Source organism: Podarcis pityusensis, assembly GCF_964106645.2.
Source record: "Podarcis pityusensis genome assembly, chromosome: 1".
In the NCBI taxonomy this organism is placed as follows: domain Eukaryota; kingdom Metazoa; phylum Chordata; class Lepidosauria; order Squamata; family Lacertidae; genus Podarcis; species Podarcis pityusensis.
This window is the reverse complement of record NC_138028.1, coordinates 29292398-29363682: the sequence shown is the minus strand read 5'-3', so window position 1 is coordinate 29363682 and position 71285 is coordinate 29292398. Positions and strand designations below refer to the sequence as shown.

Here is a 71285-nt window from a genome sequence, read left to right as displayed (position 1 = left end):
ATGAGACCCTGGAGGGCAGCTGCCAGTCAGAGCAGACAATGCTGGGTGGATGGACAAATAGTCTGGGTGGACAATGCTAGGTGGATGGACAAATAGTCTGACCTGGTATGAAGTCATTTCCCATGTAATCCAAGCTATTCATAACAGGAGAGCAGAACAATCAAAACTGTAGGAAAACAGCATAATTTATGTCAGGGTAAGTTATTCTGAAGTCACATACACCTATGACACACTCCATTTGGCTGTGAGGCTACGGTCAGCTGAACTGAGCATGGCAGAGGGAAAGCAAGCCTTTAAAATAGGGGTTGATTTACACCACCCCTTTTGCCAGTGTAGCTTCTACTAGGTTGCTAGATTATGTGACCAAGCTCAACAGAATATGGAAGAGGGGAAACGGGGGGGGGGGGGCAGGGCCCCTACAATATTTTCATGGAGGGGGATGGGCCCCCACAAAATTCCATGGTGATCCTCAAAAGGATGCGTCAGGACAAAGATGCTTGGCCCTGCGGCGTCATTTGGAGTCTTGCCAGAGTGCCCTCCCGGAAGGCGCTCTGGTGATCTCTACCTGGGATGCATGCGAAGAAGCACCTTCACTCTGTGCATCCCTTTGACTTCCACACAAAGGTAAGGCAGCTGGCAGTGGGTGAGGGATGGTGGGCTGAGTTGGCCTGGCATGGTTGGGGGGAGCATGATGTCATGCTGCACCACCATGATGTTGTGGGGTGGGGTGCATTGGTGCCACAGAGGGGTAAGTCTCCTCCTGCGCTGTCGCTCCCCCCATTTTTGAGACTTCCCACAGCCTAGGCTTAGCGAGTTTTAACTGGCCTATGCTGACATATCTCTGGCTGAGTTTGGACAGCATAGCCCTTGTTGGTCCAGACCCAGTCAGAGATCTATCTATTCCAAACTCCACTCCTCCTGCTGGATCTTGGGTCTGGATTGCTCCCTGATCTCCACCATGTCTTCTCTTTCCCTCTGTGTTGCAGTGACCAAACAATGCTTCTTTGTCAAATTCCAGATATGGCTCTCCCCTTGAATCTTTAGGGGCAACTTTATGCTGAGTTTTCCATTACAAAAGGAGGAATATTATGTCAAATATTTACTAAAATACGAGCTTCAGCAAAGGGCATATTTTGTTGCTATACCCCGCGCTCATTCTTCCTTTGTAAAGTCTCCTGCCCATTCTTTTCATTTCCTGCTTCCTTAAAGGAAACAATGGTATTCCCTACAGTGCAAAAAAATCTGGTAAGTTTACCCAAGAGAGATTCTATAGCAGGGCGGGATAATGTCATCAACACTGAAAACTAAAGCTTCCTCTTCTTGTTCATGCCTGTCTTTTTAGCTCACTTTGGCTTACCCATTTGCTCCCATTTTTGCAGTCCTCCCCTCCTTGCAAAAAGAAAAAAAAGAAGAAGAAGAGAGGATCTTTATGAAGGAGAGTATTTATTTGAAATGATGAGAGGAAGCAAACAAGATAAAAATGGAGAGATAAGTGATGAGACGGGATTTCAGTCCTGGCCTAGGTTTCAAGTGAACGATTGTCAATACTAATAACATAAACCTAACTGTGAAGGGGACCCAATACACAGTGGCTTGGGAATGCTTACAGACATCTGAAAATTTAATCAGAGGGTGCCATCAGAAATGTAGCCAGTGTGTCTGGAATTTGGGTTTAATGCATTTGTTTGAAATATTTTACATTGGCGAGGGGGGAAAGAGCAGGAGATATTTGCATGAGATGCAGTTGCTTTGCTGTGTGGGGAGAAAAAATGTGTCTTCTGTACAACCATAGAAACAAAGGAGAGATAACTCACCTTGCATTCCACGATAGTTGTGCATGGTCCATGTGATGAAACTTGGCCACATCTGTAAAATGGGTAAAGGTAAAGGTAAAGGTTGTGCGCTCATCTCACTCTAAAGGCCGGGAGCCAGCGCTGTCCGAAGACACTTCCGGGTCACGTGGCCAGCGTGACAAGCTGCATCTGGCGAGCCAGCGCAGCACACGGAACGCCGTTTACCTTCCCGCTGGTAAGCGGTCCCTATTTATCTACTTGCACCCGAGGGTGCTTTCGAACTGCTAGGTTGGCAGGCGCTGGGACCGAACGACAGGAGCGCACCCCGCCGCGGGGATTCGAACTGCCGACCTTTCGATCGGCAAGTCCTAGGTGCTGAGGCTTTAACCCACAGCGCCACCCGCATCCCGTTGTAAAATGGGTACCCCCCCAATAAGATGAGCACTTCAGTTCAAGCGTAGCCAAGAACCACTCACTTTGACCTTGAAGCCCTACAAGCTGCGTATTACCTCCAAGTTTAGAAGCTGCATACCGCTGAACACTAGATAGAGGGAGCCACAACAGGGCAAGGCTCTTGTTTTCATGTCTTGCATGTGGGATTTCCTGGGGCATGTGGCTAGTCACAGTGTGGTAGGATCCAGATCAGGGTGAAAGGTCTTTAACCCTTTCCTGCCCTGCTGCAGTTTTGATTCAGATCCATCTTCCATACTTTCTATTTGTTTTGGTCAGAATACTCATTGAAGCATATGGGAGATTCCCTCCTTGCCTTAGCGCAAACAGAAGGTGCAGGGGCCCTGATCTTGATCAGGACTTCAGTGGGCGGGCAAAGGGTTCAACCTTCTAGCCCTGGGCCACCTGGGCCAGCAATCCAATTTTAAAAATCATTCATGTGCTTGCTAACCCTTGGCTCTGAGGTCACACCATGGAAATGCATAGCTCTTGGCTGATGAAGTGTGTCTGGTGGGGCTGCTACTGACATCTGCATAGTGCTGACCCAGATGCTCCTCAGACTCAAGTACTGTCATGGAATGTCAGGGCTCTGAGGAACAGGTGGAAGAGATGTTTGTATCTGATATGAGATACAAAGGCAGTGGAATTTGCTCCCAGCACCAGTCCCCACATGGAAGCAGCTTAAGGTCCAAATAGTTTCCTGTTGCAGAAGATAAGGCTTAGTAAAATAGTTCCAGACATAGATATATAAAGCTTGTAGGCTTTTGCATGCAGATACATGCAAGTACAAAGAATCTCCATTGTTCTAAATACACTCCAGCAATTCAGGACATGACACTGGACATGTAACACCAACAGACTGATAACTCAAAGAGTAACTGCAGACTAACAGACACTACTGAACTGACAGGGATTAATCACAGATATAGTTAGGGCACTGGGCCGTTACCATAGCAACTTGCTTAGCTGACCTTTCACCTATGATTAGCTCATCCATGGGATGATTTATGTTCATGAAGGAAATTAACCCCTTCTTATGTCAAGTTCATCCAGCAAAAGGTAGTGGGGGCAGAGACTGATCTGGGGAAGAGGGAGCAATTTATGGGGTTTTGTACCTCCCGTGAGGCAGGAGCCAGAGCTTGAGGATGGGGAGCAGTCTGAGCAGTCAGAGATGAGGGAAGAGGGCAGGATGTGCCAGGAGCAGAGGGAGAGACAGTGTCTGAAGGGAGGGGGGTCAGCCGAACCCACTTGGCCCCCTCCCCTACTGTCTCCCAGGACCAGGAGGGACTAGAAGAGGCAGGCACAGCAACAACTTTAGTATAGGAGAAGTCACAGGGTGCTTTCACTCACTGTCCCAATAAATAACTAAACTACCTGCTGTTTGTCCTGCTTGGACTGTGGCTCAGGACAGGAACATCTTCATAGTGCCAGTTTGCATTTCTTAGTGCAGAAAGTATTGATCTCATGTGTAAAGATTCTTTTCTATTTGGATTAATACAGGAGGATTCTTGAAACTACTAGAGGCTTCTCTGTGTGAGAGAAACAGAGGCAGAAGGGTTAATGATTGTTTGGGTTATACCTTCTGGGAAGCTGCTTTGAAGTAGTTCTCTTATCTCTATTCTGCAGAGTCATGCTGACTATAAATATAGGCCAGAAGGAGCCTGGACCTTTTCTCTTTCTCTCTCTTCCTTCTGGTGTGGTGTTTCTGTTTCTGTATAGTGTTAAGGTTTAGTCTTCTAAGTTTTGTAAGTGCTGCAACTCTGTATGGACTGAGTCAATCCTGATTGTATTGGATTTGATAAGCATTACGCTACATTTGCCTTCAGCACACGTAAAAGCTCTGCTGGATGAAATATTGCCTCTGGTCTATTTTTTTGGAAACCCTGCCAAACTCTGCAACGTGTTTAAGTTTTTTCCTCCACACGTATGACACAGAGTGCTGAACTGGGTGTTCATTTACTATCTGGTGCACCTTGTACTGCTCAATGATAAGTGTGGGATTTCCCACTCAGACATTGGTGTGGTCCTTCCTTGACCCTCCATGAGAAGGTACTATCCATCCGTTTAACCCCTCAGCTCTGGATGGTGAAGAAAGAAAACTACTCTGAAATCTAAATGTTAACTTTGCAGCTCTAAGAATAAATAGATAGATAAAATCCTCAGAAACCTAGTAGATTTCTAGGCCTGCACCCATGAAAAAGTGTTGTTGACATTAAAGGCTCATTACCTCAAAGAGGAATAAACAGAAGTCATTTATCATCATCATTATGATGATCATCGCCATCATCATTAGCGCTGCCATCTTAAAGTCAATCTCACACTTGTCGTTGGACGGAAGCAGATTTTAATGTGTGCTTATCACAATTGTACATAGTGAGGTTTTGCATGCAACAGATTACTTTGTGACATTGAAAATAAGTACATTTCATAAACAGTAATGGAGCTGAAACACAGCTTGATCCCAGCAAGGTACACAAAAATGATTAGAGCCTGAAATGAGAAATTAAGTTTCTTTTAAAACAAAGGACACAAAAGTTATTCACTGTGGTAAAGCTAAATGAGAATGTGCTTATAAAAAAAGTATCTCCTTCAGTGACTTTCCCCCATAATGTCTCATTGTGGCTCAGTGGATAAAGTATATGGATTGGGGGGGGAGGTTGTCCGTGAAGCTCAATCAGTGGCAAGGGCCAAGACACAATCACTCAGAACTAGCCTACCTCACGCAAGCTGGCTGTGAGGTTAGGTGAAAACTTTAAAATGTACTATACAAAGAAGGGATAGTAACATGAGGAAGGCATTAGCTGCAGGTGTGATGACTTTTTTTGCCTTATGAGTATTTAGAGGGCTTGTCCTATCATTAGACAATGTGAGGCAAATGCCTCAGGCAGCAGATGCTGGGGTGCACAGTGGAAGGCAGAACTGCATTTGCTACATAGCATCTCCTGACCCACCCTCCAAACTAGCCCGCTGCTTCAAGTGTGGCGGAAGACACAACACCTTCATCAGTGTCAAATAAAGATTCAGCTGCCAGTCCAGTCAGCTTCTCTGTGTGGAAAAACAAGAGTTAAAACCAACAATGCACAGACAAGAATTTCACTGCAATGTTGTGAATGAAAGCTTTGATGCATGAAGGAAGTATCAACAATAAGTGCACCTTCCTGAGTTTGCAGGCAGCCTGAAGTGGAGACAATTTGTGAGTTTGGAAAGGATATGAGGTGAAAGGGTATTGTTCCTGAATGTGCAGCCATTAGATCCATTTTAAATATTTGTTTATTTTTATTTAACAGGATTTATACATTGCTTAATCATCAAAAGCTCTAGGTGGTTCATTGCTGCTTTTTTAGGCAGTGAGGGGGGCGGGACAGGGATAAGGAGGCAATTATGTACTCCTATTCGTGTGGCATTGTGGTCAGAAGAGGTTCATAAGTCCTTGTTTGCTAATGTGTCCAACTGCATGCCAGGGTATAATTCTCGACAGGGGCAACATGTCCTGTTCTACTGCTTAAGGTGATGCGCCCCCCCCGCCACTGCCCCAGCACTGCTCTACCCCGCTGCTGCCTCCCTTACCTGAGAAGTGTTGCAGTGCCTGTGAAGCAGTGATGCTACTGCCAACGGTTTCTAGTGATATCTCATGAGATCTCGCCGAAATCTCATGAGATCTCATGCACTCAAGTTCTCGTGATATTTTGTCAAGATCTCACGAGATCTTACCAGAAGCCAGCATCACTGCCAGTGCCACTTTTCTGCCCATGATGGAAAAGGCTGGAAGGGTGGGGGCACTGCTTCATGGGCAGGCCAGCCCTGTTTCTTGGACATATGTCAACTAGAGAGATGAGACGTGAGCACTGAAGATGGGTGGAAATATTTGCACCAGTATTTCAACCCACTTATGACTATTTCTTAGGAGTACTTTGACTTTCTGGTTATCACAAGATATAAAAATGAAAATAATAGATGCTCTTAAAATACACTGCCTTGTTGAAAAAAATGTTAGTTTGGTACATTCGTAAGTTAACCTTTGAATCTTCTTAAGTGAATCTCCCCTTGCAGATCCAAAACTCTCTTTATGCTTTCCTTCTAAAACCTGAATCAACATGTTTGGAAGCAGAGCCATGGGAGGATGCAAAGCTCTGTTTTGTGCAAGTCTGGTAGCAGGTAAATTTGGATTTCCCTCTAACTTCCTTTCACTTTTTGTTACGGCTGCTATGCTGCTAGATCCTTAGTTTGAGGTATGCTGGTTCACTTCCTTATCTTACTATCTTGACAGCACTACTTCCTGGTTGTTGGGTCTCTTCTCATTTCCTGCAGATTTGCAGAAGAATTAGAAGAAAAAGATGAAGTGAAGCAAGTCAGAAAGCAAGTGACAGGATAGAAGTAGCTGTTTCAAGAGACACAAACGTGCTGCCACTTTTCTCTCTCTTCACACTGTTATCTATAGAGTGCAATGAAGCCCCATCAGAGACAGGAGAGACACAACTGTTAGAAAAACTGCAGAGCAGGTAAAACATTTGCCATGTCTTAGAAACATTGAGTCATAAAGTTAGGAGGGACCCAAGGGTCATCTAGTCCAAGCCCCTGCAATGCAGGAATCTCAACTAAAGCATCCATGACAGGTGGCCATCCAATCTCTGCTTAAAAACCTCCAAGGAAGGAAAGTTGACAATGTTCCACTGTCAAGCACTTTTTAATGTCGGAAAGTTCTCCCTGATGTTCCATCAGAATCCCCTTTCTTGGACCTTGAATCCACTGGTCTGAGTCCTACCCTCCAGGGCAGGAGAAAACAAGCTTGTTCCATCTTCATGTGACAACCCTTAAGATATTTGAAGATGGCTATCATATCTCCTCTCAGTCTCCTCTTTTCCAGGCTAAACATACCCAGCTCCTTCAACCGTTACTCATAAGGCTTGGTTTCCAGACCCTTGATCATCTTGGTTGCCTTCCTTGGCACACGTTCCAGCTTGTCAACATCCTTCTTAAATTGTGGTGCCCAGAACTGGACACAGTATTCCAAGTGTGGTCTGACTAAGGCAGAATAGAGTGGTACTATTACTTCCCTTGATCTGGACACTATACTTCTGTTGATGCAGCCTAGAATAGGGTTAGCTTTTTTTTTGCTGCTGTATCACACTGTTGACTCATGTTAAGCTTGTGGTCCACCAAGTCTTCACATGTACTACTAGTAAGCCAGGTGTCTCTCATCTTATATTTGTGCTTCTGGGTCTTCCTGCTTAAGTGCAGAACCTTACATTTGTCTCTATTGAAATTTATTTTGATGGTTCACTTTTCCAATATGTTTAGGTCATATTGAATCCCGATTTTTCTATTCTGCAGCTTTAGTTACCCCCTCCCAATCTGGCATCATCTGCAAACTTTATGAGCATCCCCTTAATTCCTTCATCCAGGCCCTTCATGAAGACGTTGAACAACAACGGGCCCAGGACAGAACCCTGCGGCACCTCACTTGTCACTTTTTCTCAGGAGGGCGAGAAACCATTAATGAGCACTTTTTGGGTTCAGTCAGTCAACCAACTACAAATCCACCTAACAGTTACCTCATCCAACCCAGAGGCAACATGCCTCTTATATCAGTTGCTGGGGATTTCAAGTGGAGAGGGTGCTGTTGTGCTCATGTCTTGCTTGTGAGCTTCTCAATGACATCTGGTTGGCCATGGTGGAAATGAAATGCTGGACTAAATGGGCCATTGGTTAAATCCAGCAGGGTTCTTTTTATGTTCTCATGAGCAAGCAGGCTACTGCAGCCAATACTTTTTTTTAAAAAAAGAAAGAAAGATAGTTTAAGGTTTGAGCAGCAGAGAAAATAAAGGAAAGGTCAGGATGGTGCTGGATGGTAGTGCCAGAGTTGCAGAAGTGGAAGAGCAGCTGAACGCCTAGTATCCCTCAGGGAAACAGCAGTGATTGAAAAAGGCAACAGCAGGCAGCTCAATACGGGTGGGTTTGTTTTCATTAGCAACAATCATGATAATATTTCTCTCCATGCTCCACTGCCTTTGTCCTTTTTTCTTCTTTTTTTTCCTAGAGTGAGCATTTGGAGTCAGTGTTTCTGCTATAACTAGGTCAGGGAGCCTAAGTAGGTCATGTTGTCTTTCTAAACGTGGTAAATCTGGAAGTGAAGCGAGGAGGAATGGCCTGTAAACAAAAGACAAAGGGCTGGGCTCATGCGTATATGTGCAGGCAGGAGGGCAAACCCAGAGAGATGTGTCATTGGAGCCTGCCATCATCTACAGCTTGGGATGTTATGGAGAGAATATGGAAGATGGGAAAGGAGACAGAACATGGAAGGTGCTAAGGTGCCACGTGAGCGAATCAAGGGTAGTCAGGGCAGGAACAGCATTTGCAAAGTCTGGGCCGCCTACATTGAGCCATCAAACAGAGATTAAATCTCCATGCCCAAACTAGTCAGTAAGTCAAAGCCAATGGGAAATTGGGATCCAGACGCTGGTCATTGTCCATGGGGCAGTTGTGGAGATTGGGAAGGTACAGGGGGAAGACTGGTACTACTGACACCCAGGTGAATAATTCACATTCGGGTCAGTATATTGGAGAGATAAAGCAGATGTCCAGAAAGGAAGGATCATGGCTCAGTGGTAGAGAGCCTCTGCTTTGCATGCAGAAGGTCCCAGGTTCAGTTACCTGCATTTCCAGGTGGGCTGTGAGAAACCCCAGCCTGAAAACGGGCTGCTAATTAGTGTGGACAATACTGCGCTGTATAGGCCAGTGGTCTGAATTGGTATAAGAAAGCTTCCTATGCATATAGAAGAGCCATTGTAATGCTGGAATAAGAACAAAAGGACAGCAGTAGGAGCTTCAGGAGGAACAATGAGAGGAAACCTCAAAATTATTATTCTGCAGTATTTATACTGGGAGCAGCCAATCAGTGCCCAGACTGCAGCCAATTCTGTAGTGCTTTCTGTTCTCGCATCATATGCCTGTAAAGTATGAGTAACATACCCCTTCATGCAACCCTGCATCTGACATGGACAAAGAGCTGGTAACCAACCAAACTTTCTTTAAGGTTTTCGTCAGGCAATCTCTAATGCTCCCAAAACATTGGAAAACATTTAAAAACAGAAACGAGAAGCATTTCAGAATGCAATGTTGTAAATGAATCTGAAAATATCCAGTCCAAGGGCTTCTGCTTGTCCCATGCTTTCTAGACATGGCTCCGAGTGCTTTTCTGTTCCTCCTGCCACATTCCCCGGGAAAACCTGCTCTTTAGTGCTGATTTGGAGCAAACATCAGTCTGTGAAAAACCCGACTGACATTTGCTACAATTCAGCAGTAGTGAGTGGGTTTTCCCTTGGGAAAGTGGTGGGACAAGTGGAAGTCTGGATAAGTCCGAAGTTACTGAAGTCCTGGCAACAATTGGCCTCACTGGGAAACAGGTGTGGGTAGGTGGGAGTATCTAAGGAGAGACCCAGCACTGGAGTGTTCATTATACAGCATACAGTGTATTGCCATTCTTAGCTAGGGAATGGGGGAAAAGTCAATTCATATTTAAAGCTGGATCTATCTCAACTGCACTCATAGCTGCCAACGTTTTCCTTTTTTTAAGGGAAATTCCATTATTCCGAATAGGATTCCTCATAAGAAAAGGGAAAAGTTGACAGCTGTGTCTGCACTTTCAGAAACAATAAGCAATTTATTTATTTTTTTGCAATGCAGTTTTCCAGCCACGTAATGTGTACAAAATATGTATATTAAAGTAAAGCGGGGGAGGGGGGGACTTTGGCTCCATGAGATAGATTATTATCAGGATTGGCCTTGCAGGACAAATTTGACAGGTGAGTGGGACCACTCAGTCTCTCAATGATATGATTTCATGTGATTGACAGAGGAATGGGGCTGCCCACCTGGCAAATGCACAGTATTCCAAATTTTCCTCTCCCCCTTTAAGCTCCCAGTTGCAACATTTTAAAAGGGAATGTGGGGAAACTTGTAAAGGCTTTATGACAGCCCCCATGCTCACATTTCAGCCTGAAATATGAGTGCAGGGGCTGTCTTAAAATTTTGCAAACATAATTGTGAAGGAAGTGGTTGAGTCAAATAGTGTTTTTGAGAAGTACATTAAGGTAGCAACCCCACTGCCCTTTCAGCTGAAATGGAGTGCTGGGGATGCCTTAAAGAACTTCTCAAAAGCGATTCTCAAAAGAGGATGAGGCCAATCTTCCTTTGAGTGAGTAGGTGGCAGTGGGTGGGGTGGTCAAGATTCCCCAACCCCACTGCTGCTGCCTACTCACTTAAAGGGTGGGTGCTGTCTGAAGCAGCTACTCACTTCTCCTTGGGAAGTAGAGTGGGATGGATGCTTCAAAAAGCACACCTGAGAACTGCTTTTAGGCAGCCCCAGTTCTTCTGTTTCAGCTGAAGCAGGATCATGGGCACTGCCTGACATCACTTCTCAAAAGCACTGTTTGAAACAGCTTGTGTGCTTCTTCCACCCACTTGGTGAAGTGCACGGGCTGCTTTAAACAGCGATTCTGAGAAGCACTTTAATCCGCTCTCATCAAATGATGAGTGAGGATTGAATCCTGCTGCCTTGACTGTGTGATCCTGCTTGCTGCTGGGAACAGGTCATATAGCCAAGGCAGGATGAAACTGTGTTCTCCTGTTCATGGGCTCGTGGGTGGGTGGATGTAGTTTGGGGAACATGGCCCAAGCAGGTCAAGATAGGATAACATTGCATATAATACTGAAAATAACATTCAAAAATGTATTATATTAGAGAAAACATAAATATTAGGCAAAATAAGCTTTGCAAAAATGTGTAAGACAAAAATTGCATGCGACATTTGTATATTAGGACAAATTCACACTAAAAGGCTGATAAATTTTCATGTGGAATTTTTAAAAAATCACAAACTGATGTGGAAATGTGGAGAACTGAACTTAAAATTGGAAAAATGACAAACTGAGAGAAAGTGAAATTGATACGTTTGCCCATTCCTATTCTCAGCTATAAAAAATTCTTTATTTAGAGCACACACATATCCCAGTTTGCATGGCATGTGTACAATGTAGGCATGAACGGTAGTTTGTATTAACACCAACTGCTGCAATATTTTTTTATTACTTGTGTTAAGGTTGTGGGGGTTTTTTTTGGCTTAGAGACAATACTTTAGAGGTGGATTCTGCTGACCATATGTGTCTAGGCTATCATTGTAAACTGTCAGAAGACGAAGAGCTAGAAGATGAACTAACAATCCAAAAGGAAGAAGGCGACAGGCTTTAACAAAAAAAATAATTTTTTTTTTTTTTGCATGTCCCACATTATAAGACAAACCATTCATTGTATCTGGAAAATTCATCCCCCACAATGTTTAATGCCTGCTGTTCGTTAGAGCTGACAGTGATTCCTGCCAGAAAGAAAGAGTTGTACGAGTCTGATGTGAAAAAATAGCTGCTTTGACACAAAGGGAGGGGTTTCTCCCACATTTATAGCATTTTTTTGTCTTGTGTCCCCATCTTCTATGTTTATGGCACATTAAGGCAAGTTGAAAATTATGCATAGGCCACCTCCTTTGACTGCCCTGAAGGAGCTCCTAAAACTAATGTTCCATGTAAATGATTCCCGTTGCTCCATCTGTGGCTCCTTGATGCGCCTATCACAATGACAGTTAATGACTCTCCTTTTCTGAGTGGCAAGGGGGCAAAAACGTTGCTTACTGTGCCAACAAATGTTATATTTATGCCCATGCTCTTCTTTTTGTACGACAACTCTAGAATTCTAGATGTCTTGGGGAAATGATTCTAACTTCTCCTTGGCAATGCATGAACCTCAGGTAATGGATTCATCAGCTAGAGTCTAAGGCTTTGGGATGCATGCATTGGCCTGCACTGGTGCTAGTAAAAACCAGTGGTCTGCAGTGTTGTACACAAGCAGAATCTAAGAACTTGCACATTTGTGGAGCAAGGAATGTGTGATCCAAGATCCCAGTCTGTGGGACCGCTTTAACAATGTTCACCCGAACATGCCCCTTCACACTTTCCTGCTCAGCATAAGAAACCTTTGTCTGAAAAGGTCAGTGCTGGATTAGGGCACCAGCAAAGTAAGGACACAAGAAAGAAAGAAAGAAAGAAAGAAAGAAAGAAAGAAAGAAAGAAAGAAAGAAAGAGGAAGGTAGGTAGGAAGGAAGGAAGGAAGGAAGGAAGGGGAAAGGATTAAAAAAAAATTGAAGCAGTCACCATGGGAAAAATCAGGACTTTCTTATACACCAGTACATATTTCCCCCACATTTTGTGTTCTTCTTTTGTTGCTTATCCCCATCTAAACCAGCGGCATCCTACTAATGTAGATTGAAATAATGTGAGAAAATCAGATCCTGCCATGAGTCACACATGACATATGTGTAGATGCATTTCATCATACATATAAGTTTTATGTCATTTTGAGAAGTACATTCTTATTTTCTGGTTTTTGTTTTGAATTACACAAGAGGGGGCACACCATAATCTTTTCCTTACTTAGGGACTCTAAAGGTCTTAATCCAGCCCTGAAGAAGATATCATAAAATGCCCATCTGATCAGAAGTTGCATCAGATCACCCAGGCTGTTTTTTTACAAGGTGCATCTAAACGCCTGACGTGCCAAAAACACATATGATTTGGGAGATCTTTGATCAGATCATTTAAAATAACAATTTAAAAACAGCTAGGGGTGTTTAGGAATCAAATTGCCTCCTTGGGCAGTGTAGTTTCTGGGGCCTATGCAGTGCCTAGGGGCAGTTCAAATAAGCCCTCCAGATATCCAAATAGGTATCCACATGTACTTGACAAATATGTTTGAATATAGCCAGGGCACTGAGGTCATCAGACCCTTGCATAAGATATGGGAGGTATTTATCCTTCCAGGTTGAAGTATAAGTCTCTTGGTCAGTATAAGGGCTCATAATGGCAACTTTAAAATTTTGCACCCACCACAAACTCCACTGGGATTGGTTCCACTCAGCAATTCCCAAGTGGAGCCAATCTCTGCTGAAAGTGGACCTACTTTTGGCAGGAATCTTTGTAGCCTTGGCTTAGATTCAAACCATTTCTGGGGATGGGGAGAAAGAATTGGGGGTGCCTATGATACTTCCTTTGATGATGAACCACCTGCCATCATATAACGTCAGGTGATCAACAGGTGGATAGCCAAGCCCGGCTGAAAAACTGGTCCACAGAAGATGGGTCAGTTCTGAATTGAGCCCACTGGTTGGATCCAGTCCGTCACCCTGTCTTATCCTAGGACTGCTAATTTTAGTCAGGGGTCTTTGGTGAGCGACCACCTGCTAACTACATACTTATTAACATTTGAACTCTAAAGGTGAGTGAAACAAGACAGGGCTGACTGTAGGCAGATGGGTGACAGCTGCCATCCAAAATAATGTGCCTTTTGCTTTGGCACTGCCCCTTCAGTTTCTTCCTTGTCCTTTCGTGGGTACAAGCACAGCCAGGTCCTGGTGAGTGACAACACAAGGTTTCCCCCCCCCTCCAATGGTCAGACGCCTGAATTGCTTTAAAGGTCACATGAATGTGCTAAGTGCCCTTGAGGCATCCCTGACTTTTTCAAACTTGAAAATTCCTGAGCCAATTGATTGCTCAGGAGCCAATGTATTGTTTTGTAAACTATATCCCCTTTCATTAAAAACCAAAAAAACCCACACCAATTTTAGTCAATTGCAGCAACTGTCAAAATTAAGGGGAATAAGGGGTTAAATAATTGTCTTCTGAGCATACACCAACAACCACTGCCTTTGAGCGCCCAGCTTAATGAATGCAGAGTGCGCAGGTGCAAAATTTGATGCATACATTTGTAATATCCTTGTCCTGAAGCTCTCCCTGGAATACATCTGGGCATTATGATCTGGGGAAATTGGTATTCTGAATTTGTCATTTTTGAACTTCATCAGGATCACCATGGGGAAGAACATCAGTAAAGAGGAAATTTGTGCTGCCCTTTTCTATACTTCATAATTGTGGCATTAAGGCTTCAGGCCATTCATTCCATCAGCACTCAATCCACTTCATAAGGGAAGTTGCACTCACCACTGCCAGCGAACAGAAAGGAGAGTTGAAGGCAGAGTTGATAGAGAAATCATTTGATTTCATTCCTGATCACAGTAAGAAATGCTGAAGTTCAGATGCTTCCATCTCCATTGGCGCCAAGCACTCTCAGCCTTAATTAAAGTTAACGAAAGCTGAAACTGCTTGCCCTTTTTTGAAAACTGAGCAACAGCAAAGGTGTCCTGGCTGCTATTAAATATACTACGGCTGGTGCCCTTCGGATGCTTTGGGTTACAGCTCCCATCAACCCCAGCTTGTATTTCCAATGGTCAAGGATGATGGGAGTTGTAGTCCAACAATATTTAGAGAGTGCTAAGTTTGGGGTGGCTATTCTTTGTATGAAAACCATAGGCATATCTACCTCACAAGGCTGATTAAGTTTATTTGAAAGTAATAGTTTAACTTCTGCAGTTTTAGAAGGAACCAACAGCTTTATGAGTCAGTTAATTCAACGACAGTAGAAATACAAAAAACAAAACAAAATATCAATAGCATAAATTGAGACAACTGAAAAATTAAAACAACATAAGAGAAAGGAGGCTGCTTTGGTAAGAATCTGCTCTGATCAAGGATACATGTTCCAAGAAGCTACAAACATGGTCATACTGAGGCTTGAATGAGATGTCCTTTGAAATGTTGCACCAGCACATCAGTCTTTTAAAGGAATCTGGAAAGACCCATGCAATCAGCTCCACTTATATAATTGTGGGCCTTTATATCGGGGGGGGGGGGGGACAAGCTTTGGCTTTCCAGGTGCTGCTGGACCACAACTCCCATCATGCCTGACCACCAGCCACAACTAGCTGGGAATGGTGGATATTGAGAGTCCAACAACTTCGGGAAGGTGGGGGACACTGCTTAACCATGCCTGCTTTATATGTTCAGAAGTGCCTGGCACTGCCCAAGAGTTTGAAGAAACCAATAAATATTGAGATTTATAAATGGACAGCGTAGTCTGTTAGGTTTAGTCATCTACACAGCTCTCTCCCAAGCCAGAGCTCTGGCTGCCCTGTGGGAAACCTGACCTGATCTAGTCTCAAATAAATTTGGGATGGGGCTGATGTTTAACTGGGTTTTGAAAAACCCTATATGGTCAGGAGTAGGGTGTGGGAAGGCGGCACTTCATCTCCCCCCCCTCACCACACTGCAGAGAGTAGGAGGGTTCAGTCTTGTTTGGTGTTGCCTGCAGGAAACATGCTGACAAAGCAGACCACAGCAGGTTCATCTCTCTTTCTCTCTCCCCAAAAGTCCTGGGATTAAGTCTCCTCTTCCAGCCTTTGCAGATTTGGCCAACTCCTTTTCAATCTTGCTGGGATCTGCCTCCCCAACACATTTCCTGAAGGCATCACATGGTGAAGAAGACCCCTGCAGCTAGCCTTCTCAGTGACTGATCCCAGACTTTGGAACTCCCATCCCAGGCATAGGCAAACTCGGCCCTCCAGATGTTTTGGGACTACAACTCCCATCATCCCTAGCGAACAGGACCAGTGGTCAGGGATGATGGAAGCTGTAGTCCCAAAACATCTGGAGGGCCGAGTTTGCCTATGCCTGCCCCATCCTAATGAGACTCACTCCTTCTTGTCCTTCTGCCAGCAGGTGAAGACCCTTTTAATGTCATTTTAATTTTTTTGTAAGCTGCTTTGAGTCCTGGTCTGGGGAAAAGGTGGCATATAAATAAATATAATGATGATAATAACTATTATTCTTATTTTTATTAAACCCTCTGCTCAACAGTTGATGATTGGAGGGTTCAATTTTGCTCATTTTGACTATGCCCATGTGCTGGGCACTGGCATATACAAAGTGCAAAACAAGGAAGTTTGAAAGCCCTCTGTTTTTAAACAATGGCAGACATTTGAGTAAAGCAGGGGTGTAGAGACACTGTGAGGAAATGGGTGGTTTTAAACAATGGCAGAGAGCCATTGTGGTGTAATGGTTAGACTGTTGGATGGACTATGACCTGGGAGACTAGGGTTCAAATCTCTGCTCAAGTTCATTGGGTGTTCATGGGCCATTTACCATATCTTAGCTTAGCCTACCTCACAGAGTTGCTGTGATGATGGAATGGGGAGAAGAACCATGAATAACGCCTTGAGCTCCTTGGAAGATAAAGGTTGTATATAAATACAACGAATAAATAAAATAAATACAATTTGAGTGGAGCAAGCAAGCGAGCCATAGAGGGGGAAATGGTGGCTTTAAACAGCAGTAGAGGTTTGAGTAAAGCAGAGTTGGAGAGAGACACTGAAAGGAAAATAGTAGCAGTTTTAAACAATGGCAAAGGTTTGAGCAGAGTGAGCAGGAGGAACTCTTGAGGCAGACAAAGTGCTGGTTTAAAATAAGGTTTGAGGGTGAGAAGGGAGTTGGGAAAGGCTCTGTTGTGTTAGCTTTTTGGTGTTAGCTTTTGTGTTGTACCCATCTCTGGTATTTCTCCTTGTTACCCTCAGTGTTTCTCTCTTCTGAATCCATTCAGATCTCTCCTGTTGTTTTAATCACCACCTTCTGACTCCATGAATCTCCTTTCTCACCACCATGCCACAGCTGCTGCTGCTGTGAAACGTGCTTTCTCTTTTGCTCCCCTAGCCCACCCTGCAAACCCAGGATTGTGATGAGGCATTACAAATCCTCCAGCAGGGGGCTATGTGATGACACCCTTACATTTTCATTATATGTAAGACTAGCGCTATGGAATCTGCCCATGGAAAAACCCCTCCACCAACATGGTATCATGTCTAATGGATATTATTATTAATAATAATTTATTATTTATACCTCGCCTGTCTAGCTGGGTTTCCCCAGCCACTCTGGGCGGCTTCCAATAGAATATTAATAAAAAAAGTGATAAAACATCAAAAATTAAAAACTTCCCTAAACAGGGCTGTCTTCAGATGTCTTCTAAATGTCAGATAGTTTATTTCTTTGACATCTGATGGGAGAGCGTTCCACAGGGCGGGCGCCACTACTGAGAAGGCCCTCTGCCTGGTTCCCTGTAACCTCACTTCTTGCAGTGAGGGAACTGCCAGAAGGCCCTCGGAGCTGGACCTCAGTGTCCGGGCTGAGACAAACTGGAACGTGTCCAGAGGAGGGCAACCAAAATGGTCAAAGGCCTGGAAACAATGCCTTATGAGGAACGGCTAAGAGAGCTGGGCATGTTTAGCCTGGAGAAGAGGAGGTTAAGGGGTGATATGATAGCCATGTTCAAATATATAAAAGGATGTCACATAGAGGAGGGAGAAAGGTTGTTTTCTGCTGCTCCAGAGAAGCGGACACGGAGCAATGGATCCAAACTACAAGAAAGAAGATTCCACCTAAACATTAGGAAGAACTTCCTGACAGTAAGAGCTGTTCGACAGTGGAATTTGCTGCCAAGGAGTGTGGTGGAGTCTCCTTCTTTGGAGGTCTTTAAGCAGAGGCTTGGAGGCTTGACAACCATATGTCAGGAGTGCTCTGATGGTGTTCCTGCTTGGCAGGGGGTTGGACTCAATGGCCCTTGTGGTCTCTTCCAACTCTATGATTCTATGATTCTATGATTCTATGATGGGGGTGGAGATGCTCCTTCATATATACTGGGCCAAGGCTGTTTAGGGCTTTAAATGTCAGCACCAACACTTTGAATTGTGCTCGGAAACGTACTGGGAGCCAATGTAGGTCTTTCAGAACTGGTGTTATATTGTCTTGGTGGCTATTCTCAGTCACTAGTTTAGCTGCCGCATTCTGGATTAGTTGTTAAAGAAGTGCCTAGCTATACAGAAAACAATATAGGACAAAAGTTGTTACTGGATACTGCCTGACTTAATTTTATTTATTTATTCAACTTACCTGTTACCCAATAACAATAATACTCTGGGAAATGCACGAAAAACAATTGAAGCAATTTTAAAACTCCAAAACCCACACAAGTAAAATTCTATATGGCAGCAGTAATGTTAAAAACAATCATTTTAAATCAGAGAAGAAATCTAAAAATCATGGCGAACAGCAATTAACCTAAGGCGTAGGAAGTTCCACAGAACTAAATAACCATGTGAAAACACAGTGTGGAGAATTGCTGTGTATATGGCTGTCTGTTGATGTTTTGTGCTTTGAAACATTTCTATGGCAATGTCAGAGCACAACTGTCAAAGTCCAAGGCCTTGTGCTGTTCATATGTTGCAAGACTGCTTAGTGGTGGCTTCTTGGTGACAGGTTCTGAAAGGGGAGAAAGAGGCAATCACTTTTAATATTGATAGACAGGGTCGGGATCAGTAAATTTTGATTGGTCGGGGGGGGGGGGAGAGACTCTGATTAGCTGTATATTCAAGCCAGTGAAGAACAGGCAGTTAACTGTCAGTTGGGAGATAACTGTCAATTGGAAAACAAAGTTGGGGAAGTAAGTTGACGAGGGAGGTGTGAGGCAGAGGCCAGAGAAAGATGAGGTGAAAGTGGAAAGATGAGGCCCGAATATTAAGCTGTTCATTCCCAGTGTGTAAACAATACTTTGCTGGTAAAGATCAGAAAAAGGAAGCAGGTGGCTGAGTTAGGCTAGGAGGTTGCCCGGTGCAAATGTCTTACCACAACCAGATTTTTAAAATCAGCCAAACTACAAGCAGCCGGAAGTCCAACTGGTGAAGCTATGGGATCACAAGCAGACTGTCCTTAGTAGCTGCAATGGGTTGTGAGTTAATTCAGCTGTGGTTTAGAGAATTTGGCTTGAGGTAAAAGCTGTTTAACTGCGGGAGGCAGTGGAAGACAGGAGTGCCTGGTGTTATGTAGTGTAGTTTCACCCTGGGCCAACAGGGGGATACTGTATATAGTTTTCACTCAGGTCTGTAGATAGTTTTCACTCAGGTCCGCGTCTGTTATTTTAGGCGGGAACTCTGGGCTGTTGTGGTTACAATGTTGACAGCCGGCTGCCTATAAATACAGGCCGGCTGAGCTGTTCGCAGTCAGTTCTATTCCAGCTTACCATAATAAAGAGCTACTTGAAGAAATCGCTGTGCCGGCTGCTATGTCAACCCACGACTTAACACTGGCGACGAGGATGGGATGGATGGACATCAGAGCACAGCCAGATGCGGCCAGCCTCTGAACTGAGCTGAATCACTGAGCTGAATCACAGAGCGAAATCACTGAGCGAAATCACTGGGCAGAACCAATTCAGAGCTGACTGTTCTGGCTAGAGCACTGTGTTCCATCCATCGCCCTTCACGCCGGCATCGGGATCATGGCTTCACTTGTGCCTCTACCGCTTTTTGCGCCAGCCTCTGAATCATGGGACTCCTACCTCGCTCGGTTCGACTGCTACCTCCAAGCCAACGAGCTGACAGAAGTATCACAGGAGCGGAAGCGGGGCCTATTCCTCAGCCTCTGTGGGCCTGAGGTGTTTGAGACGGCCCGAGCGTTGGTTGCGCCTGAAGCAGTCCAGGCAACACCATGGGACACGATCCAAGAGAAGCTCCGCAACCACTACGCACCAAAGCCGTCCAAGATTGCTGCCCGCCATGTGTTCTACCACCGGAACCAGGCAGAGGGGGAGTCAATCAACAACTACACCACCGCCCTGCGACAGGCTGCAATGCACTGTGAGTTCCGAGACTTAGACGATGCCCTGATGGATCGAATCGTCTGCGGGGTCCGGGACATCCATCTGCAACGGCGCCTCCTAGCCAAGCCAGACCTCACGCTACAGAAAGCCATTGAGGAGGCTGTGGCCTCAGAAGCTGCTGAACGCTCCGCCCAGGAGATCCGCAAGTCCAGCAGCCCGCGTCTTGCTAGGGAGCCAGTTCCGGTGCATCATGAAGAGGCCAGCAGTGAGGAGGCATCCTCCAGTGAAGACGATGACGTGCACCAGACAAAGCGGGAGCGCAGGAAGTTCCAACAGAAGTCCAAGGGCCAACCGGAATGTGCTGGCTGCGGAGGCAACCATTCCCGTGCCAAGTGTCGATTCAGAGACGCCATCTGTAGGAAGTGTTCCAGAAGGGGCCACATCGCTAAGGTCTGCCGATCGGCTCCGTCTGACACCCCCCCTTCATCGACTCGCAAGTCCAAGTCTTCACTCCAGTCTGCCAAGGAAAGTTGTTTCGCTCTCACCAACTGCCGCTGCCCGTCTGGAACCACGATTGGCCAAACCGACTCGCCTACGCGACGCAAGCTGAACGTCACGGTGCTCATTGAAGGAGCTCCATGTGACATGGAGATCGACACCGGGTCTGCCCTGTCCATCGTGTCATGGAGCACCATCAAAAGACTGGTACCCAGAGTGTCCAAAAGGCAACTCGACTCTCACCGCGTACACCTGAGAGACTACCAGGGAAACGACATTCCCGTGGTAGGCGTTGGCCGGTTCCGGATCGCCTTCAAGGATTTTTCGGGCATGCTCCGGTTGGTGGTGGTCGAAGGTCAGCGGCCAAGCCTCCTAGGGCTAGACTGGTTTGATGCCCTCGGCCTGGAAGTCACCGGCATCAACTGCATCTCTAACGCAGAGACTGAGGGTCTGGTCAAAGACTTTGCCGAGGTTTTTGACGGCACCTTGGGCCAATATACAGGTACGCCCATCTCCTTTAGCCTTGATCCACAAGTCGCCCCCATCAAGCTAAAGCCACGCCGGGTTCCCTTTGCTCTCAAGGCTAAGGTGGACGAACAACTGGACAAACTGATCGCCCAAGGAGTTTTGGAGCCGGTTGACCACGCAAAGTGGGAAACCCCCATCGTCACGCCTGTCAAGCCAGATGGGTCGGTGAGAATCTGCGCTGACTACAAGTGCACGATCAACAAGGCACTTCAGCAGCACGCTTACCCGGTTCCTGTTGTCCAACACCTGCTGCATTCCCTGGGTGAGGGTAAGGTCTTCGCTAAGCTGGACCTTGCCCAAGCCTATCAACAACTGCCAGTCGATGATGCCACTGCTGAAGCCCAGACGATCGTCACCCACCGGGGGGCTTTCCGTTGCCGCCGGTTGCAGTTCGGGGTGAGTGTGGCTCCTGGCATCTTCCAAAGCCTTATGGAGCGTCTCCTGCAAGGGCTTCCGGGCGTGGTACCATATTTTGATGACGTCTTGGTGTCTGCAGACTCACACCAGCAGCTGTTCGAGCGCCTCCGTGCCGTGCTGACCAGGTTCCAGGAGGCCGGGCTCAAGGTAAAGAGGGACAAGTGCCAGATCACCGTTCCACAGGTAGAGTTCCTGGGCTATCTTATCGATGCCTCCGGTCTTCATCCAACCACATCCAAGATCCGCGCTATCCAGCAGGCCCCCACCCCAAAGAACAAAACGGAGTTGCAGGCATTCCTGGGGCTGCTGAACTTTTATAACATGTTCCTGCCCCACAAAGCCACAGTGGCTGAGCCTCTTCACCGACTCCTTAGCACTAAGACGCCTTGGGCCTGGGGTCATCGGGAGACGGCGGCCTTCAACGCGGTCAAGGCTCTCCTTTCTTCAGACAGTGTGCTGGTACAGTACAGTGAATCCAGGCCGCTGGTCCTTGCCTGCGACGCCTCACCTTTTGGCATCGGTGCTGTCCTTAGTCACCGTTTTCCAGATGGAAGAGAAGCACCGCTCGCCTACTTTTCCAGGACACTATCTCCGACGGAACGGAATTACAGCCAGCTCGACAAGGAGGCATTAGCACTTGTGGCTGGAGTGAAGAGGTTCCATGAATACCTCTATGGCAGGACTTTTGACCTCATCACTGACCACAAGCCACTCCTGGGCCTCCTCGCCGGTGATCGTCCAACTCCACCGGTCCTCTCACCACGCATGCTGCGATGGACTGTTTTCCTGGCTGCCTACCACTACCGGCTCATCCATCGCCCGGGGAAATCGATGGGCCATGCCGACGCCCTCAGCCGTTGCCCTCTTCCAGCATTTGTGGAAGACCCGGCTCCAGCTTCATCGCTCCTTCTGATTGAGGATCTTCCGGCAGCGCCTGTATCGGCTGCCACTGTGGCCTCCGCATCTGCCCAGGATCGCACCATCAGCCGGGTGCTCAACTGGGTGTGGAGGGGGTGGCCACAAGGGCCTGTTGCATCGGAGTTCCAGCCCTTCGCAACCAGACAACATGAACTCTCAGCTCATCGCGGCTGCCTGCTGTGGGGAGACCGCGTCGTGATTCCCCAGGGACTCCGTCAGCGTGTCCTGGAGGCTCTGCACGTTGGCCACCCGGGAATTGTCAAAATGAAGGCGTTGGCTCGGTGTTACGTCTGGTGGCCTAATATGGACGATGCCATCACTGCCTGGGTGTCCGCCTGTCAAGCGTGCCAGGAGTCGAGGCCTGCACCACCGGCAGCTAAGGGACACACCTGGGAGACGCCAAAGACACCCTGGTCGAGGGTGCACATCGATCTGGCTGGCCCCTTTCACGGCCGGACCTTTATGGTAGTGGTGGACGCCTATTCCAAATGGCTGGAGGTCGCCCTGATGCCCTCCACCACTACCGAAGCTGTCATCCCGGTGCTGCGAGGCCTGTTTGCAACGCATGGGTGTCCTGATGTCCTTGTCTCTGACAACGGACCGCAGTTCACGTCAGGCACGTTTGAGCGGTATCTTTTGGGACTGGGCATCCGCCATGCCCTAACGGCACCCTTTCATCCATCCAGCAACGGGCAAGCGGAAAGAATGGTGCGCTCGACAAAAGAGGCACTGGCGCGCCTGGACCGGGGAGACTGGCATGAGCGGGTCGCCGAATACTTGTTCGTGCAACACATCACCCCTCATGCGGCCACAGGGAGGAGTCCTGCTGAACTGCTTATGGGCCGCCGCCTCAGGTCACCGCTCGACCGGCTACACCCAGACTTTGCCGTGGCTGAACCCCCAGGCTGTGCCAACGCACCACGGTCATTTGTCCCAGGAAACCAGGTCTTTGCCCGGAACTATGTGGGGGACATCCCTTGGGTGCCAGCCACAGTAGTGGGAGTCACTGGACCTCGCTCGTACCAGGTGGCACTCGAAGACGGACGCTTGTGGCGACGGCACATAGACCAGCTTAGGCGCAGGGTTGGGGACTTGGACACTACCGAGGTGCCCCCAACTGCGCTTGCGGCTCCAGAAGAGACACGTACAGATGGCGAGGCCCCACCTACACCTCCCTCGCAAGCTGCCAGCGTGGAGCCGAACCAAGCCGTTTCAGAACAGACTCAGACCACTCCACTTGCGGAGGCTCCACCCACAGCAGCGGATCCAGGGGAGTTGGTTCCAACGCCACCTAGGGTCGCACCACAGCCTCAGCGAGAACTGTGTGGCCCTCCGGACTTGGCTACCAGTCCCCGGCGGTCTGGCAGAGTTTCCAAGCGCCCAACTTATTTAAAGGACTATGTTGTTGGACAGGTATCACTGTTGGTCTAAGTATGGGAAATGTAACCGATATGCTTTTGTGCTTAATTGAACCATTACGCGTAGTGCTGTATATAAGGAAACCATTACGATTGTAACTAACGCCTTATCTCGGTGGGGAGGGGTGTTATGTAGTGTAGTTTCACCCTGGGCCAACAGGGGGATACTGTATATAGTTTTCACTCAGGTCTGTAGATAGTTTTCACTCAGGTCCGCGTCTGTTATTTTAGGCGGGAACTCTGGGCTGTTGTGGTTACAATGTTGACAGCCGGCTGCCTATAAATACAGGCCGGCTGAGCTGTTCGCAGTCAGTTCTATTCCAGCTTACCATAATAAAGAGCTACTTGAAGAAATCGCTGTGCCGGCTGCTATGTCAACCCACGACTTAACACCTGGTGTGCTCTGTTCCATGGGGTCACAAAGAGTCGGACACAACTAAACGGCTGAACAACAACAAAAAGCTGTTTAGAGGCTGGTGTCAGCAACATTGTCTCTCAGTCTGTAGAAACTGCCATAAAGTGCATGCAAGACACCAGTTTTAATATCAGTATTGCCTTAAATACGCAAAACCCTTTAATAAACAATATTCTCAACAGGTCATACTATATCCAGTGCTGGTGTCCATCTCATGCTTAAGCCTACTGCACCAAGCTATGAGGAGGATTTTAAAAGGAATGAGCAACTGTGGAAAAGGGTCACCTTGAGGAACTGAATTATTGTGGCAGGGAGTTCCATGGAACCCAAAATATAAAAATTAGAAAGCACGAATACCCAAACTTTATAAAAAGTAAGATAGTTTTCCTGTACATGGTGGGACTGGTCTCTCCCCCTGATAATGCCAGAGATTTTAAAAGTGGAGCTTAAAAGATAAGTGAAACTGAAGAAACTCTTCTCAAGTACTGAAGAGACATTAAAAGGGGGTGCCATGCAAAACAGTCTGGAGGAAGCATTCCATAAATGGGGGTCACTTCTAAAAAAGCTTTTTGTCTTGTGGCCACCCATTTTATGTCAGCTTGTGAGAATCCTCTGTTGGTGATCTCAGGGTTCAAGTGGATTCGCCATGGTCCCAAGTTGTAAAAAAATATTTAAAGGTCGGAGCCAGCACCTTGAATTGGACTAGAACATTGCAGGAGCCAACGAAGATGAAAAAATGCTGGCATAATATTACTGCAGTGTCTAGTTCCAGTTAGTACTCTTGAAGCCACATTCTATGCCAAATGAATTTTCTGGACCATTTTTAAGGATAGTCCCCACCTACAATGCTTTGTAACAATCTAACTGTAAAAAGTCTCCACTGTTCTCACATCATTTTACTGGTGCTTCTGGCCTATGATGAAAGCAGATTATGCGTTCTCCCTCTGCATCTCTGCTACTTTGTTCATTGTCTCTCAACTATGCTTCTAGAGCAAAAGCACCAATTTGCACCACCAATCAAATGTGTTCCCTGAAAAGAAAGGCGCCAATGAGAAAGAACAGTTGCTTCCATTTTCATCCTGATCTCTGTGGAGCAATAATGGAGTAAATAAAATATGTTTCCTCACTCGGAGAAAAAGAGTTGTGAAGTAGAAAGCCAAAGTAAATATACTATACAGGGACAAATAAAAGGTGTCTGTGAGAAACAATTAATTGGCATGTTACTAGCACATGGGGATTTTAGTTCCAAATCTCTTCTTCATGTTTATATAGTCATCCTGATGCTAAACCTCACCTTCAAAAATCATGCCCGGAAGAGCTTAGATGCTAAATGTTACCTTCCTTAATGACCAGCCTGGCTGGATGAGGCTCTCCAAATTGTGCTGCTATGCTGCAGAGGTTCACTTCAGGGTGATTAGATGGATGCCTGGGAGGAGAGGAATTTTTTCACTTGGTGCCTAAATAGATGTAATGAAGGTGCCAGGCAAGCCTCCCTGGGGAGAGCATTCCACAAATTGGGAGCCACCACAGAAAAGGCAAGTTCTCATGTTGCCACCCTCTGGACCTCTCAAGGAGGAGGCACCTGATGAAGGGTCTCAGATGATGATTTCAGGATCTGTGTTGGTTCATATGTGGAGAGGTGATCCTTGAGGTTCCAGTTCTTCATCCATAAAATGGGAATAAAGACACCTATATCAGGATTATTGTGAGGAAGAAAAAAGTTATATACCAGCCTGTCAAGTAGAAGTGTTCAAATAACACAAAGAGGCAGGCCAGGTTTAGGTTACACAATTGTGGTTAATGTCAGGATACACCCTGGGGCCCAGGCAGCCCCCGGGATGAGATGAAACCTCTCTGGGCGCCCTCCTGGTGTTGCACTGTTCCTGGATGTCCATAAATCATCAGTCCCAGCATGCTCCAGCGACACGTAGCAAATGTCTACGTGCACACTCACTCAGCAGAGATCATGTGCTGGTCGTCTAGGCTAACCTAGAGGCAAGGTCTGAATTCAGTCCGAGGTCGAAGATGCAGTATGGAGGCAGTCCGAAGAAGCTGAAGCTGGATGCAGGGCGGGTAGTCGGGTGAGGTCAAGAGCTCTGGCAGGATAGCAAGACAGGGTTCAGGCAGGAACTGACAACCAACGAAGTTGCTCCCACAACTTGGGACTGAGGCTGCCTGGCTTTTATCTGCCCCAAGGCACAGGGTGGCCCCAATCCTCAGGTGACTCGCCTCTCCTGGCCTGGAGGCGAGCACTCCTCCTGCGGGAACTTAGTTCCCTCCGCCTCTCTGCCCTGAGCCTCTGCAGCTCAGGAGAGGCTGGAGGGTTACCGGACCCAGAGGCAACCTCAGCCTCCCCTGACGGGGCTGAGAGTGGAGCTACTGCAGGCAATGAGTCCTCCATCACCTCAGGAGCCAGAGCAGACTCAGCTGATGCCTGCACCTGAGGATCCAGCAAAGGTGGGGACCCTTCAGGCTCATGCCCCAGCCATGGCTCAGCTAGTTCTGGAGGCAGGGAATCCTGTGCAGGCTGGGATTCCTCAGGTTCAGCATCCGAATCCGAATCCCAGGCCATCACAGATCAGCAGAAACGAAGTGGAGAATTGTGGGCTCATTCTAAGTTTTTATTCAGCAATATTTACAGGACAAACGGTCAGGGCGTTCTCTCACTTCAGCTCTGAGAGAGAACAGAAAGTAAAAAATACACAAACACAGAAAGCAGAAGAGACAAGGCTAACTTCCGTTCTCAGGCTTTTCCAAGCCTAGAAAATAAACACAGGCAAGTGATGTAACAATCACACACCCAGCAACGGAGGACTGATATACTAACAGTTCTATCTCATGGAGAGGAATTGAGCTTTTGTAAAGTTATGTTATGAGATGTGCCAGATTCTGCAACATATGAACTGTATTGTACCATAATGAAATTGTCCGCAATACAATTTGAGGAAAGAAAAGGGAATTACCTAGGATGGTGATTAACTAGAACATCAGCAGTGATAAATATTTATCAATTTTATTCACTGGGTTTCTAAAATCCAATTAAAGCCAAAACCCAGTTGATATTTTGTTCATCACCTTTTCTGTGGCTCTCAACTGCGTAACTTCAGAAATATTAACACAAATGTGACTGCATGGATATAGGTAATTGTCAGGGAACTGCCATCGGAAGGAAGGGAGGTGAAAGGGCTCACACAGGTTGGGAGAGACTCAGCAGCTGAAGAGGGAACCAGTAGGGGGAGAGGAGGTGAGCTGAGGGAAAGTGAGCTGGAGGGATGGCTCAGAGACACTTCCAGCGAAAACAGTGGGGAGGTTTCAGGACCTCCTGTAGGGACACCCACTCCTCACCGGAAACTGTCACGCAGAGAGTCCAGAAGACGTGTTTCCGTTAAGGAGCTTTTATGTTGGAAGCGATTCCAAAAGCAACCACTGTCGGAATCTGCCAGCGACTGACGGAGCCATGTTTAAGGGGCTCCGTTACAGACAGAGGTTTGCAAACTTGACCAGACTCTGAGGGACTTGGATTTTACACACAAGCAGCTCATCGTCCCATCACAGCATTCCGACAGTCTCCGTGAGCAGCTTGTGCAGGAGAAGGCATCATGAGCAACCCAGCCGGAACCGGAGAAGCAGGAGCTGGAGCGGGTCCAAGCCTGGAAGAAAGGTACCGGGCGTTGGAGGTCCAGCTAGCGCTGCAGACGGCGAGGCTCGAGGAGAGGAGGGCTCAAGATGCAGAGAAGGGGAAAACCACCCCGCTCGCCAGAAAGTTGCCAGGATTGGTACAGAAGTTTGGGGGGGGAGCCCAAGGACTATCATACCTTTAGGACAGAGATGCAATATGCCCTTAATCTGCAGTTTGATGACTTTCCCAACGAGGAATCGCGGGTGGCTTTTGTGATTGGGCATCTCGAAAAGGGGGCGAAAGACTGGGTGAGGCCCCTGATGGCAACGAATAATGACATCCTGAAGGACACGAGGAAGTTTTTTCGTGCCATGGATCTGATGTTTTCCAGCGATATTGAGCAGGGAGTGGTACGCAGACAGTTAATGGCGTGCAAACAGGGGAGCCGATCTGTTCGTGAGTACTGGACTGAGTTTACCATGTTGATCCATAAATTGGGGTGGGATCTATCGGCGGAACCCATTCAAATGCTCTTTGAAGAAGGGCTTTCTTTGGCTGTGAAAGACGAACTTTCCCGGGCGCCCAGGGCGGAGTCTATGGACCAGCTGACCAAATCAGCGCTGACCATAGGAGCGCGCCAAGAGGCGAGAGCCTTGGAGAGGCGGGAAGGGAAGGGGGAACGTTGGAGGGAGCTTCGCATTCCAGAGATTCCAGAGCCACCGTTCCCGCCGGGAGAGCCGATGGAAATTGGAACAGCGCGCGCGCGCGCAGTTTCAAAGCCCAGTGAAGAGCGGAAGAAGGAGGGGAAGGGCGCCAAGAAATGTTATCTCTGCCAACAGCCAGGTCATTTTGCCAGAGTCTGCCCCCAAAGAAAGGAATGGCAAGGAATGGCGGGAGCTGTTGGGGAGAGGGAGGAAAAGGTACCGGAGCAAGTAAAAGCCAACGCCTGGCTGCCACCGTCAGGGCACAGCAGCCAGGCCAAAGAGCAGTGAAAGTGCCCACGCCGGAACCTCCTAAACCCGCCCTAGTGATAGAGGTGTTACTAGAGCTGCCTAACGGACACCCACTAAAGATAAAGGCGCTATTGGACTCAGGCAGCTCCTGCAATTTCATGAGTAAGGAGTTTGCTGCTGAGCACCAGATACAGACTATCCCTTTAAGTAACCCTTTGCAGGTGACCACGATCGATGGAAGGGAGCTGCTGGGAGGAGAAGTCAGCCAGCAGACCGTCCCAATGATAATGAGGGTAGCAAGACACACTGAGCTAATAGCGTTTAATGTGGCTACCTTGGGAGGAGCTCCCATTATTTTGGGGATGAGCTGGCTAGCGTTACATGATCCGCTAGTGGGCTGGCATCAGAGAGTGGTCTCCTTTGGGTCAGCACATTGTCTAGAACACTGCAAAGAGCGGGAGGCTCAAGGAGGGGCCAGAGCCACTCTAGCAGGGACGGAAGTAACGGAGAAGGGGAAGGTTCCCCAACAATACGCCGACCTGAGCAACGTCTTCAGCGAGAGGGAGGCAGACAAACTACCCCCACATAGACCCTTTGACTGTCAAATCAATTTACTCCCTGGGGCACAGCTCCCTGTAGGCAAGCTGTACGCCATGTCAGACAGAGAGATGCAGGAGCTAAGGGAGTTCATTGACAAGAACCTGAAGAGAGGGTTCATCAGAGAGTCCAGGGCGGTGGGGGGCAGCCCAGTGTTTTTTGTGGATAAAAAAAACACGGACAAACCTAGACTTGTAGTGGACTTCAGGGCCTTAAATGCAGTGTCAGAACCAGTGACTTTCCCGATGCCCAGAATTGATGACATTTCGACAAGGGTCAGGAAGGGAAAGATTTTTACTAAACTGGACCTGAGGGGGGCGTACAACCTGATACGAATAAGGAAGGGGGATGAATGGAAAACCACCATGTTCACCCCTTTGGGGGCATTTGAATATTTAGTTATGCCCTTCGGCTTACAAGCAGGCTCCGCGTGCTTTCAATCGTTTATGAACCACGTCCTGGGGCCTTTGCTTTACAAGAATTGTGTGGCCTTCTTAGATGACGTGTTAGTATATTCAGAGAATGAGGAGCAGCATGTAAAAGACGTCAGGGAAGTGTTGGGCAGACTGCAAGCCAATCAGCTGTGGGTGAAGCTAGAGAAGTGTCAGTTTCATGCCAAGGATGTGGAATTCCTGGGGTACCGCTTGTCGGACAAGGGATTGGCCATGGATCCTGGCAAGGTCCAAGCGGTACTGGAATGGAAAACACCGAAAACAAGGAAGGATGTGCAAAGATTCCTTGGATTTGGAAACTTCTATCGGAAGTTCATCAGAAATTTTGCCCACTTGACGGCGCCCATTACGGACTGTCTCAGCAGTAAGAGGAAATTCGTTTGGATGGCGGAGGCGGAGCGAGCTTTTGAGGAGCTGAAAAGGGCGTTCGCTTTGGAAGAACAGCTCCTGCATGTGGATTTACAAAAACCGATGCGAGTGGAAACGGACGCATCAGACCGGGCTGTGGGGGCGGTGCTTCTGCAGCCTGGCAAGGAGGAGTCGGAGTGGAGACCGTGTGCCTTTTTTTCGCGAAAGCTGAACAAATCTGAGAGGAACTACACGGTGTATGACCGAGAACTACTAGCCATTCATGAAGCGTTCAGGAGATGGAGGCATTTATTAATTGGGGCACAACATAAGGTGCAAGTGTGCACAGACCACAAGAACTTAGAGTATTGGAGAACGGCACGAGTGCTCAACCAACGGCAAGTGAGATGGGCCCAGGAGTTCTCCAAATTCCACTTTGAAATTTGTTATGTGCCAGGTCCAGAAAATGTTAGGGCGGACGCTCTCTCACGCAAACCTGAATATTTGGAAGGGGAGGGGGCACCCGAAGAGAGACATGTCATCCCAGAGGACCGCTGGGTGTGTGGGGCGGCATTGGTGGGGCAAAGAGAACTGGTAGAGGAAACAGAGAATGATGAATACGCCCAGAATAAGCTCAGAGGTCTTAGGGGTGAGGGAGAGGAACCAGGGGGTTTCGAGGAAAGAAATGGAGCTTTGTATTACAAAGGGGCACTGTATATCCCTGAAGGAGACTTAAGGGGGAGGGTACTCAAGCAGTTGCACGACAGCCCCACGACGGGGCATTTTGGACAACACAAAACCATGTGGTTGGTCACCAGGGGATTTTGGTGGCCTAAGGTGAGGGAAGATGTACGGGAGTATGTAAGAGGGTGCGAGCAATGCCAGCGAGCCAAAGGGGAGAGGCGGGCGCCGGCGGGGCTATTAGAACCCTTACCAACCCCAGAACGACCTTGGGAGGCAGTGTCGATAGATTTTATGACTGATCTGCCGAAGTCCAAGGGGAAAACAGCCATCATGGTGGTGGTAGACCTACTAACAAAGATGTGCCACTTTGTAGCCTGCTCGCATGCAGTCACGGCGGAAGAGACAGCGAAGTTATTTGTAGAACACATTTTTAGGTTGCACGGGGTGCCATTGAGGGTGGTCTCAGACCGTGGAAAACAATTTACTTCCAGGTTCTGGAGGAAGCTCATGAGCTTACTGCAGGTGGAGGTCAACTTTTCGACTGCCCGGCACCCTGAAACCAACGGGCAGGCGGAAAGAGCAAACGGTGTCCTCCAGCAATACCTGAGGTGTTATGTCAATGACAGAGAGAATGACTGGGTAGAAAAGTTGGCGCTGGCGGAATTTGCCTACAACAATGCCGAGAATGTGTCCACAGGGATGAGCCCCTTCTTGGCTAATTATGGGTGTCATCCCAGGGCTTTCCCAGGGGGAGAAGGGGAGAGATGGAGCGTCCCGGCAGCCGAGCATTTTGTAGAAGAAATGGAAGCAATCCATCGTCAGCTCCAACTCAACTTAGAAAGGGCGAAGGAAGAATACAAGAGGCAGGCAGACAAGAACCGAAGGGAAGGTGAAACCATAAGGGTGGGAGATAGGGTGTGGCTGTCAACCCAAGGGTTGCCGTTCAAAGGAGGTTGAAAGAAATTAAGACCCAGGAGATTGGGTCCCTTTGAGGTCATTCAACAGGTCAACCCAGTGGCTTTCAGGCTCCGGTTACCCAACCACATGAAACTGCACCCAGTATTTCACAGGTCGTTACTGTCACCGTATGAGGGGGGACGAGAAGGGATGGCCACTCGGGGACCGGTCATAGAAGAAAGGGAATGCAGCAGCCATGTGGCAGAAATCCTCGACGCCAGGTGGAAGGGGGATCAGGTGGAGTATTTGGTAGCGTGGGAGGGAGAACCGGAGTCAGAAAACACTTGGGTAATGGCAGAAGATATCAATGATGAGGTATTGATAGAAACGTTCCATCAAGGGTTCCCAAGGAAACCTCAGCCTGTGGAGAGGTTCCGGAGGGAATACTTTGGGACCACCGATGAGGAGGAGGAGTTGGAAGGATTCCCGGACTCGGAAGGGGAAGGGGAGATGGACTCTGAGGAGGAGGAGTACTTTGAGACCAGGAACCGCAACAGGTGGAGAGAAGTGTTCGAGACATCGGAAGATGAAGGAAGTTCATTCCGGGGTTTTGCCTCCTCACCGCCCGTAGAGGAGGGGGCGGGAGGGGGTGAAGGGGGCCCTGGAGGGGAGGTGGATGTCAGGGAACTGCCATCGGAAGGAAGGGAGGTGAAAGGGCTCACACAGGTTGGGAGAGACTCAGCAGCTGAAGAGGGAACCAGTAGGGGGAGAGGAGGTGAGCTGAGGGAAAGTGAGCTGGAGGGATGGCTCAGAGACACTTCCAGCGAAAACAGTGGGGAGGTTTCAGGACCTCCTGTAGGGACACCCACTCCTCGCCGGAAACTGTCACGCAGAGAGTCCAGAAGACGTGTTTCCATTAAGGATCTTTTATGTTGGAAGCGATTCCGAAAGCAACCACTGTCGGAATCTGCCAGCGACTGACGGAGCCATGTTTAAGGGGCTCCGTTACAGACAGAGGTTTGCAAACTTGACCAAACTCTGAGGGACTTGGATTTTACACACAAGCAGCTCATCGTCCCATCACAGTAATCTTCAATTCTAGAGGATTAGACCTTTTCTGAAGTATAAGAGCCCTTCAAATGCTGTGGCAACTTAGGAAAGCTTCAAAGTCACACATTTTCTAAATGGACAGTAGGTACAGCAATGACTACTATATATAAGGGGTCCAGAGAGGCAATTGCAAACACATACACGTTGCATATATGTATGGCTTTTCTGCCTGTAAATATGGTCTCTGTTCACTGGGAAGTGCCATCTTCTGAGCACACATGCACACAGTAAAACACAGAAATTTGTGTGGGTGGGTGGATGACTGTTACACATGTTTCTTTATGTGCTTAGCAGAAAGTTCTTAACAGCTGATAAACTGCCCATTTTTGCTACCTGGCTGGAACTGCAAAACCAGGGGTTTATCAAGAACAAGCCACATGGCTGGTAGGCAGATTTCAGCTCATATAACTCAAATTTATAACTTCTGAGTTGTCTTTCTTGCTCTTATAGCTTTAGAATGGAATTGTCATCAAGCGGAACCTTCTTTACAGTCTCGGTTTACCACTTGCGTACTTTATGAAGTATCTCCTGCTCTCCGATGTTTTTACTGATTCTTTTAGTAGGTCCTAAGGGTGGAATAACCGGGAATTTGCCAGGGTTTTAATACTGGAAAAGGACTCACCCCTCTGATAGTCCTTCAAGTCTTACTTTCCACAGATTCTCTAAGCAAGTCAGAAGGGATATCAGGAGACCTCTCAGTTTGCACACCCCACCTTTTCCACATGGGGGTCCATTGGGCTAACCTATCTGAGGAACCCCAAAATCCTGGTTCTTGAACTGTCCTTTAGGGTGAGGAAAGAAATATCGCACTTTCTGCCGCCTCTAACAAATCTCTTGACATGGAAGATGCAGCCTGTTCATACTATGTCTGCTTGGGTTATGCTTTTATTTAGGATTAAGAAGAAAGGAGAGATATTCTATTGTGGTCCTCCATGCCAACATTTTAAAAGTCACTTCTTTCCTTTTACTTTATTATTAAAAATGAAGTTCCATGAAATGTATATGCAACAATATTTTATAGCTCTATAACTATCCTGACAGCTTCCACAACCTCACCTATAATGCTATATTGGCATTTCCTTTTGCATAGAAGCTTTACTATAGACCAGCCATTTTCATCCCCATATTATATTAGAGGTAGGTTGCAATTATCCTCCAGATTCTTTCTAATTTCTGATGAATTACCTGTAGTTGGTCTGTCCAGTGAGCACATGTCAGTTCAACACCCAGCAGTAAAGCATCTGCTTTGCATGCAGAAGATCTCAGATCCAATCTCCAGCATCTTTACATAGGTCTGGGGGAGACCCCTGCCTGAAACCCTGCAGAGCTGCTGCCAGTCAGAGTAGACAGTACTGAATTAGATGGACCAATGGCCTGGACTTGGTATATGGCAGCTTCCTATGAAACTCCAATGCAAAGTTAAGCACATCTAAACTCATTGTTTTCAATGAGCTTTGGCATGTCTAACTGCCTAGGGCTGTAAAGGTTCCTGATCTCAAATGATCTCAGCACTGGACTAGCTAGCTTGCTTTAACCTGTTTGAAGAGAATGTCCATGGCAACCTGTGTGATGTCATAAGTCTTTGTGTTGGAAACACCAAAGGAGGGCCTTGCCAAGTACACAGGCAACTGAATCAGGTGATGTCAATAAGCTGCCAATAGTTAAGTTAAGGAAGGAATATTGCAGGTGAGCTAGATGGACCAGTGGTCTGGCTTAATATACGTCATGTCCTATGCAACTATGGAACTTCAGCATAAGGACTTGCCAATTTACTTTAATGAAGGAAGAAACTCCAGTCTCTCCATTCTGTGGCTACGAATGAGGAAGCCCTTGCAGACATAAACATTTATTGTGTGCACTGGAACCCAGTAAATGGAAATAACTGTGGGACTGTGATGACTGATTCAATTACCAAAGGGAAAATGTTGTTTGTATAAACACGCAGGAAGCCTGATGCTTGGGTTTACTTTTGTCCACAGATGTATCACTGTACCATGATTTAGCTAATATTAAAAATACACACATAGCAAAGTCTTAAAGAGGTCACAGATCAATTATTCCTTGATCTGCTTTCTTCTGAACTAAGTCAGGATGGGCAGGTAACCTGGATCTGAGATAGTAATCTATACTAGGGGCTTAGGTTCCTATAGCAAACTAATGCAACAACATACTGAAGAGCCATTTGCAATATCTCTGTGATGCAGCCAAGCCAGCATATAATGTGGAGTAAATGTTGTTTAGTAAAAGAATGAACACTGATAAATGTCTGGCCATTAAGGTCAGCCCATGGAGAATGAAACAAGAAACTGCTGTGAAGAGGGAAATAGAGGCGAGGGAGGAGGGAAAAGTTTAAAATTCAGCACCATGGACAGTAGCACTCACATTTTGGTATAATGGAGTTTGCACAAAGCTTAATTTTCAGTCTTACATGCTGAAGCACCATAATACAACAGTTATTTTAAGCCTCTTGGAGCTCTTCTAAACTCTTTGTGTGCCGAGTGCTTGCCACACGCCCACCTGTTTTCAATGATTTGGGCGGGGGGGGGTAGAGAAATGGAAAGAATTCTTTGCAAGAGCACTCAACAAAATGACAGGTTTAATAATCTGCACTTAGACAGCACTTTTCATCCAAGGGTCTCAGAGATCTTTATAAATATTCATGCACTTTATACATATTTTCAGCCAATGTACCCTCCCTTTCCTCCATCCCAAACAAGTAAATATACCCCAATTCCCCTTTTGCAGATCTGGAAAGGCAGACTCAAAATTCAGGGAAAGTGAAATTTAAAGGGCAACCCTCTGTATATCTATTGAGCAGTATGTCCCATTGAGTTCAGTGGGACACTTGCTCACAGGCAAATGTATACAGGATTGTATCCTCAGAGTGACAAAGCAATTCTTCTGGAGTCACAATAAAGGGTCAGCTATAAACAGAAACAGAAATAGGGTGGGAGATAAGAAAATAGGCTTTTTCTTTTTACCAGTAGTTGGCAATCATTGGGACATGTAGTGTGTAATATTGTGGCTTTTATGTAATGTCAGCAATAAATGCACAGTTTTATCAGTAACTCTTTATAGCAGACTTTAATGTGCAGCTTTGAAATCTTGTAGTTCTAGGTTGCATAGGAAGCTGCTATATACAGGGTCAGATTATTTGTTCATCTAGCTCGGCATCTACTCTGACTGGCAGTGGCTCTACCAGGTTTCAGGCAGAGGTCTTTCTCATTTCTGCTCCCTGATCCTTTTAAACTGCATATATCATGGACTGAACTGGGCATGTTTTGCATGCAAAGTGTGTGCCGTGCCACTAAGCTGTCTTTCCCCATAGCTTCATTGCCTTCCAGTCTCTTTCCCAGCTCAATTCAAAGTGCTTTTCATTATTTTTAAATCCCTAAACAGCTTATAGCCAGGATACTTAAAGGACCATCACCTCCTACATTAGCCTGCTGGTCCATGCAATGAGCTAGGAGACCCTATATGCACTGCTGTCATCTGATGTTTCGGAGTTGGGAACACATGAAAGGGTATTCTCTGTTGTTGCACCCTTCCCTGGGGGATCCTTGGTGATTTATGTTTCATCAGGTCATTGACCTGATTGATAATTGACCCTGGCTCCTTTATGCACTGACTGATCCATTTATCTGTTATGCTTATGTTTTCTAAGAGAGCACTGCATAAGCGGTAAGACTGTCACACAATTAAATAGTTGGTTAAACACATTAGTCAATTTGATCAACAGATTAAATGTGTACAAATCTGCATGTGCATAAGTCCCATGATTTGTAAATAAAATGCGTTCTGAATCAATCTACTCAGAAGTAAGCCCAACTAGTTTCAAAGGGACTACAGCGTAATCTGCAGAACTGCAAGTATGCAAGTGCTCAGAGTGTTGCCTTCCCTTGGTGGTCAGACAGAATCATCACCATCCTTTCTCCTTTCCAGGCTGACTCCTCCAAAAGCAAGACAAGGACCAGCAATGGCACTCACACACACAAAAATTCTAAGCCTCCATGCCTGCAACTAAGTCATACTCCCAGTTCTGTCAAGAAGAAGAAGAAGAGTTTGGATTTGATATCCCGTCTTTCACTCCCTTTAAAGAGTCTCAAAGCGGCTCACATTCTCCTTTCCCTTCCTCCCCCACAACAAACACTCTGTGAGGTGAGTGGGGCTGAGAGACTTCAGAGAAGTGTGACTGGCCCAAGGTCACCCAGCAGCTGCATGTGGAGGAGCGGGGAATCGAACCCGGTTCCCCAGATTACGAGACTACTGCTCTTAACCACTACACCACGCTAGCAACTGAGGAGTGGGCGGAAGAGAGAGGAAAATGGAAGATACCAAGATGAGAGTGGGGGAAATGGAAAAGGCTTCTTCTAAGAAGAAATCCAATTAATTTGGAGAGATTTGTAATCATTTCGAACAAGCAAAAGTAATCATTTAGACCAGATGTTTTGGACTGCAACTCCCATTAGCTCCAACCAGGATGTCTGTGCTGGCTGGGGATGATAGGAGTTGTAGTCCAAGACATCTGGAGAGCATCAGGATGGCAAAGCCATTTGATCAATTGATTAAACATCACAGCCCTAATGATAATTTATCCCTTTCCTTTGCTGGTAATATTGTGATTAGGATATATCAATTCAGCACTAAGAAAAACCTGTTTAGACATGCACTCACAGCCTTGTTGACTTAATCCTAGAAATTCCTGTGAACAGATTATTATTAATTAGAATTTATCGACAGCCTCTTTATTCCAAGTGGTATCTTTAAATTAAGCCAGTTTCAGAATACCTAACTCTCTGGGCTATATTTTCTATCTCCTTCAGTATCAGGATAAATTCCCAAGGGAGAAATAGAATTGTTTCTTACAGTGAACAGGATAGGAAAGGACGGCACTCAGAGACAGTGGCACTGTTTAATCAGATGCAACAGACTTCTAACTTACTATGGAAAAGGTGCACAGCCTTGCACAATTCACTATCTCTAAACCCTTAGTTCCCCATCTGGAAAATGAGAGTAAAAGTGACCTGCATTACTATTTTGTTGTAAAGTCAAGCAGGCCACAATCCACTGGGAAGTTGTTCTGCACAAGTCCCCTTCCAAAAACATTGTACGGTGACATTGTGCAGCTCCTATTTATTTCAATGAAATTTGCACAGAGGAGTCCCTGGTGGATTGTGCCCACGGGGTGTGTGTGTTATGCACATTAAAAAGTGTCATGGGCCTGGAAAGGATGTGAAAGCCACATAAATGCATCCTCGGGGCAAAATGGCAGAACAACGAAAGCTTTGATGGATTTATGCTGTGAAACAAACTCTTTAACATTCACTGTTCTTCACAAAAGCTACCCTTCAACGTGGACTTTGTCTCTGCTGCCTTGCCTAAGGCAGGCTGCCCAGCTTTTATCCATTAATGTTCATTGCAGAATCTCAACCCCTTTAAGAAGTGGCAGAGAGCTTGTAAATCCTGCCATCCGATGAGCTGTGCTGTTGCAGTGTGTCAACTCAATGTGTGGAAGGGAAAACAGATGTGCTAAGTAGAGGGTGGGTTTTTTTCTCCTTGTTTACTGTGTGGTTTATCTCCTCTTCAGTCTTCCTCTTTCTGTTTAAATATTTGATGTCATTTTGTTTATTTCTGTGACAAATGATTTGGGGTTTCATTTCCAGAAACAGAAAAGTGTCAGCAATGCCAGCATTGCTGGGGCATCTGTTCCTTGCTATTAATTAGTCCCTTTCCCTGCTTGCTTGCCTCCTAAAAACAGAGATGCCTACATCATGTAACTGTCATTTATTTGTAGCAGCAGATCCATTTCCTTGAGACTGTCTCTCTGGCTGCTTTTCAGTGCCTACTTGTGTCCAGTCTCAGTGAAAAGTTTGTGGAATTTGAAGCCACAAGATGTGATGGTGCTCACAAGCTTAAAAATGGACTTCGATAGATGCACCGAGGATAACCAAGCAATCTGCTGGTTGGGAATCTGAAGGTCCCGGTCCACCAACAATAGTTCTGTAGCACCCAAACCATTGGAACATAGGAAGCTGCAGTGTACTGAGTGGGAATATTGGTCCACCTAACTCAGTGTCATCTTGTAGCAGCTCTCCAGTATTTAAAACAGGGACTCCCTCCCTGGCTTACAGATATTGAACCTGGGACCTTCTCAAAGCAAAGTAGATGCTCTATCACTTAAGTACAGCCCTTACCCAATTGTTTTTTGGAGGTCACAAAAAGCATGTTAGGGGTTGTGATTATGTTCCTACTCCATTCCTTCCCACTGGAATTAGTTAGAAGGAAATTACTTACACAAGGGCAGGCGCGTGGCATGTTTTGGGTGACCTCATGGAATGCAGAGCAGGTAGGATTTGATGTAGATGTGCTCCTCCCCTGTGCCATCCATGCCCACTCACAATGCTTCTGTATTTTCAGGGATTTACAGGGTGGCCTAGCTGGCAGAGCCTTTGTGTAGCATACAGAGACAATTCTATAGGTGGGGTGGGTTTGAATTCCAGAAATTCTCTGCCTCATCCTAATGGATGCTCCTTGATGGAGCATTGAATGTAGGATTGCACCCTAAGGCCATAAATGACTACTAGCCATAATATAGCGCCTCCAGGTTTGGGGGAGGTATAGCCATCAATATAGCTTGCAACAGGAGAAGAAGGCAATTGTCTTCATGTTCAGCTTGTGAACATTCTAGATGAATCTGACTGGCCAGTATCAGAAACAGGGTACTGGATTAAATGGACTTTTAGTCCACCCTAGCAGGGTTCTTCTTATGTACAAAGGAAAGTCATTACTGTAACTGGCTTTAAATAAGGCTGGAGCAGTGTTTTTTCAAAGGTTGATTTCTTGTTAATGATTAAAGTAATTACCCCATTTTATGAACACTTCTAGGGCTTTCAGCTGGCAAGTGGTCATCATCTTGAAGATAATAAAATCCAATTTGTTTGCTTATTAAAAGCATTTATATCCTGTCTTTCCATTCCCAAAAGGGCTCTCCAGGCAACTAACAACCACCTTAAAATATACCATAACATTTAAAAAAAGAAATCCGAAACAGTAGCATTAATACCAAATTATCAGCAACAGGCAAAATGTAAACAATTTAATATAAAATTATCCAGACTAATGCATGTCTGAGTAGCAGCATCTGTCCTCTAAAGCAGGGGTGGCAAACCATTTTACACTCAAGGGCTGAATTCCCTTCTGGAAAGCCTTCCAAGGGCCACACACCACAGACAATAGTGAGAGTAATGAATGTAAATTTACCTTTGTGCAGTAGGGTAGTTTCTATCCACAAGTATATATCCCTCTCTCCTCATCCAGGCAAGTAAGAGGCATTAACAGAGTTCAATGACACATTCTAGCCAGGCAAGAACACTTTGGGTTCCCTACCCCTACTCTAAAGACATTGAGGGAGAACATTAACTAGGCGTCCTGTGACAAGGAATTGCATAGCTACCTGAAGCACTTCAGATGGTGAGACACAAAGCAGGGCTTCCACTAAGCCACTGACCTAAGCAGTCAGGTCAACTTAAAGTTATCAGCACCAGCATTTATTGACATCAGACAAGAATTCCATTCTATGGCCACATTGACACCACACCTTTAAAGCACTATGATACCACTTTAAGCAGTTGTGGCTTCCCCCAAAATAGTTCTGGGAGCTGTAGTTTATTAAGGGTGCTGAGAATTGTTACGAGATACATTTTCCCTAAAAACCCTAATTCAGGATTGGGGAGCCTGGGTGTCACTGGACACCCAGTGTCACTGGACTACAACTCCCATAACCCCTAGCTATTGGCCATGATGGCTGGGGTTTATGGGAGTTGTAGTCAAAAATGTCTGGCAGGCCATGTGTTCTCCAACCCTGCACAAAACAGACTGGGTTCTGGGTATGTTAAGGACAATTTTTTCTTATATGAAACTGCCTGACAACTCTGTCCTGCCATTTCTCTGCCCTTCTCAGCAGGTATGCACAAGAGACAGAGCCCTTTCTGCTATGACGCCCAAACAATGGAATAGTTTCCCCAAAGAGGTACACCTAGCCCTGCCTTCCTCTTCTTGACAGACAGTGTGTTGTCCCAGCGAGCTCCTTAGAAATGCTGCCATACTAAATATTGTATACTGAATCTGCTGTAATTTATTATTTTATGTTGTCTTTACGGTGCTTGGACTGTGCATATTGTAAGATACCTTGGCTATATTGTGTGCAGAAAGGTGAGATGCAAATCACTGGAAGGAAGGAACAATGGGTGGAGGCAAGGCAGTAGGACAGAGCTAGGTGAGAATCAGTATTACATCTTGTGTAAATGTCCCCCATTTCCCACCCTGTCCTTCAAGACCTTATTCCGCATCCAAACATGCAGCCCCAGTGTATTTTGTGGACCTTTTGCTTAAGGGGATTATAAAAATACCACTCAGGCCTTTTCAAGTGAGGCATCCTCTACTAACCAAGTGTGAGTTTCTCAGCTCTTTGTGGGGTATGGTAGGAACTACGCTACAAGCAAGCATTAGTCATATGGGATCCCTTCCTACTCTACCTACAGAGCAGATTTTACTGAGGGCTAGTAAAGACAATTGCACGTAAAGAAAAAGAACAAACCTTCTGGCATTAACAGCTGCAGAACTGAGTCAGTGGAATCACACAGAAACACACTTTTTTAAAAAAAAAACACAGACCCACACTGTTATATAAGTTGCTGAAGGCTGCAAATGTTAACCAGAAAGTTGAGGGGCTCTAGGATATTACATTAAAATTCAAACTTTTATACTCATGAGGACAAAGTATCTGATTAGGAGATGCCCATGTGGAAGATTCATTAATGACTAAGAGATTTATTTTACTAGGGTTCATCCACACTTCCAGTTGTGCCCTGCATAGAAAGCACTGGTCCGAGAGGCTTTCCTCTTGATGCACATTTTCTAGGCCTGAGTTCGAGTGGTTTTCCCTTTGCCCCGCTCCTTTCCAAAGGAAAACCCATTCTTTAGTGATAGATCATAACAAATGGCCATCTGGGAGAAATCCAAATTGCTGCTTGCTCCAATTGAGTGGTAAAGATTGGTATTCCCCAGGGGAGGACGTGGGTGTCGCTGTGGTCTCAACCACTGAGCCGCTTGGGTTTGCCGATCGGAAAGTTGGCAGTTTGAATCCACACAATGGGGTGAGCTCCCGTTGGTCTGCCCCAGCTTCTGCCAACCTAGCAGTTTGAAAGCATACCAGTGCAAGTAGATAAATAGGTACCGTTGCGGCGGGAAGGTAAACGGCGTTTCTGTGCACTCTGGCACTTGTTACCTTCTTCCGTTGCACCAGTATCAGCTTAGTCATACTGGTCACATGACCCGGAAAGCTGTGGATAAATGCCAGCTCCCCCGGCCTGAAAAGTGAGATGAGTGCCAAACCCCATAGTTGCCTTCGATTGGACTTTACCGTCCAGCGGTCCTTTCCTTTTCCCTTTCCCCAGGGGGGAAGCAGCAGAACAAGAGGAATAAGCACCTACTCTTAACAGCAGACTTGGAGAAGAGCAAGGCCAGAATAGATGATGGAGACCACATGGTTACTAACATACAAGCTATGTGTAATGTAGTCAGTGCCAGCCTTAGCCATTTTGCTGCCTGAGGAAAAGGACAAGACAAGGCAGTATGTCTCTGAATACCAGTTGCTGGAAATCACAGTGGAAGACTGCTTAGGTCTTGACTTTGGGCTCCCCATAGGCTGCTGTGAGAACAGGATGCTGGGCTAGGTGAGCCACTGGCCTGATCCAGAAAGGCCACTCTTACATTCATATACGATTGCACTATATGTGTCTATGTAGGCAAATGAGATCAAGGACAGTGAGAGCAAAGAGGAAGGGAAGATGTACAAAGAAGAAGAGGCCAAGTTCCAAAGAGTATCAAAGGCATACAGATATTTAGCAATATTAGCATATTGCATGTGTTGCTGGGATGGGGCAGTAAATTGTTTGGCTGCACCATACATGCATTTCAAAGCAAATAATGATTACACAAGATTCAAAGGCAATGAGACCAAGGACAAAATGAAGGCAAAGGAGGAGGGAAATAATTTTGAGAAGATCAAAGGAACACAATTGTGTCCATCAAAAATTGCAAGACTTAATAAAAATCGGGGATACGTTTTGAACACAATATTAGGTCAGTTGTTTTGGCTCAACTTTATAAAAAACTCTTTCTTTACTAGGTAAAGATTCATAGCATAAGTGGCTTAAATCTGCCATAAAGGCCATTGCAAGCTGATTTAGGGTGATATTCATTGTTAGTCTTACTTAGACCCCCTGAAATAAATGGACATGGGCAAATTTAGGTTCATTAATTTCAGTGAGTCTACTCTGAGTAGGACTTAGTTGAATATCACCCATAATATTCCATGTCTGTGGATTTTATGCAAATTTAATAAAGTGTTTTGTTTAACAATGAAGATATCCAGATGCTAACTTCATCCACCCAGTTGGCAGATAGAAAACACAGCAAAGGAAATTTAAACTGGGCTGATTATTCAAAAAAACTATCCTTTATGGATGGATGCATTTGTCAGTGTCAGTTTCTCTTGGTTTCTCATTTTTCCAGTCTTAAGTTTTTCCTCCAATTTCTGCAGACTTCGTTTTTTAAAACATGAAAATTCATGTGGGTGGTATGCAACTAAGCTTTCCTCAAAATAGCCCCATTGAAATCAATGGACATGATTAGGTTCATGAGATTAATTTCAGTGGGTCTACGCTGAGTAAAACTTAGTTGAAGGCCACCCTGTGCTTTTTCTTGTGCATTGCTCATTTTTTGTATGCATTTTTGCCAGTAATTTCCCTCTAATAAAATGCATCCCTATATGTTATTTTCACCAATGTGCAAAACTTTACATACACTTTCCCCAGATATATAAGTTGTCATATGTATGCGCTGACTGAAGAAGTGCACTGCAAAATTCAGAGAAGTGTGAATTTCAAAGGATGGTGGTGTTCCGATTTGCATATTGGGTCAGGAAGTGTGAACTTGGTAGGTTTGCATTAAAATGCACACTGAACAAATGTATCCCCCCCCATCTCTAAAACCCATCAGATTCAGCAGGTGACTGTGGAATAGCTCAAGAGGAAAGCCAGATTGTTTAGGGATTTAAAGCGGATTCCGCAGCACTGCAGGAAGGAGCTCCGCATGACCATGTAGAACATGGACAAAACCTGAGGAGACAGATCTCCATTTAAGAAAACATGAATGAGTGGCCAGTTGCTCTTTCCTCTGATGCCACTGGTATTAAGGATAGTAAGGCAACTATAGGACCAAACTATATCTGGTTGTTTGTTTGTTTTTTAATTTAAGTGCTCTTCAAACATTTTTCTTTGATGGTTTCAGCTCTTCTGACTGCTCCACCATTTGGCAAGCCCACACTGACTGCTTTGCAGATGCTGCAGTGACGTTGTCCACGAATGCTTTGTAGACTCTATGGAAACATATCACTAGCCCTCAGCAATGGCAGCCATCAGCCAATCAGATTGTTATTGGAGCCCAATGTTCTCAGCCTTGAGGAGCATCTATTTATTGGACTGTTCCATCTGAGTGAAAGGAGGGGAACACATGTTTCATATTAATCTTCATTTCAACTAAGTTGTTTTAGCTCATGCTTTATTATGGCACTTTGTAACAATGCATCAGTAACAGCAGCCCCGGGGCAGTGCTTGCGTGCAGCAGGCTGAGTGTCTAAACTGCTCTCGAGACAGTCTCTAATCACACACAATGAGGCACTCCCTGGTGCACCATATGAATTTATAATAGCAATTTATATGATGCCCTGAAGCATGATTTGTATTTGGTCTGGGATGCTGGGGTTGGTTTGGGAGGGGAACTGCTTACATTGTTCTCTCTTTCACCACATTTATATGGTGCCTTTAAAGCACAGAGGGCAAAAACCTAAACATACATGGAATTTCGGTCAAGTCTTTTATTTCTAGTGTGTAAGCACCAAACTGGACAAAATGCTATTTACACAATTAGCAATTGCAAGTAACAGATCTTTAAAAGATAAATGGCAGGTGTGGGGGATGGATCTGGACTGGTATCCTGAAGTGATTGGGGGCTTAATCCTTCCCCCTCCCTTGCTGCACTCCCAGTTCAAATCCAGTTTCGCAGCTCTCCTTTGCGTTGGAGGAAAAGCTCCCATCTATGCCAATGGGAGCTTTTCTTCCAATGGAAATAGCAAGTCCTGGGCAGCCTGATTCAGATCAAGAGCACAGTAGGGCTGAAAGGGGTAAAGCCTTCCCTACTCTGGAATGGGTGCCCTGCACCTACTATTTATAAAGCCATTCTTTTACAATTAGTATTCTTTTAAAATTGGTATCTTTCTAATTTGGCCTTAGGGACATAGGAAGCTGCCCAGGGCCGGCCCACACTTGAGGTGAGGTGAGACAACTGCCTCCTAAGAGAATTAAGATAATTTCAGCAACTGTAGCTTGGCCTGGGAAGACAAACAAAGTAAACTTTCCATTAAGTTTAGCCTGCACAGGGCTTGCTATGTTTAGGCTAGTTAACAGTGAAATTGTAACTTCAGTAGCGGCTTGAACTTCAGGGCCCAGAGGGGCCCCAGAAGCAACTTTAGTGCAATTGCTTTAAAAAATTGGGACTAATAGATCCAATTTGAGTCACATTGATTTGAATCAAATTGATTAATTTTTAGTTGTATATATTTCAACAATCCCAAAGTTTGAGAGTCAGTAGCACAGGTGTTGTAAAAGTGTGTTGAACTGTCATGAAACAATCCCATTGAAGAAGAGAACAGTGGTTGTCCAGAACTTGTTGCTGGTGGCGAAGGGGCCCCTATGACAGTTCAGCCTTCAGGCCCCCAGAAATGTAGGTCTGCCACTGGGGAGAGGAGACACCAACTTGTCCTCAGGCAGAAACATGTCCTTGACTGATCCTCTAAAGGTCTTTATCGAAAGAGTATCCTTTTTGAATGCTTGCAAAGGATGTCAGGATGACCAAGGGGGAAAGAGGACAGGGCTCCAGTGTCTTTGACACTTGTACTCTTTTCAACTACAGTGGCACCTCGGGTTACATAGGCTTCAGGTTACAGACTCTGATAACCCAGAAATAGCGCTTCAGGTTAAGAACTTTGCTTCAGGATGAGAACAGAAATCGTGCTCCAGCGGCGTGGCGGCAGCAGGAGGCCCCATTAGCTAAAGTGGTGCTTCAGGCTAAGAACAGTTTCAGGTTAAGAACGGACCTCTGGAATGAATTAAATACTTAACCAGTAGTACCACTGTAGTTTGTAATCCTTTTTGTAAGTATAGGTTATCTCACTGCATAGCTTCATCTGTTGCAATGTGCCCTTCTACACACAGTTACTATAGACACACAAATTCTTATCTCCTTTGCATCGCTTCTCATCTAAAGAGTGTCATCTTTTAGAAAAAGCAACATCTGTTCCTTTTCTGCTTGCCATGCTGTTGTTGCAGGCACAGAGCCTCTGTCAGAGAAACCAAAAGCAGCCCTATCTGAAAGCTCAGCTTGCTTGGTTTCAACAGGTTCTCCAGAGATTTGGATTTACTATGGTACCACCAATTAATAAATGATAACTTTCACAGATGTAGTCCCCCCCCCCAATTATAATTCTGGGTGAAGCAGCCAGTGATTCCTACTATACAGCTGTTAAAAACCTGTGTGCTCTGCCACATGAATTTAGGAATCTTATGTCTCCCAGCCTTGTTCTTTCCATATAATTCCACCACTACCCTCTCTGCTCCAGGCCTGGCCTGAGGCCTTATTGTCCCTCTGGCTTTCTCACACGTTAACCACCCTGCCGGCTTAAAATAGGATTGCCAGGCTCAATATTAGACAGAGCTGCTGGGTCTCCAATATTTCTATAAAAAGAGAACATTCCAGCTGACCAATCCTGGGAGAATCTAGGACTAATCAATCCTCATGCTAAAGAAGCTGCATCTTGCCACTAACTTCTGAGAGGTTGGTGAGAAAAGGAAGTGAAATCTAACCTGTGGTCCTCTACAGTTTCAGAAAGATGTCTCTCTGGGAGGGTTTATTTCTTACTTGCCAGATCTCCTACCAAAAGCTTGCTCATTACTTTCTGACATTTTAGTGGTTCATCATAAAGTACTTGCCTACTGTGGCTTTGTGGTTTTCCCCTCTGAAGCTGAGTCATCCCTATAGGATAGTAGCTACTTTCCATCCCTTGCTAGAATTCTCTAGATCTTGTAGTCCCACAGCCTCCACCCTACCTCTGGGTAAACTGAGAAACCTCTGAACAGAAAAAGAACAGAGACGGGGAATCTGAGGCCCTCCATTTGTTGCTTGACTCCAGCTCCATCCCCATCCAATATGACAATGGCCACTGAAGACAGGAGCTGTAATCCAGCGGCATCTGGAGCAGAGGCAGATTTAGGGCACCATGACGGGTTCTCCTTTACAGGGTGCCAAGTCGAGGGGGGTGCCTTCCCGCCTCCTTTCCAAAGCCTACTTAGCACTTGCCCAGCTTTGGGAAGGAGGTGGGACGGCTCTAGGACCCTGCCAGAGCCCTTGCACCTCCTTCCCAAAGCCCAGCACCTCACTTACCTGGCTTGGGAAGGCAGCGCAAGGGCTCTGGGGGCATCAAATTTTGGTCTGCCCCTGCCTGAAGGAGCATATGTTCCCCCAGGTTATCTTCTTGGTCTTCAGTCAAATATGGCCTGACTATGGAGAAAGGAGAAGGCAGGCAGGCACTCTTGGTTGTCTTTTCTTAAAGATGTCAAGTGCTAGGCAACTGAAACTGCCACACATATCTTGTGGTGCCTAAGGTACGTTGCATCCCATGGTGGTAATACTTTAATTTGAGGGTGGCCATAGCTAAGTGGAAGAGCATCTGATGCTTTCTATGCAGATTCAATCTCCAGTATCCCCATGTAGGGCTGGGACAGATTCCTGCCTGAAACCCTGCAGAGCTGCTACCAGTCAATATACTGGTAGTCTAGTTACTCAGCTAGATGGACCAATGCTCTGGATTTGGTATGTGGCACCTTCCCATGTAGCAGTTCACTCCTGCACTGAGTTAAGCACAACTAACTCATTTGTTTCAATGGGCTTTGCCACGTCTAACTGAGCAGGGATGTAAAGGTTCCTAGTCCCAAAGGATGTCACATAGCTCTGGGTTAACTAGCTTGCTTCAACCTGTTTGCCAGAGAATATCCATGGCAGCCTTCTGTGATGTCATAAGTCTTTGTGCTGCAAAGAGCAAAGGATGGTCTTGCCAAGAACACAGGCAAGTGAAACAGGTGGTGTCGGTTAAGGAAGGGATATTGGAGGAAGCTGTCTTATCCCAAGTCAGACTATACATCCATCCAGCAAATACTATCTACTGGCAGTGGCTCTCCAGGGTCCCAGGTACAGGTATTTCACATCATCTGTACCTCCACCTTTTTTAAATGGAAGTTGCTAGGGATTAGGTGGAGGAACTTCTGTGTACAATGTACATGCTGTATCACTCAGCTATGGCCCCAGCCCTCAGTTAATGGAGCATTAGAAGGGAATGTAACATTTTGAGGCTGCTAGGTAACTTCCCCCGAAGACCACCTGAAATACAGTTGATCCACCTACTTGGCGTCACCTGTGGCATTTTTCCATGAATGAACATTGATCACCTTTTAAACTGCAAAAATAGAAATCAATCCAGGCTTTAAAATCCAGGCAGCACTGAAGTTGTGGCTGGCATCTGTCTGTGTCAGGAGACAGTGGAGAACTGCTCCTTCGGGAGTGAAGTCGAACTGTTGGAGAGTTACAGCACCTGCTGTGGCTGTGGAGACTGATACGGGAGAGACATGTTTTGTTGCAGCTGGGGCAGATGAAGGAGTCTGGTTGTGCTGCTGCAGATGTACCATTGCATTTCTTCTCTCTGCGTTCCTCCAAGTGGTCATTCATCTTCCGGTCACTGCTGTGGATACACAACTTGACTGATTGTCTCCAGGAGCTGCGGTTGTCTGCAAGGGATTCCCACAGGGTGGGGTTAATGTTGCCAGCCTTCATGTCATGTTTGCAGAAGTATGCCTGCCTCTTTAAGGAACTTCTAAAAGTGCTCGAAACAGCAGCATGATATGGAGCTGAACAGAAGGATAATAGTGGCAGGAAAGTAGCCAGGGGGGAGAAGAAAAGAGATAATAAGGGCCATTTGGAGACTTGTCATCTAATGCTTCTATTGTATCAAGAAAAGCTAAATCCTGTAACCTGTATAAGTTTTGCATTTCTTATAAATGCAGATTTTTTTAAAAAACGTTTTCCCCCCAGTCCTGGTGGGGATAGATAAAACATTTTATGTAGGCATCTGTTTATTTAACCTTTATTTCCCACTTCTCTTCCAAAATGGAACTCAGGGCAATATACATATAGCCACATCTGCTTGGCTTCCACAAGGCTTTGGTCTCACATGCCTCCAGTTCATATCCTGAGACATACAGGCAATCTTGCTGGGTGAGAGCAATGCTTTTTTTTTTTCACCCCGAGAAAAATTGGTGCTGGAACTCACCATAAGGTTGTTACAGTAAGTCACAGGGTGACTTGAGGCAGCCCTGAACAGGTCAAATAGGTGCGCCCCTGCCTTCCTCATTCTCTTAGATGACTCGGGCAGCTCAGAAGGGCCCTCGTGCAAACCTGTATGTGTGCAACAGTAGACACCTGGCTGGGAAGCTTAAAGCCCACTGCCACTACATGGGATACGGATTGAAGAAAAGGAAATACAAATTGCTCCTGCTCTATAGAACCTTGCTCTAAGATGCCCTGAAGTGGCTCTGTTGCTAATATAGGCCTTGCATCCTCTGAACTCTTAAGCATATTGAACATTACAGGTAAAAACACATGCTAAAACTGCACCCTGGAAAACTCTTGTGAGTCAGTGTTGAGAGCAGCAGATCTCTTTCTATGAAGTACTGTGTCTCCCAAACTCAGAGATGCTGCACCAAAACAGGGTCAAGTTAAATGGCTTGAAATCACAGCCTCCTACTGTGATGTCATGAGCACATGATCAAAAGTCCATTGTAAGCACAAGTAAGGGATTATGACAGGCACATATGTATCAGACATATGTTACTTGTATGGAGTGTGGAGTATGCAGGTGTCCAATTTCTTTCTGTGTCCATAAGGTTCTGTGTAGCAGCAAGACTTACGTCTAAGGGGGGAGGGGGGCCTGATTGTCAGTACAGTTATAGCCAGGATAAAGTGACACCTTTAAAAGCAGTGAGAAATACAGAGGGTGGTGCCACACCAAGGAAAGTAAAATGGCTGCGCTGGGTGGCAAATTTAGAGACCATTAAAGGCCAACTGCCAGCCATTAAGGACCAAGATGAGAGCCTTCAATTGGGTGCCCAATCAGAGCACGCACCAGGGATGAAAGCCACGTTCCCTCTGAGGTAATTGGTCAGGGGCTGCATGACAGCAGCAGTGGGCTGGGCCAGAGCCCCAAGTTAGTGGGGTCAGAGGTAAATTGGGTGGTGTCTATTAAGAGTTTTGATACTATGTACAGTGGTACCTCAGGTTACAGACTCCGCTAACCCAGAAATAGTACCTCGGGTTAAGAACTTTGCTTCAGGATGAGAACAGAAATCGCACGGCAGCAGTGGGAGGCCCCATTAACTAAAGTGGTGCTTCAGGTTAAGAACAATTTCAGATTAAGAACGGACCTCCGGAACGAATTAAGTACTTAACCTGAGGTACCACTGTATGCTATACTTGGGCTGTAAGCCCCACCAGGAATGCTACTAAAGGAGCACTGTCATCTTTATCTCCGCTGGTGGTACCTCAGTCATTCACAGACTAAATGGCCATGTTCTTTCCAGAAAGCAGAGCAGCTGTGGGCTGCAAGCCCCCTGACAGATATTTTTCTTCTGGTGATTTCTCCTTGTGCTTTCTCCTTTCTCCTTTCCCCCCACATCTCCCCCTGTGCACCCAATAAATTGTTCTAGGGGTTTCTCTAACCTTCTGGATTAGATTTGGGGACAATGTGTGTGGGGGGGGGAGGGGGGAAAGCCCCACTATGCAAGCAGGAATCCTTGTGCTGTTGGGACACAGTAGCTGAATGCAGCCCATAAGGTCCAATGATTGCAAGCCTAATAGGAAATATACACGTGAAGTGGTGTGCCCAGCAGTAGCTTGAGCCAGTGGTCAGTTCCCATTACAAATGAACCAATACACCCCTGCAGTATTTTCATATGTGCATTTACATTCTTGTAGGCATATGCATCATTCAATGCCAGTCGCACTCACGCACAAACACACATGCGCGCGCACGCACACACACACAATTTCCATAATCAAGACCCCCATGGGTTCGTTTTCAGCTGCCGTCTCACCTACAGATGCAGGTATATTGATAATCCTTCCTATTATATCCCAAACAAAATGTTGCATTATCAAATAGCATCGTTCATGCCATGCAAAGTTTTTTTTTTGTGTGTAGCTATTAAACAAATGCAATTGAGTGCGCTGGGAGGAGGTGGAAATGGATTGCAAATCAGGGGTAAAGAGATACAGCCTGTGAGTCGGCCAGAATAATTTCTGAACTGGACCTCCTGCTGGAGTGAAAAATGACGTTTACAGGAGAGAGGCTTAGAACTAATCTTCTGAAATGATGGTAAAGTGAATTCTTTCCAGGCTCTGCTGTGATTGCTCTTTCTCTGTCTCTGTTATTCCTTATTATTGTAATGAGTTCTGCTCTCTGAAGTGGGTAAGGTCACCATCCAGATAAGATCAGTTTCGGCTGCCACAACGGAGATGATCCGATCACAATTTGGACCTGCCACTTCTAAATTCACCTTGGGTATTAGCTTCTGGAAAGGAGATACTAAAAGTGCTAACTTGACAAAAGTGGGTGGGAAGGCAAAAAAAGAAAAGAAAAGAAAAGAAGTATGGACAATAAATAACCCAGCTACCCTTGTTCTGTGACTTGAGCATTATCATTAGAAAACCTAGATATAACAAATAATCTGGAACACCTTGCTTTCCATTTCACAAAGACGTTTGGCAGTGTTAATGCTCTATCAGTGATTCAATGGATGATGTTTTAGAAACAAAAAGGCCAACTTTCAGAATACTAGAGGGAGCCATTTTGTAATGGGACTGGACCAAATGCAACCCAGGACACCATCTGCAGCTCCCACCTCAAAAGATCTGTGACTTGTAGTAGTATCTCATTCCTTCCTTCTGCCGTTTCATTTTCAGTTGTGGAAATGGTTGGTTTCTAGTTCAAGACAAATACAAAGTTCAGCTAGGGATCTATGAGGACATGCTATTATTTGAGCCATACATGGAGTTCCCAACTTCCCAATCCTGAATTTGTCTTACAATGCTAGTAAGAACACGAGAAGAGCCAGCTGGGTCAGGCCAAGGGCCCATCTAGTCCAGCCTCCTGGTCTCACAGTGACCAGCCAGATGCCCGTGGGAAACCTGCAAGCGGGGTTGCAGCCCAAGAGCTCTCTCCCCTCCTGCAGTATCCAGAAGGTATCTAGAAGGATTACTGCCTCTGACTGTGGAGGCAGAGCATAGCTATCACAGGTTGTAGCCGTTGAGAACCTTATCCTCCACAAATTTGTTTTAACCTCTTTTGAAGCCATCTAACTTGGTGGCCATCACTGTCTCCGGTGGGAGCAAATTCCATAGTTTAACAATGTGCTGTGTATCGAAGAAATTATTTAATTCGTCTCTCCTGAATCTTCCAACATCCAGCTTCATTGGATGGTCATGAGTTCCAGTGTCATGAGAGAGGGAGAAAAACTTTTCTGTATCCAGTTTTTTCATGCCGTGTATCGTTTTCTGAATGTCATGTCATGACTTGTCTTTTTTCTCAACTAAAAAGTCCCATATGCTACGACCTTTCATAATAATAATAATAATAATAATAATAATAATACATTTTATTTATACCCCGCCCTCCCCGGCCAAAGCTGGGCTCAGGGCGGCTAACACCAATAAAATTACAATAAAAACATAATAGAAAAAAAATACAAGAAAGCAATTTAAACTACATGTTAAAATGCAATTTAAAATGCAGCTTCATTTTAAAAGTAGCCCATAGGTCAAAACCGTAAGGGGAGGGAAACAAAAGGGTCAGACTGAGTCCAAACCAAAGGCCAGGTGGAACAGCTCTGTCTTGCAGGCCCTGCGGAAAGATATCAAGTCCCGCAGGGCCCTAATCTCTTGTGACAGAGAGTTCCACCAAGTCGGGGCCAGTACTGAAAAGGCCCTGGCCCTAGTTGAGACCCATCTAACCACCTTGTGACTTGGGACCTCCAAAGTGTTGTCATTTATGGACCTTAAGGACCTCCGTGGGGCATACCAGGAGAGGTGATCCCGTAGGTATGTGTGTCCTAGAGGACTAGCTCCATCCCCTTGATTATTTTGATTGCCCTATTCAGAACCGTTTCCAGCTCTGTGATATCCTTTTTGAAATGAGGCGACCAGAACTGTATGTTGCACCATAGCTTTGTGAAATGGCATTATGATATTGGCAGTTTCATTTTCAATGCAGGGAAGAGGTAACTGGTGCAGTTGAAGGTGATTCACTCTGCATCTGATTTCCGCTTGCCAAGGTCCCTTTTGTCACCCCGTTCCAGAACTCCCATTAAGACAGAAGGGGGGGGAGGGACTTACAAGAGAGGCACAAGTCTTACAAGAGAGAGCAGTGCATGAGGAGGGTTAAGCATATGCTCCCACCCACCTATTTCCCCCCAAAGCCACTCCCGACATCAGGAGGGGGGGTTGCGGGCACACGCCCACCATCATTCACACGGCGCTGGCTGCAGCCCCGTGTGATCAGGGGAATCCCCGGGCCGCGTCATACCCTGGGCCAGCCAATCGGCTAGCTGCAGGGGCGGGGCTAGGGTCATTTAAGGACGGCCCGGCCCGAGAACGCCCCTTTCCTTCTCCGTTCCAGCTTCGTTTTCCCACCCACCCACCCTCTAGGTTTCCCTCTGACTTTGCTATGGACCTCGGTTGGTCGCCGCAAGGGGCCTGGTAGGAGTTTTTCCACTTGGTTAATTGGCATTGTTTTTAAAGCCATTTGGTTTTTTCGCCTACCTCGTAGCCAAACGTCACAACACCTTTGGTTTGGCGGTTAGGCATTGGTAGGGGTATTATTATGCTGATGAGTTGACGGGGAGGAGCGCCATCACCTCCCCCAAATATTTAGGGGTAGTCCGATAAAGGATTCTGGGGGGGGGAGGTGTTGCCTCGTCCGAAACCTATGGAGGCTAGGGCCTAAAGCGCGCTCCCGAGCGGTGACCACTCGGGGAGCGCCTAGGGATATGCATCTCAGGGGCTCCCCCTGTCGGTGTTAACCCCTTCCGGTTTTATGCCAGATAGTCTGATAGAACCAATGCCTAAAGCCAATACCGCTCTTACCTGTAACCAATAAAGTTGTGGCCATTTTTCACCCATTAACCTTAAATTCTGGTGTCCTGTGTCTTTATTTATTCCAACTGGGTGGGGGGGAGGATCACCACACAACACCTACACACAAATGTCAACTCCTTTACTGGCATTATCTTGGGGGGAAATGGGTTTGGCCACATTTATTTGCTGCAGCAGTGTGCAGTCCCACCCTAACACTTTTCATTTGGCACAATCTTTTCCCCCTTCAATTATTCTTAGGGCTAAGTCCCATAAAGTTTACTTGTACTTTCGCAGTCAAAAGCAGGAGTAAGATGACGTGAAAACTGTGTGCATCTATATATTTTTATCCCCAACGTTTCCACTGAAAAGTAAACATAGGCTTCTTCAGCCTTATAGTGACCACTCAACTGTTAAGCAGTATGGTGAGGATTTCCCATATGTAGATATATGAATTTCCAAGGAGGAGAAAATAATGTGGGAGGGGAATCCTGGGAATTTCAGGTTTTCATTTAAAAGCTATTTTAACTAAGGGGGTGGGGGAGAGAAAGCAATTTTGTTCCTTTCAGCTCTGTGAAGAAAAGGTTGAAAACATGATGGCAACACTTCTAAGAGGCAGGTAACTAAAACACCCCCAATGAATTATGTCTTCAGAGTCGTGATTTTGAAGGGCTGACTCATTATTTCATTTCAAATGTATCTACGTAGTGATACCCAGGTTTTGGTCATTGACGGAAAGACTCAGAATGTGGGAGAAGGCTTTTCATGGCTAATATGTCAAAAATTGGTTCATTAAAACTGAAATCCTATTCAAGGCAGAGAGTCAAAGAAATGTGGTTGATGTTGAAGGGGGGATGTCATTAAAGTTTGATAGAAGGTTCTCTCCTCTGAACAGAAAACAGACTGTTCCTTAATGCTCTCTGCTTTACAGGAGAAGTGGAAGTTAAGAACAAAAGCCCACGCTTATTGTTCCATTTGGGGGACGTAATGGGGAGGGGACGTAATGGGGAGTAACCTAGAGTGTGTATGTAATGCTTTCTCACTGTTACTAGTAAAGAAAAGTCCCATCCCCCCCAACTTCAGTCTCCAGAATGTAAATCTATTAAATAGTGTACATTTAAATTACGATACTATTGATATTTCTGATTTTTTTTTGTTTAACAAAGGTTGTTTCCTTCTTCAGACGAGCTGACTACAGCACTTTTTTTAACGTTCCTCACTTTCTAAAAACACTTCGAAGTCTGCTCTGAGGCAGATGATATGGCTTTGTGAATGGTTCAAGGGCTAGCCAATGAGTTCTTTGAACAGCCCTGCTCTGAGAAGGTTGGGGGCGGGGCAGTTGCTTCATGACTGATACAACAGCTAGCCCAATCAGCACTATGAACACCGGGCTTCTCTCAGCTTTGGAAAATCTGTGTCAAAAATGCTGTGAGTCCCTCAAAGCCATGTTACCCCCTTTCTCTGCCATCTCCTTCTTATTGTTCTTTTCTACCCACCTTTTAGGGCAAGCTGTCACAAGATACAACAACAGCATAAATAACAGCATCAGATAAAATTACAGATAGGAAGCCAGGAATAAGATAAACCCAAAGCCTGGAGGAAGGAGCTTTAGGGTTTGTTTACAGGTCACATGAAAAGAGAGTAAGCAGAGTTCTCCAGGGAGGGAATACACAAAGGTCAGCCACCACTGAAAAGGCCCTGTCCTTAGTACCTACCAACTTGATTGGCTTAAAGAACAGGGCATCTGAGGCTGATCTTAGGGCCTGAGCAGGCTTATATGGGGGTGGGAAGTCCTTCCCCCACTGAGCCAGTTCCAAGCCATGTGGGGCTTTAAAATTTAGCACCACCACTTTAAACTAAGTCTGGAAACAAATACAATAGCCATTGCAACTTGGTTCAAAAGTTGTGAAACATGAGCAAACCATCTGGTCCCCACAAGCATTCTGGCAGCAGAGTATTCTACCTCCTGAAACTTCCAAACTGTCTTTCGTTGTAGTACTAAGTAGGGAGAGTTACACTACTTTAGTCTGGATGCAACCAGTGTTAGTGTGTAACTGAGTCTAAGCCAAGTCTGCTAACTCTAGATAGATCGCATATTGTGAACCAGCCTAAGATGATAAAAGCAATCCTAAGCAGCTGCGTACCTGATTCTTCAGAGGGAGAGCAGCCCTGTGCCCAGCTGGTGGCAAAACTTCTGGCTAGATCAGCAGGGCTCCCCAACCAACAGCATTTCTGTCTTATCTGTATGAGATTTTGTTTTATTTAGCCCTACCCATACCACAGAGCTGCCCTCAGGCACCAGTTTATAATTTCCACTGCTCCCTGAGATCAGTAGATGGAAACCTTCCTTCCTTTGTGGAAAATAAATTTACATGGCCCTGTAAGTGTATCGTTTTTCTGTGTAAAAGCAGCACTGATTTTTCCATGTATTCTGGAAGCTGGCTTTGTGCATAGCAGCACTGATAACAGTCAAAGAGGCTAATGAAAACTGCCACATGCAAAAAAAAAAAAGTGTCATGAAAACAGAAGTGTTTCTTTCCCTTGCTTCCCTGCATTTATCCATTAAAAGTGCAAAACTTCTCCTGCAGTATTTTCCCCAGGCTTCTGGTACTGATGACTCCAAGCTCTTCTTCCATCTCTGTGTTTACAAGCTGGCAGCAATTTTTGCCTTCTGCACGATGGCAGAGGCTTCCAAATGCTGGGTGGTTAAGAGACCCAGTGCTTGATTTCCTGACACATGTGCACATGTGGTGTATTGAGGATAGTGCAGCACAAAGGATGCAGTGAGAAGTGGTAACTTTGCGGGCAAGAGATCAGTCTGAGGATTGGGTTCTGAATCCCAATAAATTCCTCCTTCATGTGAACTGGCAAACCCCTCGCTTTCTTTTTAAATTTCTTTCCATCTTTTGTTCCCACACAAATGGGCATTTAAGCCCACTCCTCGTCAGAGCTGAACCGTGGACAACTGTCAAAAGGGAGTTGAGAATCAAGGGTCAGTCATGGTAGAGAACCACTAAAGAGTAAGGAGTATCATTGCCCAGGCAAAAACTGAGGCTGAACAGGAAGTACCGTATTTTTTGCACCATTACACTCACTTTTTTCCTCCTAGAAAGTAAGGGGAAATGTCTGTGCGTGTTATGGAGGGAATGCCTACGGGTGGCATGCCTACTGATTTTCCTCCTCTAAAAACTATGTGCGTGTTATGGTCAGGTGCGTGTTATAGAGCGAAAAATACGGTACTATTTATAGCTCTTCATGGTGTGAGGAGATCCAATGGCAATTCTCAGTGGGCTGGAAATACTGTATATTTGCTAGGGAATACTTCTGCTAGAGAAGTATTATAACCCTATGGGGCAGCTGTGTGCAGAGCTGTGCTTCCCAGTTCTAACTTATCCTATAGAACAGGCATGGCCAAACTTGGCCCTCCAGCTGTTTTGGGACTACAACTCCCATCATCCCTAGCTAACAGGACCAGTGGGATGATGGGAGTTGTAGTCCCAAAACAGCTGGAGGGCCAAGTTTGGCCATGCCTGCTATAAAATGAAGGAAGGACTACTTTCCTGCCTTTTTGTGTGCGGACCCCATAACAACACTTTAGAAACGTGTTGCTACGCTGGAGACACTTATTCATAAATATTAATATGCAGTGTTCTCAAAAAAGAGAGAGGGAAACCTGTTACCCACTTTTGTATATTATCAATAAAGGTGGTTACAAGTCCCAGAGAATGGTGTCAAATGTTTATTCTCCATTATGTCCTTTTATTTTCCACATCTGTTCACTGCCCACTTCATGTTGCAAAAATAAATAAATAAAAACGTGCCGGTCTTTTGGACAGCATGACCGTTGGGATAGATCCAAATATAACAAACAAATAAAGCAGACCACCCTGACTTCATTGAAGTTTTATGAGGGAGCCTTTTTCTCTAGCACCTGAATTCTTGTTTGAAGATTGTGCCCCTTCCTGTTCACCATTTTCAGCTTGCAAAAATCCCTTCTGCATCCTCTCTTGTTGGCAGGCATCTGTTATATGGATAAATCACCAATAAAGTCACTACGGAGTTTTCAGAAGCTCCACCTGTGGGAAGGCTTAGAGCTGCTTTGAAGTGTCATTTAGGGAGGCTGTGTGTCTGATACGCTTCTTGGCGGCAACTGCACATCAACAGTGGGCAAAGCGATCTATCAGTTCTGCACACTGTAACTCTTATTTATTGAGTAGCATGAGATGCCTTGACGCTGTAAACAAAAGAGAAGGTTCTCAGTTCTGTCTTAAGATTCAGGAAAGAGGGACTGGAAGATGTGTTTCCATTTATCTACATGGTAAATGCTTGTCACTAACATCTAGGCAGTGTATGCAGATTGCAGAAAAATACAGGGTCTGTCCACAAGAGACAGCCAATTTGTCATAAAGTTATAGTCAATTTTTGACTGTAAGTCTTAGGTACAGAACTGGGTTCTTCTTTTCTTTATCCCAGGTGCAGACTTGATAAAAGGACGTTTCATTATGTATTTTGCAGAGAAGTGAGTGTGCCTAAGAACTGATTGACACCTGTCGGTGCATTGCTTGAGTTAGTGCCACTTTGAGTACACAACACTTGATGACTTGCATCTGCATTTTGTGAATTGACTGTGATGATACAAGTTTGGCCATGCCTGCTATAGAATGAAGGAAGGACTACTTTCCTGCCTTTGCATGTGCCGACCCCATAACAACACTTTAGAAACGTGTTGCTACACTGGAGACACTTTTTCATAAATATTAATATGCAGTGTTCTCAAAAAAAAAAAGAGTAGTCCCAAAACATCTGGAGGGCTGAGTTTGCCCATGCTTGGTCTTGGGTGATCACAAACGTTTGACCAAGCCAGAGTTTATTCCACGCTGCCTTGGCCCTGCACTGAATAGTTAATGGTGCACCCTCCCTGGTCCACAAATGTTCTATGCTTTGGAACTTTTTCAAAGAAAAGGAAAGATGAGGGGGGAGGGAAGGAGAACGAAAACTGCAAGTGGGAGGAAGGAAAAATGAGAAAGAAAACCACAGTGATGAAGGAAAAGTGGAGCTATTTTGTAAGAAATGGAGGGGCAAGGAAGACTCAGATATACAATTACTATAGGACTGAAAATATTAAAATTCATATGTATTTTCTTTTTCATTTTCTTATATTCCCCTATGTATTTTTTTTAAAAAGAAACGGCTTAGTTCTTCAATCAGAACTCCATATCAGCGTCAAAGCTTAGGTTTCCACTTCACAATTCTTCATACTGCACAAAACATCTCCAGCTGCACCCTGGAGGACACTATGGTTGTGTTAAAAATTTAAGGCATAGGAGTGCTTTGGAGAGGTGCAAAATGTCTCCCTAAGGACAGGGAATGTTAACCTTTTTTTTGGATAGAGGGTTGCATTCAGAACACCCTCCATGTGCTAAATGCCAGCAGTGGGTGTGGCCAAAAGTGGGTATGGAGGCATTTGTATAATCATAGTGATGCTGGTGTAAGCAGTATTGGATAGGTCTTCAGGCTGGAGGTGCACTGGCTGTACCTGTGGAAAACCAGTGGGATTCTTCAATGTGCATTTGTGGCAAATTTCTGTTTTGTTTCAGCAAGACTCCTGCTTGACCTCTTTGAAGGAAGATCATGTGAGCATATGTTTTGTTCCCAGCTATTTTTAAGAGGCTGCTGATATTTAGAAGGACGACTTGTTCACTAGGCTGTAAGTTTTCTCACACAAGAAAAAAATTGCTTTTTTTAATAAAAAAAGAATTAGTCTATAGTATACTTTACTACTATATGAATGGTAAAAACCCAGTAAGCACCCTGAAGTATAGCAGGCACCAACCATAGTTGCGTTTCAGTGTCTGATAAAACTTAGGCTGCGTGTAGTCTTCGCCATATCTGCTTGGCAGCAAGTTCTATTGAATTCAGTGGGGCTAGGGATGGGGTAGAAATTTAAAAGTGAACCTACCCAATTTCCATTTTCTAAACAGTACAAGAGCTGAAGCACTGCCCTCTTTCAAAAATTCATAGTTTTCTGAATTTTGCAATGCAGTTCTCCAGCCAAGTAATGCATACAAACAGACATATACTAAGGTAAATGCATATATTAGTGAAAACAACTTACAAAAAAACCCCCTTACAAATATACAGGAATATTGCTTTGCAAAAATGTGCATATTAAGCAAAAATGCATACAAATATATGTATATTAAGAGAAATTTACACTAAAATGCTGGTGAATTTTCATAAGGACTGCTTTTTAAATCACAAGCCAATGTGGAAATGTGGAGAATCAAATTTAAGATGGGAAAAACAAGAAATCGAGAGAAGCTGATTTATCCGTCCTTAAATGGGACTTACTTCCAGGTAAATGAAGTGACCTCATTTACCTGGGAGTAAGCCCCACACATTTCAGTAAAACTGTCTTCTGTTAGAATTGCACTGTTATTTAGCCAAGCATTGCTTAATTCAATACCTAGCTTTTACTGATAGGTTTTCTTCGGTCCCGCCCCATGTGGTATTTCTGATTTTAACTTATTGCTTCTTATTGTAGACCTGAAATTTCATAATGAAGGGTGATGTATATAAATTTTGTAAACAAGCAAGCAAGCAAGCAAGCAAGCAAACAAACAAACAAACAAACATTGAGTCCTGTTTGTTTGGTATTATTTCTGTTTTATTTAGTGTTTTGCTTGTTTACTTAATCGTTTTAAGCTGTCTAGAAAACTTCATGCTATATAGCGGCATCCACAAATAATGAAATAAAGAAATGTAGGAAGTGTGTGTGCAAGGAGAGGGGCGTTTCTGTAAGGACACTGCTTGGTGCCTTTTTGGCTCAGCCGTTGGCTGGGATCCAAAGAACTGCAAAAACCAATCACATGCAGCTAACAGAGCTGGGGTCCCTCACATAGTTGCCGCCCTCCATGCCCCAGAGTGAAGACCTTTTGAAATTGAGGAGACCTTTCAAAATAAGTTCATGATATTGTCGTGCCCTCCTCTACCTATGGCCACCTCTCAGGAGCAAGAGGGAACTTTAATTCTAATCACCAGTCCCTTTTATCTGGTAAAGGATTTCTTAAGCCCTCCTGAGTCCCTATATGTGCCTTATAGAGTTCCCAGCCCTGGGGGTCCAATACCTCAAGCAATCTCCCGACAACTGGTATTCTGGTTCCACCATATAAACACTAATATCACTGGCTTTCTCACAACCTCAGAGCTTAGACAAACATTACAGCTGATCACTTGAACTCTTCCCTGTAGGATACATGTTCATTTTGTTCTCTCATTTGCCTCTTGGAGTTGTCTGTATTTTTATTTAACAAAATTTATAGACCAAAAAAAGAAAAAAAAAACTATTTGCAGGTTGCATAAACCTGTTTTTGTTTTGGAGAACTATTAGGATGAGACAGAAGGGTTAGTTGGCACAATGCTCCTCTTTGCTCTTCTGGTTTAATTCTTTTTATTCTCTGTTTTAGTTTTGTGAATTATTATTTTTATTGCATTTCATTGATTTTTTAAGTGTATTTGATATTCTTGGTATCTGCCTTGGGTGTCCTTACAAACAAACAAACCCTGGAATATTAGGGCTGCAAACAGATATTTTACCTATGAATAAGTTGCATTAAACTCAATGGGAATTACTTTCGAATAGACAGGAATAGAATTTTCCTATATGTTTAAAATGTAAAATAAAATATAAATGCAGTCTAATCTAAGGTGGGTGGCAACAAAAGCACCACTGCCACACAAATAGATGGCAAAAAAAGAAAGAAATGGGTCCTCAAATGCATATTTAGGTTAAATGTGGGTCCCAAGTCTGAAATAGTTAATGACTATCTGGTCTACTATTATTTGACAACCACAAATACAGTGCTTGCATGTGAGTTAGAGGAACTGAATGGGAACAGAAAGTGAAACTGCTCGTTCTGATTTCTCAATCCTCTGAAAAGCAAAAGCACCGTGTTGTGCCTTCCTAATGGACTATTAGATCCTCGTTTGTCATTTTCTACAATAGACAGCCGTGTGAAAATAACTACGTGAAAGAAGCACATAAAACATGCAGCAGAAAGGAAGATATTATAGCAGCACGTTTGTTTAACTACTTTTTTTGATCCTTACCACAAAAAAAACCCCACACAAAAAAACACCTTGACATGAAACTCTTCCGTCTTTCCACAAGGCTGTTGTATTCCTAAATGGGAAAGGTTGGCGGTGTGTGATCTATCAGCGGTGAACTTTAAGTGCCTGCCTAGTTCCCAGCATGAGTAAGCCACTCTTAATAGCTGGAGCGCCATTCTTCCCCCAGATTTTCCTCCTCTGCAAAGACAAAATCCAGACAGTTGTGTTTGCATTTCGTGAGTGTTGGGGGCCCAGTTACGGACCAGCTTGCAGAACTGATAAATAGATGGATAGAATACACACACACTATACGTCTCTCTCTCTCTCTCTCTCTCTCTCTGTGTGTGTGTGTCTGTGTAAAAGAGCCTTGAACGACATCAGTCAAAAGAACTGAGAGAATGCAACAAAACAAGGCAAACATTTTTATTTTTATTAAAATTCCTACAGGATATAGAAAGAGATGAAGGCGAAGGTATCATTCCTTGCCTAACCCACCCTCCGGTGCTATGAGAGCCCGTTCCCTCGCCTCCTGCTTAATTTCTGGAGAAGCCAATTGGCTTAAACGCCCCCCCCCCTCGATTGACCGTAGCTTTTCCCCAGAGAAGGAGCCGCGCGCGTTATCTGCCTTCCCCAGTTTGAGTTTGCGGCGTGAGAAAGCGGGGCTGGCGAGCACCTGCCTCTTAGTCATCCCTGGGTTTGAGGATGTCCCCAGATTACATCTTCTCAGCTGTTTGCAAAACAGCGCTGGGAGGAGCGCGAGCCCCGAATTACACACAGCCGCGGCTGTCCCTTTAAATGCTGGGGTCTGCGCGCCGGAGAGGGGAGGGGCCGGCTCCGGAGTGCGTGAAATTCCTGGGCTCCTCCGACAGTCTCAGGCAGAGCGCTCCGCTCTACGCATCTCTCCTCGCACGCAACTCGCGGAGAGAGGGGCTGAGGCGCGCCAAAGCTTTCCCTCGCTCCTCGCTGCCTGCATCGCGCGTTCCCTCAGCCTGCTTCGCAGCCCGCGTTTTTGCGCCTCCGACAACGCCCTCCCGGTCCCGCCTCGCGCTTCCCCTCCCACCACACTCTCTCTCAGAGAGAGAGCGAGAAGCAAGAGACACCCCTGGATTTCTTAGCGGCCCCCCAAAGAAGGAAACAAACAAAGAGTTGGTTAAACAACCCCACTCGCTTCTCAACTACCAAGGTAAGACTTTTCTCGGTGGCGGCGGGCGGGAGAGAGAAGGAGATGGTTCCCTAGGATGGAATACAACGCCTCGCTCCCCACGACGGACGGAGAATTTCAGCGCGCCCACTCGAGAGATTCCCCCCGCTTCGGAAGGTGTTAGGTGCTCCAAGTTCTCACCAGAGAGAGCTGTGAAGAATAGAGCGGGTCTTCACAAGAAAAGAAAACAAAAACCCCCCTCAAAGCCTGCCCCAAACGCCTACCCTCAATATTATAGAGATTTATTATGGTGGACAGGATTTTGTAAAGTTATTTCTCCCCTCATACTGGATTTTCTCATCCCCAGAAAGTAATTTTTACGTGTGCCTGAGCGTGAGGAAAACTGCACATCTTCTCCAAATACCTCCTCCTCTTCTTTTTTTAAAGGTGACAAGCACAAACTCCAAACCTTGACCAGTACCTTTAACTCGATTCATTTCGATGATCAGTTGCACTGAGCACTTGACTTTAAAATAAAATGGTTATTTTGAGGGAAAGAGGCAGTGCTGGGTTAAACACTGGCAGGGATCTCTTTAAGAAGCCAAAATATATTTTTTTGGTAAGAATATTAGATCTTCTTTAGGTTCTTTCTCCCCACCCCAACCCTGAATATTTTTTATCGGGGGTGGAATGAAAAGGGAGTAAGATGTGAAGGATCTCTCCCCCCCCACCTCATACTACTTTGGATCTATTACAAGAATCTTCCTTCCCCGCCTTCCATTTGTTTATATTAATGATTTAGTACTTGTCTTTGCCTGAAAACTTGCACTACGAGCAAGTGCTGTGAGCTTCCAGGCAAGGAGTGACCTTAAAGGTTGGTTGGATGATTTCTTAATGCAAAATAAATAAATTAAAAATGTGTGCGAAATAACCAGGTTTTTTAAATAAAAAAATCATTCCCCCCCAAACATCCAAACCTTCAGTTATTTTCCAATTTTAAACCATGAAGGACAATGATGTAATTCCCTTTCCAATGGGTTCCAGCTGTAGTGCTGCGTGCAAGTGTCATGGTCTTTTGTTTACATTTACATTTTATTTTATTTTTATGATGAGGAAACAAAATCTCTGAAATTATTTTGTTTCAACAACACCAAACCAAACCACATTTTTCTTTCCTCCCACAAAAGTGAATTTTATTCCCTCCGTTGTTTTTTTTGCAATTTTGGTTAAAATAAATTGAAGAATGCGTAGGTAATAAAAGACCTCAAAGGCAGAATAACAAAAAAATAATAATTCCTGAAACCATTTTTGAAATGCCAGGGTCCCCCTCCCCACCTAACAACCTCTCATTCTTCATTTCTTCTTTGGCCTGAATATTCAAAATTTTGATGTAAATAGCTTCTCCCCCCCCCCTTCCCCCAACCAATTCATTTTTATTCTTCTTCAATTGTATCATGAGATTTTTCCCAGTGTCAAATGCTCAGATCTCTGAGAGAATTTTTTCCTTTCCCCTATGACCGCTAACCAGTATTTGTGCCATGGTATATTTTGGGGACTGGATTTTGCGGGGGTGAACTCCTAACTAGTCTAGCGAAAAGTCAGAGAGAGAGAAGGATGTTATCTGGGTGGAGAAAAGAAGATGCCAAGGAAAGCTTGTCTGTTCACCGTGTAGAATCGGCCATTAAATATACCATGAGACGCCGGGGTGTTGTCGCTCTCATTTTAAGTTAAAATAGTCCACGGTACCCAGTTCTACAAGTTTATCTAAAGGCTGGTGAAAAGGCCCCCCCTTTCCCCCCCTCCGCGAGAGATGACGGTTACCATTTTAGTTTGCTGCCTTTCTGTATGTGCTTCTGTGCCCCATTATTATGGGCATCGATGGAATTATTTTCCATCGCTCTCTCCTCTCTATTGTGGGAAAGGGGAGACGTCTCGGGGTTTTACCTAAGAACACCAAAATATCGGTGATACTTAAAACAACTGGGGCTGTATTAATTGATTCAATGAAATATAAACAAGAGTCTTGGCTGGTGAGGTTGCTCTTTCTGGAGCTTTCGGGGGATCTCTTGGTGGAGGAGTATGCTTTGGGAGCAAAATATGTGTATTCCTTATCATCCTTTATATGACAACAACGGGGGGTGGGGTGGGGTGGGGGGAAACGGAGGGGAAAGGGATGTCTGTGGAACAATGTCACGTCAGTAAATACATAAATTAAAATTTGAGGCCCCCACATTTGATTTCATCGTGCCGGTGATGATGGCTCCTTGATGGAGCTGATACCCGATGATATCACCGTTCTCCATGGCTCTTCTACCCTGGCCTCATTTTGCACTGCGTTTCCACTGAACATGTTGGCGTGCTGCTGCTTATATAAGGGCAAGAACGAATTCAAGCGGATTAGTGCTTGGGATTTTGAGATCGGCTATCCAGATTGAGTTGTGGATTTTTCGTTTCCCAATTTTTTTTCATTGTTGTTGGTTTTTTCGGTAAATTTTTATTTATGATTGTCGTTCTTGATGGGTGGGGAAAAGGGTTGGGGGGAGGAATGGGAGGGAATCAGAAAAAATCATGGTGCGTGCTGTGGGAGATTGAGGTGATGCGGGGGAGCTGCTTGAATAATGTCTGTGATGTGTCCTCTTCTATTTTTTTTTTAATAGCCACCATTATCTCTAAAAACACATTATTCTTTAGGCCAGAGCTAAAAAAAAAAGAATGGGAGGGGATATCTTTAGTGAGGGGTTTTGATCAGCGAGTTATTAGACCCACTGCTGCAAAACCAAGATACAGAAATCTGTCTCTACTAATGCTAGTAGGGGAGACTGGAGAGCAAAGAAGGTATATTAAGTGGGGATGGGGGCAATGATGGACTGTAATTTTTGGGATTAGACTCAGGGCTGTATGGTCTTCATAAGCCCCTTCCTCATTTTCTGCCATTTCCTCCCCTGTTTTTCTATCCACACACCCTTTCTCCTCCTCTCGCCTCCCCCCACCCACCCCCCGTAGGCTTTTCGGCTCTTGACGAGAAAATTCTGTATTACCTCTTGATGGCTCTGCGGCTTTTTTTTTTTTTTTTTTTTTTGGGTGTGTGCATGTGTATTACAACCGTAGCACAATGACCTTTGCTTTGTGCCCCACGTATCTGGGCTCCCAATGCATGTGAGGATCACGGTTAATATCTGAGATCTGCACGATAGGCCGTGGTTTTAATTCTATATCTTGCATTTTGAAATTATATCTACGTGTTGGGTTGGGGGAGAGCTGATAGGCGTTGTTCGGCAACTGGAAAATATAGCAAATGCCAAACGCACACCTATGCATTTTGCCGCCTGCTCCTTCTGCTCTGTCCCCCCCCCCCCCGGGCATGTTGTCATACGATTCGCATGTTGAAAAGGAGGGTATGTAACGAAGGTAGAAGGGGTCTGGAGAAGAGAAGGCGGGTAGGTGTCTTTGTGTTGTGGTGGAATAGACTCGGCAATGGGTAATAACATTTTTTTGGTCAAGTAAATGCCTGGTGATAATGATTCGGTTTAACCACCCGTGAAATACATGCTTGCGACATATTGGAATAAAGGTTACTCCAGGCAGCTGTGGATGAGGAAAGCGTACTCCGGGGAAGATGCAGCCTGCAACACTGGAGAGTATATGGCATGCATGCAGGCACCCAACGGCGCCCTCCCCTCACAAAGGCCAGATACGTGTGTCTCCAAGCTGGAGGGCATTGCAATACAAAAGGAGAGGGATGTGGGAGTCATGTCACATCCAGGACCGAGCTACTGTCTCCAGGCCTGTCCTCGTTCGCTGTCCCTCCAGATACTTCCTCCCCAGCTTCTCCGTGCTTCTGATCAGACATAGCAGGGATGTAATTGATCCCGTGTACTTTTGTGCTGAAGGCTGCATACTCATATGAGACTGGAGGGCATCGAATCATGGGTGACATTTGTATGTGTGTTGCAGGAGGGTGCAGAAGAAACTTGCCTTTCACCATTAGAAGCTGGGGTGGGGTGGGGGGAGAGAGAAAGAGGGAGAAATGGCTTTTTCTGGTCTCAAGAAAGCATTGCAACCTCCTTCCAGTTACGCCCTATCTTTTTCCTTTTTTCTTTTTTGTCAGCCGCTTTCTAGCCCTGCTGATGTTGCGTGGGTGAATTTTTGCTAGGCAGTGGGTGGAGAGCGTGCCTGGAAGTGTGGGGAAGGGCACAGCAGCGAAGGAAAGCTGGGCGCAAAGGGTTGACACAGTGCCTTGACCCTTTGAAATCCCCTTTCTCCCTTTTTAGAAAAGGCCTTCCTACTTGAGGCAAACCTATTTTATTACCATCATTAGATGGGTGTGTTATAGTGCGGTTAGGAAATCTGGTAGAAAGGAATGATCTCTAATGGCTTCCGTCATTTCGGCAGACAGTTTCCCATTGCATTCTGCATGTGGCTGAATTTGGCTGCAGTGTTCAAAGGTCTCCATATTTTCTGCTTTACTAGCTGGTAACTGAAATGGGCTGAATAAGGTGCTCGTAGTGCAATGTCTTCATCTTCCATTTGCTTTTCCTCGCTCTCCTTTTCCTCGCTGACCTTGAGGAATTCTAGCAAATGAGAATCGTAGAAGCCGAGATGCAAGGCTTATGGGGCATCTGATTTGCACAATTTTCATAGACAAATACTGGGAAATGACAAGGCTTCTTGGTTTTTGCTTCTCAGGTGTGACCAGGTCCAACCTCTTAGAGCTGAGCTGAGAAAGTTTATTCTTTTGAGCCCATTTAGTAACTGGCAGGTTGTGTTGCTGCTCTCACCAAGGCAGTATGTGATTGTGCAGTGACCAGCTAAGCAACAGGTAGGGGGTGCTACACTTGTTAAATTGAAACTCCCACCCTGAGAAAGTAATACCGGTCTCTTGAGTTTTTGGTTATTACTTTCCCATACCCGTGATGGTTATTTTGTACTCATCCATGGAGCAGAGATTGAACAGTAAGTTTTTTAAAATGAAGATGAAGGGAATGTCAAGTTATGCTGCAACTTTAAAAGTCTCTTTGAAGCCGACAAAATGTTGCATTCCTCCACCTCTCACTGTTTAGCTGTTTGGATGCAAGATCGAGAAACACTGCTTGATTTTTGTGTAATTCGCTTAGCTGTTTGGCTAAAGATTCTTTCCCATTGAACATGACGATTCCAACATGAAAATCAAAATATGTGAAAATTCTGCTTGGCTTGAATAATTTTCAAGGCATTTTAGGGCAGGGGCAAGGTAATAGCCTTAATTAAATTATTATTATTATTATTATTATTATTATTATTATTATTAATTTATTATAAAAAGGATAAGTGTGTCCCAGTGGCCTGTCTCATCTCTGTCCTTGAATCAACTTAATTCTGGTGTGAAATTGGAGCTCAGGTCTCTTGGCCTCTTAGCCCTTGGCCACTTCTGATATTTCTGCCGCAAAACATCCCCATGATTCAAATCCTATGATGTGGAAGGAAGTCCTGTTAAAATGAATGGGACTGACTTTTGGGGAAAAAAGGTTGTGGATTGAAGTGCTAAATGCTAGCGCCTGAGTTTGGCTTTTCTCTTTTAGATCAGAGGTGGGGAACCTGCAGACTTGTAGTTATTGCTTGACTAGAACTCCCGTCTGCTTCTGCTAGCATAGCCATTGGCCAGGTCACCTGGGGCTGATGGCAGCTAGAGTCCAAGAAAACCTGGAGGGTCACAGGTTCACCATCCCAGGTTTAGATATATTTTCTACCACCAAATAATGTGCATACTCCACTGGTTCTTTTCATGTAATACATAGCATAGCATTAGCCAGAAAGCAGATTCCAGGGCTTTGTATGACCATGATCAAAATCTGTAAGTTCCTTCTTCTTGATTCCTGTAGAATTAAGCTGTATCATTTTGGTGAACGTTGGGCTTCCTGTTGCCACCTCTCAGATTCTGGTTTGTGTGTTTCGCTCTCTCTCTCTATCTATCCCTCTCTCTGTGTCTTAATATAGGGAGTTATTTTTCCTCATTATTTTTTTCTTCTTCATCCCTGTCCTCCTGGCAAGCAGCTTTGCATAGTCTACTGCACTTTAGGTGGAAGTTTGGAAGTTGGCAGATGCAGGAGATGCTGTATTAGGGCATAGAAAGCAACAACCCCAAACAGCCAAGGTCAAAAACTGTCTTAGGGTGAGTTAGCTCTTTTTCCATTAAAAAGAACAATTCAAACCCATACGCTTACTCAAGGCACCTTTATGTGCTTAGTCATTTTTAACCAGCAAAAAGAATTACTGGAATTAGCTCTCTGATCATCCCTGATGCAGAAGGTTGAGGGACTTATAAAAAGTAACTCAAAGATTGTTCATGCTAAGGTCTCGGCAATAACAATATAGTTATTGACATGCAATAAGTTTGACGTGCAAAAGGCTTTTGCAACTAAGCCTTGATCTGGAAGGAGTGTTGTCAGTGTACTGAATGTGTTTGGGAGACAAGTGAGCACTGCTTTTCGGTGGCTCCTTTTTCCTCCCCCTGGTTCTAAGTTCAAAGTGCCCCTTATTCCACTTTCCATTTTAAAAATCACTTGCATTTTGAAAATCAACCACAACACAATTTCTGTGGACTGGCTGAGTCCTGAGAGCTGATTTCTGTGTTCAGAGTAATCACATAATACAGTCTTGCTGGGACTCTCCACTTTAGACTGTGAACAGGGGATTGCATAGTTAAATGTTGCCATTTAAAGAAAACAAGCATATTGGAGAGAACCATCCTGGCCTGTCATCTGCCACTGAGCTGATTTTCTATATGCAGGGTTGTTGTTTAAATGGGGGAATATTCAGATGTGCAACTCCCTGTTTAAAGTAATAGTTCCAACAGAGCTGTACCAGGTGATTGCTCTGAATTTGTGAAGATTGCATTTCAATACAGCGAGCTTAGGGTGGATAAACAGAACTCTGTAATTGTTATTTTGTAAGTGGAGAATGGAGTTGGTCCTAGACATTATTAGGATCCATAAATCAGGTTAGACGCATCTTCTTCTCTTGGTCTTAATTCCTGTCTCTTTGCAATCCCCACTGTAGATTTCTGTCCCCTCTGCCCTAATCTCTTCATCTTGCTGCTCTACCTTTGGGTGTTTCCAAACTGACACTGCTTTCAGGTGGGATTCAGTCACATACCAGAAAATTCAGGTCTCACCATTATTGTGTTTTGGGAGGTCTTGTGCAACAGACCTGCTTCTCCAAGATCAGTGTTTTTGCAATAAGGAAAGTGACAGGAAATGCACAGGGAAGTGCGAGAGAACACCTTCTTTGATGCAACATCATCTAGTCTCCCCTCAAGCAAATCTGGATGAATACTCAATAAATAGGTCTTCTGGAAGCATCCTTTTTCTGGGACAGTTAATTGCAGAACATAGTCGGTGTCTACAGTTCCCCTTGCAGGGCTTGCATGCAGTGCCAATACTGTGTTTGTCTAGTGGATGAGCTGGTCCTAGGACAATGTGTGCTTGGAGAGAGAGAAGACTGCAGGAGAATGGGACGACTATGCACTGGCAGTTGGTACAATGAACTAAGGTGATGCATGGATGTTCATACACTAGGGATATACCCCCCAAATTTTAACTTTATATTAATACTTTATACCTCTGTGGTCTGGTGCTGCAGTACCCAGGCCACCCCTTCCAGTTTCCCTCGCCTGTCTCATCTCCCATCCCTAACTTCATCATGGGAGATACATGGCTGGTTTCCTCTTTCCCACCCAACTGCCTCCTTGCCCCAGTTTTCATCTCTTCTCCTTTGGCCTCCGTCTTGGAGAGAAAAGGATGCTTCTCACCCAGGAGATAGGGCTGCATCCCCTTATGGCCTTGATTTGAGCTGCCATCTTCTCTTCCTTAGTATGTTGTTGTGTCTAGTTGTGTATTCCTTTGCTTCCCATGGGCAGCAGGGGCTCGACCACCAAATCAGGGCAGGGCAATCTTATCCTTTTCTCAAGGATTCAATTTATTCATGGCAACAGGGATCAGCCCAAGAAACCTGTGTGTGTTGCTCCC

At 45.4% G+C, this 71285-nt stretch overlaps 1 protein-coding gene and 4 long non-coding RNA genes across 32 annotated transcripts in view; 3 read left to right on the top strand and 2 right to left on the bottom strand.

The window, feature by feature from the left end:
* LOC308476430 overlaps nucleotides 1–8758 on the top strand; it is an 18411-nt gene extending 9653 nt beyond the window's left edge. Inside the window, exons 2-5 of one of the 2 annotated variants that reach the window (XR_013985893.1) lie at nucleotides 5531–5564; nucleotides 6352–6398; nucleotides 6682–6742; nucleotides 7575–8758. This is a non-coding gene — a long non-coding RNA (uncharacterized lncRNA). Of the gene's footprint in view, nucleotides 1–5530; nucleotides 5565–6351; nucleotides 6399–6615; nucleotides 6743–7574 lie in introns of both variants that reach the window. The other variant, XR_013985892.1, reaches the window with a different exon arrangement.
* A 9806-nt stretch (nucleotides 8759–18564) lies between these two features.
* Nucleotides 18565–26635, bottom strand: LOC308476411. Its single transcript, XR_013985862.1, has 2 exons — nucleotides 24000–26635; nucleotides 18565–19041 (listed from the first exon to the last, which is right to left on the bottom strand). It is a non-coding gene; the product is annotated as an uncharacterized lncRNA (long non-coding RNA).
* A 10359-nt stretch (nucleotides 26636–36994) lies between these two features.
* On the top strand, nucleotides 36995–44325 carry LOC308476403. Of its 4 annotated transcripts, XR_013985855.1 has the most exons (5): nucleotides 37021–37107; nucleotides 38104–38221; nucleotides 40645–40710; nucleotides 40889–40956; nucleotides 44034–44325. It is a non-coding gene; the product is annotated as an uncharacterized lncRNA (long non-coding RNA). The 4 variants fall into 4 exon arrangements; XR_013985853.1 differs by lacking the exon at nucleotides 40889–40956 and having other exon boundaries at nucleotides 36995–37084; XR_013985854.1 differs by lacking the exon at nucleotides 40889–40956.
* On the bottom strand, nucleotides 43971–48970 carry LOC308476409. Of its 2 annotated transcripts, XR_013985858.1 has the most exons (3): nucleotides 47241–48970; nucleotides 46664–46730; nucleotides 43971–44233 (listed from the first exon to the last, which is right to left on the bottom strand). It is a non-coding gene; the product is annotated as an uncharacterized lncRNA (long non-coding RNA). The 2 variants fall into 2 exon arrangements; XR_013985859.1 differs by lacking the exon at nucleotides 46664–46730.
* Nucleotides 48971–63000: 14030 nt separating this feature from the next.
* NRXN3 (neurexin 3) overlaps nucleotides 63001–71285 on the top strand; it is a 1227884-nt gene continuing 1219599 nt past the window's right edge. For 7 of the 23 annotated variants that reach the window (XM_080973889.1, XM_080973872.1, XM_080973868.1 and 4 more), the window contains exon 1: nucleotides 63003–63324. The gene's annotated coding sequence lies outside the window, so the exon portion shown is untranslated. Of the gene's footprint in view, nucleotides 63325–65597; nucleotides 65769–66098; nucleotides 66118–71285 lie in introns of those variants that run through there. The other 16 variants (XM_080973879.1, XM_080973871.1, XM_080973878.1 and 13 more) reach the window with 7 other exon arrangements.